At 36.9% G+C, this 72,089-nt stretch overlaps 4 protein-coding genes across 4 annotated transcripts; 3 read left to right on the plus strand and 1 right to left on the minus strand.

The window, feature by feature from the left end:
- Nucleotides 1–1,782: 1,782 nt before the first annotated feature.
- Nucleotides 1,783–2,444, plus strand: LOC133288195 (uncharacterized). The gene has a single exon (XM_061485902.1). It carries the CDS (start codon nt 1,817–1,819, stop codon nt 2,369–2,371), a length of 555 nt encoding a protein of 184 aa, XP_061341886.1. The 5' UTR covers nt 1,783–1,816; the 3' UTR covers nt 2,372–2,444.
- A 10,590-nt stretch (nt 2,445–13,034) lies between these two features.
- LOC133288178 (uncharacterized) lies at nt 13,035–14,306 on the plus strand. The gene is made up of 2 exons (XM_061485883.1): nt 13,035–13,576; nt 13,669–14,306. The coding sequence occupies exons 1-2, from the start codon at nt 13,082–13,084 to the stop codon at nt 13,987–13,989; spliced, it is 816 nt and encodes a 271-aa protein (XP_061341867.1). The 5' UTR covers nt 13,035–13,081; the 3' UTR covers nt 13,990–14,306.
- Nucleotides 14,307–23,236: 8,930 nt separating this feature from the next.
- On the minus strand, nt 23,237–59,558 carry LOC133288180 (uncharacterized). Its single transcript, XM_061485887.1, has 7 exons — nt 59,276–59,558; nt 49,362–49,714; nt 39,778–39,969; nt 33,921–34,010; nt 33,669–33,727; nt 23,591–23,741; nt 23,237–23,465 (listed from the first exon to the last, which is right to left on the minus strand). Exons 2-7 carry the CDS (start codon nt 49,680–49,682, stop codon nt 23,382–23,384), a joined length of 897 nt encoding a protein of 298 aa, XP_061341871.1. The 5' UTR covers nt 49,683–49,714; nt 59,276–59,558; the 3' UTR covers nt 23,237–23,381.
- LOC133288188 (uncharacterized) lies at nt 51,744–54,526 on the plus strand. Its single transcript, XM_061485895.1, has 5 exons — nt 51,744–52,032; nt 52,160–52,807; nt 52,871–52,965; nt 53,128–53,289; nt 53,501–54,526. The coding sequence occupies exons 1-5, from the start codon at nt 51,744–51,746 to the stop codon at nt 54,524–54,526; spliced, it is 2,220 nt and encodes a 739-aa protein (XP_061341879.1).
- Nucleotides 59,559–72,089: the final 12,531 nt, after the last annotated feature.

The raw sequence follows: 72,089 nt of genomic DNA on the forward strand, positions 1-72,089 counted from the left end.
ATAAAATAAATCATGCACCCGCAATGAAGTTTCCAAAAGAAAGTTGTTGCTTGGTTGAAACACTAGAAACCCATGACCATGACCCAGTCAAGCACAGTTCTTTCTCTCTAGAAACATTGTAACCAATCAACCACGTTAGATGAACTATTTTTTTTTTTTTTTGTCTGCCGTGCGTTAGATGAAGTATTTTTTTGTCTGCCGTGCTCATCACTCCCTTTCAATTTCAACTATATATATATATATATATATATATATATATATATATATATATATATATATATAGAGGTAGAATCTTTTGACACCGGTGTCAAATTTTAATTTTGACACTTCATTTGAGAGCCGTTAGATCAAAAAAGATCAACGTCTCTGATTTGCAAGCATGTGACACCATTGATCTTTTTAATTAATTATTAATTCCTAATAAATGATAATCGTTGATTGACGAAAATTAACGGTTAAGATTTAGTGTCAAATTTCAAAGTTTGACACCGGTGTCAAATGATCCTGGCCCATATAGGGATAAGATCATTTGACACCGGTGTCAAACTTTAAAATTTGACTCCAAATCCTAACCGTTGATTTCCGCTAATCAACGATTATCATTTATTGAGAATCAAACTTATTAATTAATTATTAATTCCTAATAAATGATAATCGTTGATTGACGAAAATCAACGGTTATGATTTGGTGTCAAATTTCAAAGTTTGACATCGGTGTCAAATGATCCTGGCCCATATAGGGATATGATCCTTTGACACCGGTCTCAAACTTTAAAATTTGACTCCAAATCCTAACCGTTGATTTCCGCTAATCAACGATTATCATTTATTGAGAATCAAACTTATTAATTAATTATTAATTCCTAATAAATGATAATCGTTGATTGACGAAAATCAACGGTTAAGATTTGGTGTCAAATTTCAAAGTTTGACACCGGTGTCAAACTTTAAAATTTGACTCCAAATCCTAACCGTTGATTTCCGCTAATCAACGATTATCATTTATTGAGAATCAAACTTATTAATTAATTATTAATTCCTAATAAATGATAATCGTTGATTGACAAGATTTGGTGTCAAATTTTAAAGTTTGACACCGGTGTCAAATGATCCTGGCCATATATAGAGGTAGGATCTTTTGACTCCAAATCCTAACCGTTGATTTCCGCTAATCAACGATTATCATTTATTGAGAATCAAACTTATTAATTAATTATTAATTCCTAATAAATGATAATCGTTGATTGACGAAAATCAACGATTAAGATTTGGTGTCAAATTTCAAAGTTTGACACCGGTGTCAAATGATCCTATCCCTGTATGAGCCAGGATCATTAATTAATTTTTAATTCCCAATAAATCTCAATCGTTGGATGCACGGAAATCAATGATTACGATTTGGTATAAGACTTATCATTCTTACACCGGTGTAAGATGATCTTGTCTATATATATATATATATATAGGAATAGAATCCTTTAACACTGGTGTCAAATTTTGAAATTTGACACCAAATCCCAACCATTGATTTCCGCCAATCAACAATTATCATTTATTGGGAATTACACTTACTTATTAATTCCAATAAATGATAACCAATAAATGATAACCGTTGATTGACGGAAATCAACGGTTGAGATTTGATGTCAAATATAAAATTTGACACTGACATAAAAAGATTCTGCCCCATTTATATATATATATATATATATATATATATATATATATATATATATATATATGTTTCTCACTCATTCACCATTCACAACTCCTTCAAAATTCACTTTCTCTTCTTTCATTCTCCTATAGGAATAACATGGAACGTAAACCTTTTTCGCTCCAACTCACTGATCCGAATACAAAACCCGAATCCAGATCCGTTTCAAAGATGGACACGGACAGCTTCGACTTCGAGTTCCCCACTGTTATTTCTAGTTCTGCTGTTCCAAACGACGTCGTTTTCTGGGGCAAGGTCATAACTCGCGAAACCCAGCCTGTAGGGAAAAACCAAAGCCCATTCCTATTGAGATCGGAATCTTCTTCCTGTCGGCCCAACCGAGCTGCTGGCCCTGTCCGGTCGGTGTCGACCGGGGAGAACCGGTGGCGGAGAAGCGACAGTAACAGCAGTAGCCGGAAGCATCGCAACGGTTTGTTTGGAATGGTGAAGTTCCCGTTACAGATGGATTTGAGTGACATAAAGACGAGGCAAGAGAGGAGGAAGCAGCCGCCGCGGCTGCCTCTGCCGATGTCGGCTGTGGAGGATGAGGGTGGATCGTTCAGCGGCGGAGAGAGTTGTTGGGACTTGGTCCGACCGGTGAGGCGGAGGAGCCAGCTAATGAAGGCCTTGTTTGGATGCATTCCGATTGTTTAATCTAATCTATTTATTTATTTATTACTGTTTTTTTTTTTTTTTTTTTAACTTTCTTCTTCTTCTTCTGGGATAAAAGCGTAAAACATTTTATCTACTATATAAAATGAGAAAGATTATACTTACAACTTTTTTTTACAACCTCTTACAACTATATTTTAACACTGTTAATTTTCGTCAATCAATGTTTATCATTTATTGTGAATTAATAATTAATTAATGAGTTTAATGTGCAAAAATAATAATCGTTGATTGGCGAAAATCAATGGTCTTAAAATATAATTGTAAGAGGTTGTAAAAAAAAAATTATAAATATAATCTCTCTGATCTAAAATAGTTAATCTTAGAGGAATTTAATTGGAGAAAATTTTAATTTTATTTGAGTATTGTATAGTAAAATCATTTTAAAATATCAATGGGCTAATTTTAAAACTTAGAGAATAGCGTTACATATCTTGACTTTACAAGTGGGTCATCCAGTACAGAAGCCATAGACTCCCGACGCTATGTAGGGCTCTATAATCAGAACGGACCAACGAGAGGAGAAAGAGATAAGGAAGGAAAGAAAGAGAATAGAATAATACTTCATATCTATTTCATTCGTCAGCTATGGATATATATCACCAAGTGATTACCGTTCTAACAGAATTGTAGCAAAGCATAACAAACGCGTACTGAATTGACAGAAAAGCAACTAAACTTCTAGAAGGTCTTAATGACTGAAGTATCCCTGATCTAATTAATTAGACATAGTCCTTTAGGTACTTAGGAGTCTGGATAGTGCGCATGGGCCTAGTAGATGGCCCAACATTCGCCCGTTCTGGAAAACGAACATCGTCCGCGATGTTGGGTTGCACTGCTTCCAAGGGCCCACATCGAACAAGGGGAAGCTGAGCTGTATGAGGTGATAGGAGCAAACGCTCTGACCGAGGAGCCATAAGTGGTGGCACATGCTGAGAGGACAAGGGCGTAGAATATGGATGGTCATGATCCAACGATTCAGAACGCACGGTGATGATGTTGTTAGCGTGAGAAGGTGTCTTAACAACAGCAGGACTTTCATCAGAATTTGAAGACAACTCATTGGAACCTGGTCTGGCCATAGTGAAAGAACTTTGCATCGTAGGATCCAGTAAGGCCATATCTTCCCATGTCGACTCTTCCGGTGGAAGATCACTCCATTGAAGCAGCACCTGAGGCACATCACGACCATTACGGCGGATGGTTCGATGATCAAGGGCCATCGTAGGGACATGGGCTGGTGGAAGTTGTGCGGTCGTCGGAGGTAGCTGATGTAGAGTGAAATGGCGGTCACTATAGAATGGTTTTAAAAGAGAAATATGAAACACTGGGTGGACTCATGATTCAGGTGGCAGTTGTAAGCGGTACGCTACCTCACCAATACAAGCTTGAACGGGAAAGGGTCCATAGAAGCGTAAAGCTAGTTTCTGGGATGAGCGTCGATGAACTGACAGCTGACGGTACGGTTGAAGACGGAGTAAAACCAAGTCACCAACAGTAAAGGTGAGGTTTTTCCAGTTTTTATCTTCCTGGTTCTTCATACAAAGTTGAGCTTTCTGTAAATTAGTCTTGAGTACTGCTAATATACCTTCTCTGGTTCGCAGATCATCATCCACTGCTTCGACTGGTGATGCTCCCAAGGTATATTCCAGGAGACATGGTGGTAGACGGCCAAACATAGCCTGAAAGGGAGTCATGCCTATGCTTCTGTTAAAAGCCGTGTTGTAGTGATACTCGGCCAAGGTAAGGAAGCGACCCCATCTGTTTGGTTTTGCGTGTGTGAAACCCCTCAAATATTGTTCAATTTCTCTGTTAACTCGTTCTGTTTGCCCATCAGATTGAGGGTGATATGCACTGTTATAGTTCAGTGTAGTCCCTTGTAGCTGAAACAGAGATTGCCAGAATCGGCTCAGGAATATCGGATCTCTATCCGAAATAATGGACTTGGGTAACCCATGAAGTTTACCGATGTTGTCCCAGAACGCAGTAGCCACCCTTGCTGCTGTGTAGTGAGCTGGTAAGGGAACAAAATGAGCACCTTTGGAGAGGCGATCAACTACTACGAAGATAGTAGTAAAACCCTGTGAAGAAGGCAAATGTGTGATGAAGTCCATAGTGAGATCTGTCCAGATATGTTGAGGAATGGGTAAGGGTTGCAGCAGACCATAAGGTGCGTGATTTGAGTCCTTAATCTTCTGACATACTTCACAATTCCTTATGTACTTCTTCACCTGTTGACTAATACCCTTCCATGTATAATGTTGTCCTAAGCGTCTCAAAGTACGTCGGATGCCCCCATGTCCCCCTACTGGAGATGAGTGGAATTCCTGAAGTAATTGCGGGATGAGGCTAGAATTAGCTGGAAGGAACAATCGGCCACGATGGAAGAGTAGCTGACCTTGTAGACGCCACTGGGACACCGTGTTGGGGTTCAACTTTAATTCACTTAAAATGTGCTGTGTAAATTTGTCATTTTGCAATTCCTGGATGACTGTAATTAAGTAATCACTAGTGGGAACTGATAATAGTAGTATAGAAGAAGGAGATCCGGCTTCTTCGATCGGCCTGGACAAGGCGTCTGCCACGACGTTGGTCTTGCCAGCCTTGTACGAAATAGAGTACTGAAATCCCAACAATTTCGAAAGGAATTGTTGTTGCTCGGGCGACTGAATCACTTGAGTTGACATATTCACTAGACTCTTGTGATCTGTCTTAATAATGAATGGTGCCCCCAATAAGTAATGGCGCCATTTACTCACACAAGATGTGACCGCAAACATCTCTCGAATATACGTGGATTTACCTTGCATGGTCGGTGAGAGCTTTCGACTAAAGTAGGCAATAGGGTGAGCATTCTGCATTAGTACGGCGCCCACACCAGTGCCTGAGGCATCGGTCTCAATCACAAAGGGCTTTGAAAAATCTGGAAGGGCCAATACTGGGGCTGTGGTGAGAAGGGTTTTAAGCTTGGCAAAGGCATCTTCAGCCTTCGGAGACCAGTAGAATCCACCTTTTGTAAGCAAGTCTGTAAGAGGTGAAGCCACAGACGCATAGGATGCAATAAAACGGCGATAGTAACCTACCAAGCCTAAAAATCCTCTTAACTGCGTTACTGATTGAGGTGTAGGCCACTCTGAGATTGCAGTAATTTTTGAAGGGTCAGGTGAAAGCCCCTTAGCTGAAATAATGTGACCCAAGAAATGAATGCTCTCCACTCCAAAGGTGCATTTGCTGCGCTTAGCAAACAAAGAATGTGTGCGCAGGATAGTAAAAACCGCATGAAGATGGGTCATGTGATCCTGCAAATTGTTACTGTAAACTAAAATATCATCAAAAAAAATTACCACAAATTTCCTCAACAGAGGTCCAAAAACCTCGTTCATTGTTGTTTGAAATGTAGAGGGTGCATTGGATAGGCCAAAAGGCATAACCAAGAACTCAAAGTGACCATGATGTGTCCTGAAGGCTGTTTTGTTGATGTCCTCAGTATGCATCCTAATTTGATGGTACCTCGATCGTAAGTCCAATTTGGAAAAAATGATGGAACCATGTAACTCATCCAACAATTCATCCACAGTGGGTATCGGGAACTTGTCTTGCACCGTGACGGCATTCAAGGCGTGGTAATCCACACAAAAACGCCACGTACCATCTTTTTTTCGGACAAGTAGCACCGGGGAACTAAATGGAGAGTGACTAGGCCGAATATGACCCAATTGTAAAAGTTCTGTGACCAGTCTTTCGATTTCTTGTTTTTGGAAATGGGGGTAGCGATAAGGACGTACCTGCACAGGTTTGGCGTTGGGAAGGAGTGTGATGTGATGATTGTGGGGTCTATCTTGTGGTAGTTGGTTAGGTGTATCGAAAATGTCTTGGAATTTCTCCAAGAGGGAAAGGAGGGCCGCATGGTGGGATGGTGGGGTTATGCTGGTGTTGGTGTTATCAGCTGTTAAACACATGAGGCAGGATGAAATACTATTCTGGGCAATGAGTTTATGTAATTGAGGTGTAATAGTATCTGGTGTGCTAGGCTTAGAACCATGTAAGGTAATGGGGTTGTGATTGAAGGTGAACGTCATTGTAAGATGGTTATAGTCTGTAGTTACTGGGCCCAAAGTGGCTAACCATTGAATGCCCAACACCACATCTGCACCCTATAAAGCTAATACATATAGGTCTGAACAAACCATGTGAGATCGCAATTGCAGGGAAACAGAACGACATACAGATTCACATGAAAGGGTATCACCATTACCTACGTGAACCTTGAAATGGGGTATGGTATGGACCAGTAGATTCAAATGTGTGGCCATGCGAGCCGTAATGAAATTATGAGTGCTCCCGCTGTCTATCAACACTTGGATAGGTTGATGGGAAATGGTGCCCTGAATACGAAATGAATGGGAAGAAGGATGCCCAAATAGTGCATTGAAGCTGATTTCAGGGTTGGGGTCCATCTCTGGGGTTTGATCCGGAGGTTCCTCTAGGGGTATGGGGGGAGGTTCCCCCTGTTGTGCCTCTTCCAATCCTTCGAGAAGAAGGAGAGTGGAACGGCCCTTGCATTTGTGGCCAGGTATAAACCGTTCATCGCAGTTGTAACATAGACCACGTTCGCGTCGTTGTTGACGTTCTGTTGCTGATAACAGCTTAATTGGAATAGGTGGAATGGTATTTAGGGGCCGTGGATTTAAAGGTGTGGGCGATGGCAGTAACTGCGAAGTGGGCTTGGGGGTCCATGGACGTGGCGGTCTCTCATCGGATTGTTGGTCCTCAAAGACGCGAGCTAAAGCAAAGGCCTCATTGCAATCATGAGGGCGCAGAGGTAACACCGAACGGCGAATGCGGGGTTTGAGACCACTAATGAACATGCTCTTAATAATGTCCGCATGTAAGCCGGGAACGCGGCTGCTCAGTGCTTCGAATGTGGTTTGATAGTCCAAAACTGAACCAGTCTGTGTCAGTTTGGATAAAGCTCCTGCCGGATCGTCAAACTCGGTGGGTCCGAAGCGGCGCCGTAATGCAAAGGAAAAAGAAGCCCAATCGGTTACAGCACCGTCTCGAAGGAGTCCTTGGAACCAGCACGAAGCGGGTTGATCAAGATGAAATGAAGCCAACATCAAATGATCGGTCATAGGGATCTGATTGTAAAGGCAGTACTGCTCCACCTGAAACAACCAGTCAGTGGGATCCCCGGAAGCAAAACGAGGGAAAAGCAGACGCAAACGTTGTGGGTTATTTTGAGATCCATTAGGACCAGAACCCAAGATGCTTTGACAGTGTTGGGTTGTGAGGGTGAGGGTCTCTTGACGGAGTTCCGTACGCAAAGTCTCAATTTGTGTGTGGATGAGCTCTGGAAGCTGCAATTGCTGTGCTTGCAACTCCTCCACGCGTGCTGTGAGGTCACGCAATCTTGTGTTTTCTGCCATGGAAGGAAGAGTACAGCAACGAAAGCACCAAAATGTAGGGCTCTATAATCAGAACGGACCAACGAGAGGAGAAAGAGATAAGGAAGGAAAGAAAAAGAGAATAGAATAATACTTCATATCTATTTCATTCGTCAGCTATGGATATATATCACCAAGTGATTACCGTTCTAACAGAATTGTAGCAAAGCATAACAAACGCATAACAAACGCGTACTGAATTGACAGAAAAACAACTAAACTTCTAGAAGGTCTTAATGACTGAAGTATCCCTGATCTAATTAATTAGACATAGTCCTTTAGGTACTTAGGAGTCTGGATAGTGCGCATGGGCCTAGTAGATGGCCCAACACGCTATCTTATAAGTTGAGTTTTAATTCATATGTATAATTAGCCTATAGCCTTATTTTGTAGTTCATTCATTAATAGTTTCTTTAGAAGTGTATTTAAAGGATTTTAAAATGTTGCAATTTACAAAAAATAAGGTTTTTAAAAATATTCAGGAATGTAATGTAATTAATTGAGCATAAAGTTGAGTGCAATTAGTTACGCACAATATTGTATGTAATAACCACATGTGCATGAGTTGTGTTTGCATACAATGTTGTATATGAAAGAAAAAAAAAAGTCTCGAGCAGGGATTAGAATCACACAAGTTAAGGGAAAATTGTTAATAAAGAAACACAATAAAAGAGGGATATTATTTTTTCTCGGGTTACCATGGTTGCACACTGGAACGAAAATGAAATGGAAAGGGGAAAACAATTGTTATACTTTCCTTCCGTGTACTATTTCAGTGATTGTTTCTTCTGCAACCCCAAATGCTGAGTTGAACTTCCTTCCTCCACCTCCACGTGCACAACTTTCAAAAAAATTTAGGCACGAAACAAGTTGTGTATAAAATTGGGGGCACAATTACAACAAAGAAACGAAAATGGTTGCACAATGGAATGAAAATATAATGGAAAGAGATAACAATTGTTGTACAACAAAGAAAAGAAAATGGGCTTCCCAACTGTCAAGAGCAATTATGCACGATGTTGTATGCAATTAGCGCCCCATTTTTATTTCTTTTGTCGTAGTTAAAGCTCTTTCCAGTAATACAATTTAAGTTCATTTTTCCTTTTATATGTTTATTGTTGCTTTACTTGATAGTATGTGCCTTATTTTTATTTTTATTTTTATTTTTGTATAAATAGTATGTGCCTTATTACCTACAGTTTTTTTTAGTGAGTGACATAAGGTGTAATTTAGAAAGTTAGATTCCCACTCCACTCCGATTAAAGAAATCAATTTCTGGAATCTCATAGGCCTTATCTTGCTACATTTAATTTTAAGATAAGGATATTTCCATTTGGAAACACAGTAACAAAACATAGAGAAAAATAACAAATAATAATTTCCGCAAAATCAATCATTCCAAACACGCATAATGTATTTCTCTCTTTGAAATGTTATCAGTCTCCCTTGGTAAATTTGATACTGGTATAGTGCTAATTATGAAGTTTTCATTTTTTAAAATTAGCGGACTTAAAACTATAAAGTCATCATTAGGTCACTTCCTCTTAATGTGATTATCAGGTGATATGAATTCTTGGTAGTTTCACACAAATAAGTTTTCAATGGTCCCCAAGACACATTTGGTGCCGTTTGCAACATAGCCTATAGAGATCAGAGTTGGATGTCCAAATTCTTATGCAAATGAGAACTAAGATTTGTCAATGATAATTAATTCTCTTTTTATTTCGATTGAAAGGTCATTTATTCAATTCTTACGTAAGGTTCATGATTTTATTCTAATATCTATCTATTTGAGATGGTTTATGATGGACTCAATTTGCTAAAGAGATTCAAGGCCAGTTGGCCACAACAGTGGCAGTTTAAAAAAGACTCTAATGTCAATGGTGAAAAGTTATAATAATAAAGCATATGAGGGAAAAAAGAGAACTTGTGATTTGTGGAGATACCTGCCTTATATAGTAGCTCAAGGATGCCTTACATATGGTGGATTCGAAAGATTCTTTCTATCTTTTAATTGGTTTCCGGGTGATAATTTTCAACACGACCTACTATCATGCAACAAATATGACATGAAAAATTTGTTTTTGGACTGACCCATTTTCAAATTCATATTGTGTTTGTGTTGACAAAATATAATTTGAAAAAAATTTGTGTCGTGTCGCATGTCAACCAGCAAATCGGAAATTGACAAGCGTTAATCTTCTTAAGGTTATTTGCATCCTTATGGTGTCGTGTTGACATGTATCATAAGTAACACAGTTTAGGGTTGACAGGTTATTCGTGTCATACTGTGTCGTGTCAACTCACAAAATAAGTTGGTTATGTTTGTGTCGAACGTTTTAACCTGGTTTCAAATTCATGTCATGTTCATATTAAATGTATTCGTGTTCGTGTCGAATTCATATCGTATCGACCCGAATTGCCACCTCTAGACGAGATATGCGTTATTTGATAATAAAGTATCTATAAGTTTTACGCCTCATATTGGAGTATATTTTCGATAGAACGAGGGTAGATAGCCTGCTACTAAAAAGGGAAAAAAATAGGAATAGAAAGGAAATAACCATAAATAAAAGAATAGTGTAAATATGTTATTTTTTTTCATATTTGGTAACGGATATACAGAGTTGTCGATATATCCATGGTATTGAAAATATTTTGCTCATGTAGATTGGTTCGGTTCGATTTGATAGATTGGCTCAAGCTTTGTAGCTTAGATATATATCTAGTGCCTCGAGAAGTACGGAGTGTGGGTCAAGTCACAGCTATATACCTGGATTAAGTGGCATTGGATTTTATACCCGTTTGTTTGCACTTTAAAAAAAAATATTTTTTATCTCTTCTTTATTTTAGAAGTCTTTTTAACAAAAGTTAAAGCTATTTATATTTTTATAAAAATATTTAGATTTTAAAAAAATATTTGACTTTTGATTTCTGTTTTTTTTAGAAGTTAAAAATTTTTAGCTTCAGAAAAAAGTAGGTTTTTGACTATTTTTGTGACTTCTGCTTTTTTTAAAATCAGATATCCAAACGAACTAAAAATGAAAAGTGTTTTTTTTCAAAAAAAAAAAAAAAACTTCTGGAGAAAAAAAAGCCCATCCAAATGGACCCTTTGTCTCATAGGTATAATAAAGTCCTTTTTCTTTTTGGTAAAATATAGTTCATGTCTTCGTTACTAGTTTTTGGGATATTTTATACATACACTTAAATCTATTGATTAATTGCTAAGTAAATGATATAATAGGCTCTTTGACTCATTTGGGGTTTTTATCCCTTTAATTTTTCAATCTGGTATTTGATTCATGGTATTTACAAATGAGGGTCATTAAGTGACACGAAGGGGACCCTCCGTGCCGCGACCCTCCCACCTCGTCACTCACACATTCTTTTATTTTTATTTTTTTCAATTGAGTGACGTCCCTCCTCCCCTGGGGCACTCACAGGATTGTGCCAAGTGGTATAATCTCGTTAGTCCCGTTACCGTAAAACTTCGAAAAACCATAACTTTTGACTCGGGTATCCAAATCAGATGATTTTTTTTATTTCACATAACTTTTCGAGATCTATAAAATGACACCTCATTTGGCATATTTTATCTCTCACAAACATAGTTTGAATTTGTAAAAAAAAGGAACTATTGTTGCAAATTTGAACTATGTTAATGGAAGATAAAATATGTCAAATGAGGTGTCATTGCGTAGATATCAAAAAAATCATCTGATTTGGATACCCGAGCTAAAAGTTATGGTCTTCCGAAGTTTTACGATAACGAGATTGTGTCTTCCTGAAAACCGGCCGGGTCTGACCGGGTCACACCGGTTCTGATGCATGGCCGGTCCGTTTCTTCAACCGGACCGGTTATATGACCGGTTTACCGGTTCTCGGGTCGACCCGACCGGGTCGGTCCGGTTTTAATAACACTGGGTCAAAAAGCCTGATATAATATGTTATTTAGAAATTTTAATATAGAAAAATTTTATTCTCACTAAATAAATTTTTTAAATTTTAAATTGAACGTCAATATTGGTGGTTAGTGACTAGTGACAATGACTAGTGGTGATGGCTAGTGTGATGGTGGCATGCAGGGGTGGCCAATTGAAGCGGTGGTAATGGTGGTAGTGGAGGCTGGTGGCGACAGATGATGGTGACGATGCCAACAATTATCATTGATTATTATGATGGATGACTGATGGCAGCAACGATGGTAGCTAGTGGTGGCAGTGGTGGTTAGGGGGTGGTGTTGGTGGGGGCAAATGATGACAATGGAGATTGGTGGTGTGTGGCAAGTAGTTGTGGTTGATGTGGTGGTGGGGGGTTGCCAGTGGAAGTTATGGTGGTGACGACACCGTTGGTGACCGATGGCAATTGTGGGGGTTGATGAATGGCGATAGTGGTGACAGTGGTGGTTATGTCTGGTGGTTGGGGTGGCGGTAGTCTGTGACGGTGGTGGTGGCTAGTAGCTCATAATGATGGCTAATATTGATAGAGGTGGTTGGCTAAAGGTTGGTGGTGACGATAGTGGGTGGTAGAGGTGACTACTGGGCTGCTGACGGCACGCCCAACAAATAGGATTTGGGTTTGGGTTGAGAGATTTATCATTTGTAGTCTATTCAAATTAAAAATATTCTAAAGAACCTTTGCTTTTATAAATGGGAATTGCTTTTGTTATGTAACATAACCTAAAAGCAAATTTCCTACTCTCACAAAAGGAGGAGAGAGAATAAGAAAAAGAGAAAAAATTTAAAGTGGATCCCATATAAATTTGTGTGTGTAGGAAGATGATTTTAGGTTATGTTACATGATAAAAATAATTCCCTTTATAAATTGGTCCTAAAGAAATGGATCCCAATAAATATAAGCCTTTACATTTATTTTCATTGTTATGAAGTTTTTTTTATGTTGGACAATATTAAGCATCAAAGGCTCAAAGATACAAATGGGCCGAGCCCAAAACAAAGCAACTCTGCAGTCCAATCAAGTACATCAAACAAAACATGGGACACTTGCATAGTTAGGAAGTTTGCTATACATGTAGACTACACTATGGATCAACCAATACAAATTTAATTTCATTTTGGGCCCACAAAAAAAAAAAATTGAAAAAGTTCTATATGCTTTCACAACCATTGATTGGTTATCCACAAGAATATATGTGATATTAATTATAAACAAAATTAGAGTTTGGTTTTGATTGACTCAAAGTTCATGTCCACTTTTTACCACAAACAGCAACTCCTAACTCCTAACTATGCAAACCAATCTCCAATTCATCTCTGCACCCCTTACCAAAACTCCAATCAAAATTGTTAACACTTCAAATGAAAACTACCAAACCAATCAACAATCCTCTGCCGGCAAAATTAAACGCCTTGTTCTCACCCAAGAAGGTAGAACCAAACTTAACATATACCCAGATAAAGAGTTCTATGCATATCCACGCTTGGTGACCCATGTAGATGATGGCTTCATTTCTACACTGACCAATCTTTACAGAGAAAGGTTGATACCCAACACAGAGATTCTTGATCTCACGAGCTCTTGGATTAGCCACCTACCCAACGATGTAAACTACAAAAGAGTGGTGGGGCATGGTTTGAATGCACAAGAGCTTGCAAAGAATCCAAGGCTGGATTACTTTTTTGTGAAGGATCTCAACATGGATCAACAGTTTGAATTTGAGAGTTGTTGTTTTGATGCAGTGTTATGCACAGTTAGTGTGCAATATCTCCAACAACCAGAGAAGGTTAGATATTCTATGACCTTACATGCATTATTTCCCAAAGCTCATGTATTCAATCTTGAATTTATACTTATAGTAATGTAGAGATTTTATAGGTATTTGCTGAGGTGTTCCGGGTGCTAAAGCCAGGAGGGGTGTTCATTGTGAGTTTTAGCAACAGAATGTTTTATGAGAAAGCCATAAGTGCATGGAGAGAAGGGACTGCTTATAGTAGGGTAAGACTTGTGGTTCAGTACTTCCAATCTGTGGAAGGTTTCACAGAGCCAGAGGTTGTTAGAAAGTTACCAGCTACTAATGATGCTCAAGGGAACAAGTCACCAATTGGTTGGATCATGAGGCTTTTTGGATTGATGTCAGGGTCAGATCCCTTTTATGCAGTGATTACTTATAGGAATTTTAAACCCATAGAAAAATGATTGAAATGTCACGAGTTTGAATATATTAAACAGTCTCTTTGCAAAAAAATATAATGGTAAGGTTGTGTGAAAAGATTTGCCTCATCCTAGCACTTGCAAGTCGGGATTTGTGGTTTTTTACCGGATGATTAAATTGGAGGGTTGCTGTGAAAGCCGAAGTGTGCTAATATCTGTATGTAAAAATGTGCTATGCTGTTTGTATTTGTCACTATTCACTTGTGAAGTTGAAATTAGTGTTAATAGACTTCCTTTTATTACTTTCTTAAGCAAATTGTTCATAGAAATGGACAATTTGTTTAGGGGGAAGAATTCGTTTATAATTTTTGTTTTACAAATTATATTAAGTGCCTGTTTGGATCCTCTTATTTTTAAGCTAGAAGCTACTTATAAGAATAAGCTAGGCCAAACAGATTTTGGGAAAAGCTCTTATAACGAAAAGCTCTTTTTTTTATAATGAAGAAAAAAGCTGAAAATTAAAAGCTCCTAGGAGGAGCTTTTTTTTAAGCTCTTATCTGTTTTTCTTGAATTGTGTGCTTTTTTTTTAAATGAAGAGTGATAAAGATAGAGAGAAAGATAATTTTCTTGAAATATGTGCTTTTAAGTAATTTTTAAGCTAAAACTTTTATGTAATTTCCAAACAGCTTTTAGCTTATTTTTTTAAGCTCTTTTTTTAGCTTTAGCTTATAAGTAGCTTCTAGCTTAAAAATAAGAGGATCGATTGATTGAAGTGTGATCGATTAGATATAGTGTAGTTTGTAAGAGTTTATAAACAAAATATTTGCAAATATAATCTTCCCCTTTGTTTATATGTGGTAAATGACATTAAGGCATAAAATTCAGCGTCTAGCCAAAACTATCATTCAACTCACTAGTAAGGATTAAAGAGTGTGAGAATATCACCCATTGGGTGTGCAGTGATTAAAAGTGGCAGTGTAAACCTCGAGATCGAAAGTTCAATGCTTGGAGAAACACTTCTAAAGCGAACTTTGACCTTTACCACACACCTGGGTTGACAAAAAAAAAGAAAAAAGTGAGAGATGTGCCGAAGAATGGTGATGTACATTTCCGTATAATATATAAGTGTTACATTACTCTAAAGGAGATCATATTCAGTTCATAACAAGTCTTCTATGCTTTTTCTTTTTTCTTCCAAGCAACAAAGAAACTTGATTGAAAGTTTACCAAGTAAGAATGAAAGGAATAAGAAAAAGCAAGCAAGCCAGCAGCTGCAATATGCATTTGAAACCTCTTGATACACATTACAACAATAAGCACCTCAACCTAGGAGTTTATAACAGTGTTTAAAAATCCGGCCCGGCTATCGACTCGGCCGAGGTTAGGAGTCACGGGATTAGGGGTTCAATCGGAGGGTTACGGGGTCACTACGCTGACCCGGTTTTATATATTAAAAAAATATAAATATATATATCCTATATGAAAATATTAAAAAAAAAACATCAATAATCAAAGGTTCAAAATATACTTAACATAATTCACCAATTACAACCACAAGTCAATATTACATAACCTAATTAAAGTATCAAGATACCAAAGTACAAAACTCATATTCTAATGGGGTCATTACGTTGACCCGGTTCTGCCTCTTTTGAGAAGGTCTCTGACAAAGGAAAATTTAAACAAAGTAAGAATGAATTTTTGTTTTCCATCGACGACCGTAAAGATTTCATTTGAATGGGTAAAATTCTTACCTTTTCTAGAAGATTCACGGCAGCGAGATGAAGATTGAAAACGTCTAGGACGCTAGGAGAGAAGAAAACCATTAAATTTAGGTTTGCAAGTATTTTTATTTTATTTTTTTAATAAAACAATGTTGTTTCATGGAATTTTTTATAAAAAAAAAAAACATGCAGTGACCCCTTTGACTCATCTAACCCGGGAGTCACCGAAACCCGACCGAGTTTTGGGGGTTGGAGAGATTGATATACATATAGGGTCAAACTTGTGACCCCAACCCTCAAAGGAGAGGAGTCAAGGTTGACCCGAGTCAACCCGGAAGCCGGAACGGAGTTTTAGAACACTGGTTTATAGTTGAATCAAATCTTCAGTTTCATTTCCATGTCCCTTTCTCTATCACTTTGATTGAATACTGATAACTTAGCAAAAACATGACTCTTGACTTTTAGGTTTTTCCTAAGTCATTAGCATTTAATTGAGGGTACAAAAGATGAAGCATGAAATAGGCTTGACAATGCGGCAATTTATTGTTGAACTCAACTTCACCCCAGACTCCTAAGATCAAAACCATAACCCGTCTCGCAAGAAAAATATTAAAACTCACATTCTATCCATCTTATTGTGCACTTATGATTATTTTAAATATTTATACAATAATTAATCACAATCTTAAAATCAATCCAACATCTCGTACAAATTAAAATGCATGTTTATAACAAGTGTTTAAACCGATAATAATAAGTCAGGTTTTACACAAACAAATTAGCTAATATGAATTACCATGCAAATTTAATGTATAAAATATAAAACAAATGAAAAAAAAAAACAATATATTTCCATCTTAACATTAACATTTTCTTCCTCCTATTCTTTATTTTAATTTATCATGCTAAATAGTATATTAGTGTATAATAATTGACTATGTTATTAACTATAAAGTGAACATAATATTTTTTTGTTAAGTGAATTGGATATCTGACGCGAAATGAGTTGATTCCAAACCCGCATCCCACCCATCTCCCAACTAGGCTTGTTTTTGCCCTAGCTCGCATGGGATGGGGCATGGTAGGTTCCATGGAGATTGAGGTGAGATTGCCATGCCTAAAAATAATAAAAATAAAAAATTGAATCCCTCCTTAATTATATAACAATGAGATTCTTCTCAAACAAGCTATTCTTATAATGTTAGATGTTAAAAGTATAATATAAAATCATTCGCTTGCTTTTATCTAATAGCTTAAGTTTTTTGGAATAACATATTGAAATCTTATTTACAAATATAGATTTTTTTTAATATTAAGTGTATATTTTAGGAACTAAAATAAGGTTTTATGCTAAATTTAAATTTTAACAATCAAATTTTTATCGATGTAAATTAAATATACATAATGCTAATCAAAATTTTATCCTAAGTAAATAAGAAAGGAATAAAATGAATTATTTTCTAATTTCCTCTTTGCTTTATGTTTTGTTCGCTACTTTCAATTCTAATCCATTAAAGAAAAAATATGTATTGATTTAAAAGAAAAAAATTTAATACGATTTTTTTATTACCAAAATTATGTTCGACATTACTATTTATACATGATTCTTTTTGCCTAATTTATTTATTGGAATGTATGGATAAAATTTCAATTTATTAATATACTTTAGGAACTGTAACTAAAGTTTGTTGCAATTGAAAGGTCATTACGATAGAGCTTTTGAAGTAGATGAGCAATCGAATAATTTTAAATGACTTTGATTGATAACTTGATATACCTAATGCTTAATTATTTTAATTTCTTTTTTTTCAGTTATTTTTTAAATATTTTTTCATAAACAGTTGTTGGATTTTTATATGTATTCATATTTTAATTAACAATAAAACATAAGAAAATTAGAAGGTGACAACTAATTCAGCTGTAAAGTCTTTTACGCCTAATAATGTAATTACTAAACAGTTCACTTAGAATACATTTTTACTTTGAAGTTAATAACAGTTAGTCAAAGACAAAAAATGAAATGACGTCTAATTTATGGTGAGAGATTGGAGTTTAATATTACTTTTTAACAAATATCAAAATAGTAGAGTGCAATTTACCCTTATTAAATAAAAGACAAAAAAAAAAACCAGGATTAGCCTAGTGGTGTGGGTGTGTGTAATAGGGTGTGTAGTTGTATTTTGTTTTCCTATAATTCAAAAAAATAAAATAAAATGAATACGTGTCTACAAATAACTAGTCCAAGAGCTAAGTTAAAAACTGTGAAAATGTTAATAGTTTATAAATTGGGAAAATATTTTCTCATGTCGTAGGAGAGTTGTTTTTTCTACCACTGATCCTTCGATTTTTGTACAATATTTTCTTTTATTTTTTAATAGATGTGACCCACATAAGATGTGTCTATAACATGAGAAAATTTTCTCCTACCACATGAGAAAATCGAAACCCTTATAAATTATAAAACTGCTGGCGGCGCAACCAACTTTGGATATTGGGCTTTGGGACAATTAGGCCTTCAATATATATATTCTATGCAATAAGATAAGAACCGTGTCAACAATTACCATTATCAAAGAGGAGGAAAGTAAAAACATGCATTTACACATATTTTTATCTGATCAGTGTACATGGTGAGTTTCACTAAACATCCTCATGGAGCTGCAGGAATTATGATGGAAATCATAAAATTGATGGAGCCTGTAGTCAACTCTTGATGAAGCTTGTCACTTAATTGTGATAGAACCACTTCACTGTATGATAATTTATACTTAACTTAAAAGATACATTATTATGTAAAAAAAAAAAATTTGGAGATATTCCAATCGATTCATCACTTCGTGAATAGTCTGATTCGGGATGGATCCCAAGATTAAAGTTTTAAACCTCTCCCAAAAATAATATTATGTAATATATGATAATCAATATAGTTTAAGCATTAAACCATTAAGAAATGCCTGTGCAGTGAAGAAGACTAGTGCAGTTACCTACATAGATGATAAGGGTAGAGCTTCAACAACGAATTGTTTATTAAATCGTTTGTCACCTGTTACCCCCCTATAAAATATAAACCTTTCCAGCTTAGTCTCAATTCAAGTGCAGTGAACTTGAATAACCTCTGTAGGTTTAAATTTATAACCTCATGCATTATCCAAATCCTTTACCACTAATTCACTCTTAGTGACTTTAAAGTAATACAGAGCACTAAATATTTATCTCGGAGATTATATATTTAGTGACTTTCTCAAAATATGCACATCGAAAAGGAACAAAGACAACCAACAAATGATAAAGAGCTTGTTTTACAAAATTAGAGGTCTCAAATTCAAGTTATGTGAGTGTCACGAGTCTAATCGTGTTCGATAGAATGATACTTCATTTTTATAAGTAGTGCCTGCTATTGTTCAAGGATTGTAAGTTGTTCATGAAAAAGTAATCTAAAAAGTATAGACATTCTTATGTTTTGGTACAAGTTAGTAAAAAAATATTTTTGAGCAATATTAATTCAAAAGAAAAGAGGGTGAATTTTGAAATAGCGGTAAAATTGCTCGTTGTGATAAGAAAATCATGAATACGAATCCAGAGAACAACTTATTTGTAAAAAAAAAAAGGATAAAATTGCGTACAATCAATCCTTACTCCATCCTTGTAAGTCGAAAAACCTTGTACACAGATTTGTCCATTAATTCCAAAGAAAGTAATATTCTCATGTTTTAATTGATTTTTATTCCCATACCACGAATGGAGTAGTTTCTCCTAGCATGGAAATAGAACTTATATTGAAACCCATTATTAACTTCCACTTTCACACTGTCACTTCTTTCTCCCATCATTTAAATCTTGAAAAATATTCCCAAAAATATTAAATGGTAACCAACTATATAATAACCCTAACATGTGAATTGTGAATTTGTGAATTGATTAAGGAATTAATCATAGATTAGAATGATTAATTACATGAGATTTAATTAAAGGAATTAAAGTCACTTTTGAGCAAAAGTGTAAATAATGTAAGTTTTGGAATAAAAATGCAATTAGGCAAAAGATACCCCGAACTTAAAAATAATGTGGTGTGACATTATTAAATGATGTTAGTAGATGTTGAAAATCATAAGATGACTAAAAACATGTCTTGATGTTAAATTCGATGAAGGGACATGGAAGAAATTAAGGCAAATGTTACTTTTGACTTTTACTAAGTTGATTAATGCTTTAAGTTAGTCATTTCCACTAAGTTTCCTATCCATCTTTGTGCTTCTTCTTCCTCTAACTCAAGATCCCATTGTTGTCTAGCTTGAATATACAACTTTTGATTAAACCACTAAATCAACAAACTTTTATCATGAAAAATGTTAAGGATCTCTTGGTGATCACAACCTAGTAAATAAAGCCTTGTGAAAACCATTGAGTGGAGAGTTATCTTCAAGGGAAAGTGGTGCTAGGTTGGTTGGAGGGAAGCTTGGAGGGTTGTTTGACCTTGTCTTAAGCTTGGGAACTACTCCTACAAGTGTTCTAGGAAGTTTTATGGTGAGTAATCCTAACTTTGATCAAGATTCTTGTTCATTGAATAACATAGTATTTTATGAAATATGTTGTATTAGTAGTGGTGGTTATGGCTTGACTTGTACCTAAGTTATGTTGGAAAGAATGTTTAGGGAATGATTTAATTAGTGGAAAAGTGTTAAAATATCCTTTTGGAACACTTTCATGATTTTTGAAATTTTAGCATATGAAAAGTGTGAGATTCCGTTCATTTTAAGTAATATGCATAGATGTTTATTGAAGTCTATGTTAGTTTGATTTAGTAGTTAGGATTCCATTGGCGTTCAAGTAGAAAACCAGACATTTGACCAAGTTATGGATCAAACTTCAAAGTTCTTATTCTTGAGAAATTTCAAGAATAGTGGTAAGTTTACAACCTTGAACTCTTGATAGGATGATGGTTATTAGCTTGAGGTTTAATATATAAAATGTATTTTGGATCACACACATGTCTTTGAATAGGTGATATTAGTACTACCTAGTGGTGTTGTTTGCGTATAAAGTGTGATGCACACTTGGCTTTAGGTAAAGCTTGATTAGAAGCTTCGAGAGGTAAGCTTTCAGTCCTTAGGGTTAATCATGTGTCTGTTCCACTATGCCTAGAAGGGGTAGTTGTTTTATATATGGTGTATGTGATTGCGTTGGAAATTGATATAATGCATTGTATGTATTGCTTTTGTGTGCCACACAAGACGATTAATTCCTTGCGTAATGCATACATTGTTCTCTGGCCACTAATTCTTTATTGCACCCATTGCATTGATATATGATATATTATATTGATTATATTGCTATTATACCTGAAGTGAACTTAAGGCTGGAGGAATCTTCCAAAGACCCTTAGTTTACTGAAATATTTATCTCGCCCCGTGTGAGGACTGTAACGCCAGTCCGCTTTAAGAATCAATGACTATCCCCACATACTAACACGAGACTTTTCAATGTGCTTTTTCCTCACTCGCACACTTCCTGGAAAAACTTCCCAGGAGGTCACCCATCTTGAAATTGCTCCAAGTCAAGCACGCTTAACTATGGAGTTCTTCTGTTCTGGGCTACCGAAAAGTAGATGCATCTTGTTAGTATAGGTAGTACTAATTAATTCTTATAAACTATCCCAAACTGTGCAGTCTCATACCTGCACAGTCTTTGGAATCCCTCTCTTTCGAGTGTCGATTCGATTCATTCATGCATGTAACCCCCCACTGGAAGCCTGTCAGGAGCCGCTCCTTGTCCATGCCCTTTCGCATCGGCGATCACTCCTCGCCCTCGTCAGCGCTCGGGATGTTACAAGGACCATATTTCAGGGACAAGAATTGATGGTGCATGAGCATCATTTGACACGAGGCCAAGCTAGCATGTGTAGTGGGATGATATTTTGATGTACATACATATATCTCACATATTGTCTATGTATTTTGAGAGCATAGAAGATGTCTATTCCAGTGTTTTAAAATTCGGCTCGAACCGGCCGGATCGACCCGAGACCCGGTGGGTTCCCCGGTCCGAGTGGGTAGTTGGACCGCTTCTGCAGTCAACCCGGATCGGACCGGTTGACCCAGCCGAAACCCGGCGACCCGGTTGACCCGAGTTAGACCGGTTATTCTTTTTTTTTTTTTTGGTAAATTTTTTTTGTTGATAAAAACTCTTGAATTAAATCATATTCATATTTTATGATGAATATGATTAAAAGTAAGGTAAAAATAATAAGGTATTTTAGATTAGTGCAGTTCGTTTATGTAATTTAGCTGCATCTTATAATGATCTCATGAAGTTAAGTGGTGATAAACACTGATGGTCTCATGATCTCATCTCAACGGTGGATATTTTTTTTAGTGTATATTTCATGCATGCTATTTGTTATCATGATAACAGTGACACTTTTTTCTTAATGTATATTTCATGCATAGTTGCATACTATTTGTTATCATGATTTAATTTATTCGTATCATGTCAAGCACAAAAAGTGCATTTAACTTATATTGCAATTTTAATCCAATATTAGGATATGGTCTAGAGCTAAAAGCTTAGAAGTATATAATATTTGCTATCATTGAAAATCAATTTATTTTTTGAAGCTCATTGATAGTTTTCTTATGTGAATTTTTATTAATATAAGTAATATTTTTATATTTTTAATATGTGAACAGTAAATCCGGTTCAACCCGGTTGAACCAGTGACCCAGTACCTCGAACGGTTCGATGACTGGTCCGAGTTTTTAAACACTGGTCTATTCCATTTCGAATATACCTATGTGTATACGTTTAGAGAACATGTATAAGTTGATATCACTTATGTATTTATTTTACCAAATGATGTAATGATGTGTTATTCATTTGGACTTTGTCATTTTGAGATATATGTATACGAAATGCATGAGTATGTATGGGAATTGATTCATGGATGGATCCATGTAACAAGCCTTGAATTGGTTAGATATATGCATGATAAATGTATGACAAAGTCTATTAGGTGAGACAAGGCTTTGGGAAGGTTTCCCTAATCTCAAAGTGCAGCAAAATGTTGCCAAAATGGTTTTTTCCAGTAGGGTAATCGATTACCCTAGCATAGTAATCGATTAACTAAAACATGGAAGGCAATTTCCAGTTTCTGTATGAGCTTTCAGTAATCAATTATCACCATGAAAGTAATCGATTAACTTGGAACAGGGGAAATGTTGAACTATTGCCAAGTGTTTTTTATGGCATGGTAATGGATTACTACTTTGGTAGTAATCGATTACTTAACACAGTAATTGATTACCATCTGGTGGGTAATTGATTACCTCACATGGTATTATCTAAGGTGTTGTAAATGAAATGTAAACACTTCCGGATAGAGTATGATTAACATTTAAGAGTGTTTTAATTAATTGGTCACATAAATTATTATTGGTTATAATAAAAGAACAAGTTTATCTGTAATTCTAAATTCAATTACCTTCATTGTAACTGTGCTTTAATATCATATGTAATGATAACAAACTAATCCAGTATCTGGGTGTTACAACCTATGTTTCTTCTGAAAATGTAATCATATGCCTTGAAACAAATGCCTCCATACATGTCAGCACTTTGAAAATCGGCCCACTCTATAGTTAGAAAGATTAGAAAAATCTATTAATGAGTTTTAATGAACTAGAATTACAGCTCAGACTTTCAAAATCATTTAGAAAACTAGGCCTCTTGATTACAAGAAAGACTTTTGGCTTTCTCAACAGCTTCAACATAGTAATACAGTCTCCAGAGTGTAGAATTATCCTGCAGAAAGCCAATATCGTAAGAATCTTATACTTCTAATCAAGTTCGTATACCATAGACCTAATCAGACTCCGCAATTAATAATGCTAATCAACTTCGTATATCATCCCCGATTAGAGTACTACCTCTTTTTCCAAATCAACAAATATGTTGTCACAACTTTGTTCTTCTACTGGCCTACTTCGACAAATTATCTCCACCACACGGTCAAGGTTTCTTGCTGGTAGCTTCTGAATTAACCTCTGTAGCAGTTGTTTCTCACCAAGGGTCATGGGCCTGTAAAGAAATGTCAGAATTTTAGACTCTTGTAAGTGTGAGAAAGCTGTGATCCTATCATCTATTGGTGATTGAGTCAACCTATCATATGTAACTAGACAAAAGGTGATAGAGCAACACTGCCATATGTAATTAGTCAAAGGTGCCAACAACTCTAGGAATGAATCTTCTCATTCTCATGTCACATGATATCGTGAGACTCGTCTATAGACAAATCAACAACGACAAGAGAGAGAGAGAGCAAGGATAAAGCATAGCCACTTATTTGTCCATATTCTTTTTACCTCTTTTGTATTGATTTCTGTTGTAATTGTTATTTCCTTATTTATGTCATATTAAGTGAAATTAGAACTTTGCCTTCCTTTTTTTTATATGATATCAGGGCTCTCTCCTGAGTGCCAGGTCCAAAACCAAAATTCATCCTATGTTTTGTAAATCCGATGGAACATTGTCCACCACCTCCCAACCAACACTTGTCGCAAACAATCGGGGGACCATCACTCCAACCATGGCAGCCAAAAGTCCCTCTCTCTCATGATCACTGGACATCGTTTCGATAAGGTCTAATTATCTAATGTGATCCCAAAGCGTTATGATGTTCATTTGTGGCCATAGAAAGGAAAATTATCTCACTAGAGATGCCTAATAACCAGACAAGTCAGACCCATGATATAAATTTGGAAGGCTGAGAACAACCTGGTCATGTCCTGACTCGTGAACTCCAAGATGACTGAAATTGGAGAAACCTACAGGTTGTGCTCAACTGTACAAGAAATCTAGAATGCCATGAAAGAATCCTACTAAAAAATTGACAACACTGCTGCCTTGTTCTAGATTGTAAAGAACCAATTCAACCCAAAAGCTTAAGCTATTGGGTGAGGCTACATTAATGGTTTTTATATATCTCAACACACCCCCTCACACGAGAGCCCACTAGGCTTGAAGAGTGGACAATGCACAGGCCCGCATATCTGTGGGAAGAAAGAAATTCCACTTGAAAGAAAGTGGGAGGCGGCGAGGACCGAACCCGGGACACGAGGCTCTGATACCATGTAAAGAACCAATTCAACCCAAAAGCTTAAGCTATTGGGTGAGGCTACATTAATGGTTTTTATATATCTCAACATAGATAAATGGTGTCTAAAATGACCTAAAACGAGGATAAGAGCATCACTCAATACTACAGCACACTGGTAAAGTATTGGCAAAAACTTGATCTCTATGAAGATCACAAATGGACCACCAAAGCTGACGCTGACACCTACAAAACATTGTGGAAAAGGAAAGAATTTATAATTTTCTCTTGGCACTTAACCCTATCTATGATGCAGCTAGGAGTGAAAGTATTGCCACACGTCCATTACCTCTAATCCATAAGGAGTTTGCTCAGATAAAATGGGAGGAGAGCAGGCAATAATTAACCCTTGGATTCCAGAACACATATCAGAATCCTGAAGGCAATGCCTTTACTGTAGGGAGATACAATACTACAAAAGCCAAGGAGGAATGGAAAACCATGGTGTGAGCATAACCACAAAATAGGCTATACCAAGGATGTGTGATTAAAATTACATGCGAAACCTGCAAATTGGAAACCCATGGAGTCAAGGGATAACCGAGGGATCGTGGTATCCTCTGAAGAACCTAAACATGTAGTAACACTTCGATTGTTCCTTGAATAGGACATATGTTGTCATCATGACCTTGAATTTCCACTGGAAGGATGTGGTTGATGCACTGCTGTCTTCTTGACTACAACTTGATTTCTATCTGTAGTGGAAGCAGTTCAGGTTGGAATCTCAGGTTCAGGTTCTTGGCGGGTTTGGTCATTGTTAGTGTTTGTTGCAAGTGCAGGAGATGGGATGATGTCAAGTTCTAGTTCAGGTTCAATCCAAAACATCCATTCCTTGGTTGATTCGACAGTGGTTGGTGTGTTTCTCTCCCCTTGAATGGGTGTTTGGTGGTAATAAGGTGACATTCATGGCGGTATAGGTGTATTTGGTGGTGGGAGAGTAACATTTATAACTCTTCTGGGCAGAAGAGTAGTCAAGGAAGATACACTTGGTAGCATGTGCATCTAATTTGCCACCACTGTCAATGTGAACATATGCTGAACAGCGGAAGACTTTAGAAGAAAGGGTGGACACAACATGAAAGTTTGGGTAGGTGGCTGAATGACTTTAGAAGAAAAGGTGGACACGACATGAAAGTTTGGGTAGGTGGTTGAATGTTTATGATATAGGGATAGGAAGTTTATAGAGGGAATTCTACTAATCAAGTATGTGGATGTGAGTATAGCTTTTCCCCAATAACATTTAGGTGCATTGGTGGTAAGGATGAGAGATTTGGCCACTTCTATAAGGTATCTATTTTTTCTTTCAGCAATCCCATAATTTTGAGGGGTATTTTACACAAGGGCTTTAATGGAGGATGCCATTTCTATGCAGGTCAGAGGTGTTGGATCGAGCTTTTACCACTAGGCCAAATGCTATAACTATTGATCAAGGTACAGCTCTTTCTACTTGTCCTATCAGCCCAAGCTCCGTAGTTCGATATGACTCCGACCCCACATGGGTCTTGCCAAGACAGGATGTTGACTACACCCACAGGAGATAAGTTCAGAATTGAAATAATCTTGGGAATTATCAGATCGCAAGATCTGTTTTTGAGTTTGGAATTGAGTTTTCACCATCATTTGGAAAATTTTGACAACCTTAAGGACCTCAGATTTTACATGTAATAGGTACAACAAAGTTAGCCTAGTGTGATCATTTATGAAGGTCACCTACCACCATGCTCCGTTAATTTTGTTAATATTGCTTGGCCCCAAACGTCACTAAGTATAAGGGAATGGTTTAGAGGGGTGATATCCTTGCAGGCGGTATGTGGACTTCACATGATTGGATAGTTGACCATGTCCAGCATGCTGTCTCTACCCCTTCTCTCTTATCCTTTTCCTCTAGTCCTTCTTCCTCTTCTAAATATCTTTCTTCATCCTCTCTTAGCCCTCTCTTTCGCATTCCATAACCACCGGGTCAAAATCCTTTGCCCCTTCTGCCCTTCTTTCTCATGTGGAGCCAACCTCAGTCAAAATGTTTCAAGGAAATGCAAGATGAGTTTGCAGCCTTGCAAGCTAATGGGACTTGGTCCCTTGTTCCCTTGCCATCCTCTAGGCAAGTCATTGGCAGCAAATGAGTATTTCAAATTAAGGAAAATCCTAATAGCTCCTAAGAAATATAAAACCATTAATGTAACCTAACCTAACAACTTAAGTTTTTCAATTGAATTAGTTCTTTACATAGCATCAGAGCTGACATTGCTAAGTGGTCATGAGTTCGATCCTCACCATCCCATTCTACTAATAAAAATAATTAAATATTGCGAAGTTTCTTAATACAGGTAGGTTGGACCTGATACATCACCACCTTTCAAGTCCAATGGGCTTTCGTATGAGGGGGTGTGTTAAAGAAATATAAAATCATTAATGTAGCTTCACCCAACAACTTAAGCTTTTGAGTTGAATTTGTTCTTTACAATTAATAACTACAAGGCTAGGTTGGTTGCCAAGGAATTCAATCAACAACTATGTTTAAATTACAATGAAACCTTTTTCTCCAGTGATAAAACCCATTACAATCCGAACTACTCTCACTTTGGTATTCACTTATCAGTGGCCTTCGCAGCAATTGAATGTTTATAGTGCGTTTTTAAATGAGGTGCTTCATGAAGATGTCTCAACCTTCTCAATTTGAATCCCTCGACAAACACTTAGTTTCCAAGCTTCACAAAGTTTTGTATGGGCTCAAACAAGCCCTAAAACATATTTGATAAATTTGGTCAAACTCTTCCACATAGTCGATTCAAATCCAACAAGTGTAACACTTCCCTTTTTGTTCTTTCATGTTGGTGACCACTGCATTTATGTCTTAGTTTAAGTTGATGATATTATTATTACTAGTATTGCTACACAATTGATTTAATAGCTTATCACTATACTCAACTCCACCTTTGCACTTAGGAAGCTTGGCAGTTTGGATTACTTCATTTGTGTTTGATGGGCCTTTAATAAAAGTATCCAAGCCCATTAGTTAGGAATTAGTATATATAGATATTTAGGGTGAGATTTCTTTATGCTGAATATCATTTGTAATTTACGGAGTAGGATGGGGAATTGGGAGAGGAAATAGGGAAGCTCTCAAGGCTAGGGATGTTGTCTTAGAGTGGAGTTTTTCCTCTTGTTCTTTGCATCTCTGTATATTTTATGATGTTTTTTGTATCACTCTTATCTTTGCATCTCTGTCATATTGTCATTTAATTACTGTTTAATCAATATCAGTGTTATAATTTTCTGGTTCCATCAATTTGGTATCAGAGAACTTCCGACCTAGGGGAGTGCTTTCTATTCTAGATCTATAAAAGAAAAAAAAAACAAAAACAAAAATGGAAGAAATCAATGATATAGAGCTTAAGGAAAATTTGAAAAAAATTGTGAAAGCGTTCGATGAGGCAATAGAGAAGATGGAGTTACAGAGGTTTGAATACGAGAAGATGAAGTTTGAGAGTTTCAAAAAAATCAAAGAAAAAAATGCATAAGCAGTAAAGGAGAAAGAAGAAGACGATGAGGAAGGTGAAGAAGAAGCAGAATCGAACAAAGAAAAAGAAGATGAAGAAGAACCAAAGAAAGAAGAGGCAAGAGCGGAAGAATACAAAGAAGAAGAAGGAGGAAACGAAGAAGAAGAAATCAGCAAAAAAGAAGAGGAAGAAATCAGCAACGAAGAAGATGCATCGGTTGCAGAAAAAGAAGATGAAATAGAGAATAAGGAAGAAAAAGACGAAGAAGGAAGAGGCGGCGGATCCTCCACTACTTGAACCATCAGTTCAAGACGCTTGTACAGTGGTTGAGAGATACCTTCCGCTCTATCACATAACCTCTACGACGAAGACGTTGTTGGAAAAGGTGGCCGCTTTGGGAAACAGCGACATCAAGGGGACTACCAGGTTAGTGATGAAATCATTAAAATTAGGTCATATGTTGACTAGAGGCAAGGCGCCAAGTCTTCACCCGGATTTGGTGACAAGTAGGTCAAGGTCTTAACACGCAGATGGGCGAGCGTGGCGGGTAAGTACAGCCTAGTGGTTAAGGATGCGATTGGGAAGTTGGAACATAGGAACTTTAACGGGTAAATTAAGTGAATTAGCCGATGTTTTTGCTAGAAGGAAAGTGAATATTGTGCTTGCAAAAAACTAAGTGGGTTGGAGAAAAAGTCAAGGAAGTGGATGGTACAGGTTTCAAGTTGTAGTACACAGGTATAAACAAAAATCAAAATAGTGTTGGAATTATGATCGATAAAAGTTTTAGAAATAAAGTTGTTGGCGTGAAAAAGAAAGGCGACAGGATTATTCTGGTTAAGCTTGTAGTATGTGACTTAATTTTGAATATCCTCAATGTGTATGCACCCTGATATAGACCAGGATATTGGGTCCATATCCTAACAACCCAACAAATGGATAAGCTCACTAGCAGTGATGGATAGAAGAACTCAAGTCAAAATCCTAACAAAAGGATAAGACATAATAACAACCTCACAACAAACTAAATGGAGGCCCAACAGGTACCCCATTATAAATAGGGGTCCCAAGTTGGATTGTGTTAGAGATATATAAACCATTAAAGAGGCATTCACTTAACAACTTAAATTTTTTGGTTGAATTGATTCTTTACATGGTATCAAAACCTCGTTGTCACGGGTTTGAACCTCACCGCCCCCTATTTTCTCTTGTGGAATTTTTTAGCACGGGTAGGTGGGCCTGTGCATTGCCCACCCTTCAAGCCCAGCGGGCTCTCATGTGAGAGGGTGTGTTAGAGATATATAAAAACCATTAATATAGCCTCACTTACCAACTTATGTTTTTGGGTTGAATTGGTTCTTTATAGATTGCAATCAAACGATAAAGATAAAATTTTGGGAAGATTTGGAAGAGGTTTTGATGGGAATATCACGAGAGGAGAAGATTTTCTTAGGAAAAGACCTAAATAGTCATATTGATCAATCACCCATCGGGTTGAATTGATTCTTTACATAGTATCAGAGCCTCAGTATTACAAGTTCGATCATCACCGCCCCCTATTTAATAATTAATTAATTAAGTCTTGTGGAGTTTCTTAGTACAGGTAGGTGGACCTGTACATTGTTCACCCTTCAAATGTATGGGGGCGTGTTAGAGATATATAAAATCATTAATGTAACCTCATCCAAAAGCTTAAGCTTGGGTTGAACTGTTTCTTTACAGGAATCTATGGAGGTTTTGGCTATGGGATGAGAAATGAGATTGGAGAAGATATCTTGAACGTTGCACTAGCCTACGATTATGCCAGCGAACACAGTTTTTCGAAAAAGGGAGTCACATCTAATCACATATCATAGTGGCCAAAATCATAGTCAGATTGATTTCTTTATGAGTAGAAGAGAAGATAGAACTTCTTGTGTCGACTATAAAGTCTATCCTGGAGAGTGTGTCGCTACGCAACATAAGCTGGTTGTCGTAGAGGTTCGGTTCACCAAAATACTTAAAATGAGGAAAATGGCTCAGAACCCAAGGATAAAATGATGGAAGCTAAAGGAGGAAAAACAGATAGAATTCAAGGAAAGAATGTTGCGTGAAGGACCATGAGAGGTTGATGGAGGAGCAATAAAATATGGAATCAGATGGCTATATATATCCAAAATGTGGGAAGGAGGGTGTTGGGATAAAGCAAAGGAAATGGATTTCACAAAAAGGAAATATTGTGGTGGAATAGAGAGGTGCAATAGGCAATTAAACAGAAAAATGAATGCTTTAGATCTTTGCATAAAAGTCCCAATAATGGAAATTTCAAAAGTTTAGATTGGCGAGAAAAAATGCAAAGAAAGCAATGCGAAAAGTTAGAGGCAATGTGTTCGCCGATTTTTATAAAAATCTTGGGAGCAAAGATGGTGAAAAAGATATATATAAACTTGCAAAAATAAGGGATAAAAAAAGGAAAGACCTCACCCAAGTTAGATACATCAAGGATGAAAATAAAAAAAATTAGTGAGATAAAGATGTAAATGAAAGATGGATGAACTACTTTAACATGGGATGGCGATAAAAGCGAGGTGGACTTGGAGGACGCTTATGATAATTAAATAGAAGATTTGTGCACAGAATCAATACTCATAAAGTTAAGGAGGCTTTAAAGAGGATGAAGACTAATAAAGCCTACGCGATGGTGCCCTTATTGAAGTGAGGAGAGGCCTAAGGGATGTGGCAATAAAATGGTTGACCAATCTTTTCAATAAGATTCTTCAGACAAATAAGATGCCTAATGCATAGAAGAAAAGTATGCTTGTGCCTATTTACAAAAACAAGGGAGATATTCAGAATTATTCTAACTATAGAGGCATTAAGCTAATGAGCCATACTATGAAGTTGTGGGAGAGAGATATTGAACATCGCTTGAAGAGAAAGACCAAGGTTTCTATAAATCAATTTGGATTTATGCCAGGACGATGTACCATGAAAGCTATTTTCTTAATGCGACAATTAATGGAAAGATATCGAGAAAAGAAGGACTTACATATGGTATTCATAGATCTTGAGAGAGCATACGATAGGGTCCTAAGAAAAGTTTTATGATGGGTTCTTGAGAAGAAAAAAGTACCATCGAAGTATGTAGATGCAATCAAGGATATGTATGATGGGGCTACTTCATGTGCGAAAGCTTGTAATAGAACATCAAGTTATTTTCTTATCATAGTAGGTGTACACCAAGGTTCTACTCTAAATCCTTATATTTTTACCTTAGTTATGGATGAACTAACAAAAGATATTCAAGAGGAAGTGCCATGGTATAAGCTTTTTGTTGATGATAGTGTGCTTATTGATAAGACCAAAGACGGTGTTAATAAAAATCTTGAATTGTGGAGAAGCACGTTGGAGTTTAAAGAATTCACGTTAAGCTAAAAGGAAAATTTTATAGAACAGCAGTCGGACCTGCATATGGAGCTGAATGTTGGCCAACACATACGCAACGTGAGCATAAAATGAGAGTAGCATAAATGAGAATGTTAAGGTGGATGTGTGGTTATACGAGGATAGATAAGATAAGAAATGAAGATATTCGATGAAAGGTGGGAGTAGTACCGATGGCTGAAAAAATAAGAGAACATAGATTCAGGTGGTTTGGGCACTTAATGAAAAGGCCCCTGAATGCTCCCATAAGAACAAAAATTTGTTACCAAGAGCTCGACACAAAGAGATATAGAGATAGACCGAAACTTACTTGGAGGACAATGTGTGATATTGATTGGCGGACGATGTGTTTTAGGACGGAATGGAGAAAAGCTATAAGAATGGTGGAGTGTTAGACTCGTTGTTATTCCTATGTTCCAGATGGTCCCTGTTTAGTTATTTTCCTCTTCATCTCCCCCCTCTCCTTATTTTTCCCTTCTTTTCCTTTACATGAACTCTTGGTGGTCCAAGGAGCAAACTTTGGTGGCCAGATCTAGCACAGAGGCAAAGTATAAGAGTCTTCGCTAGTTCAGCATGTACCAACTCCGGTTTTGTGAGTTTTCTGACAAACTCAAGGTGTTGGATCATCTTCAGCTGCTCCATCGTCCTTAAGTTTGTGGAGGATGTGTTATAACGACAATTATTATTCAGTAATCTCTTATTGTATTAGTTTTGTTCAGCTACTATATTTGCAGCAGAATGTAGCCTTTGTATTAGACTATTAGTGTATTAGTTAGTGCGTTAGTGCAGCCATATAGTATTGTTGTACTCAGGGTAACATTAGTTACTCCAAAGATGATGAGAGTTTGTTATATTGAGCTGGTAAGTCAGTCGACAATTGTAATAGTTCATAACAGCTTTCTAGATCTGTTAGCTTGCTCTGCAAACATTCTGTAACTCTATAAATTGAGCTCTTTGTGATACAGAACTCTGTTCAATAGTATCTGAAATATTCAGATCAAATTTAATTCTCTCTCTCTAGTTACCTCTTTGTCTTCAACTTTCTGCGTGAATCTTTTAAGGAAAAACAAGTTTCGAGCCAATGTTTAGCTAAGGAATTTGAAATCAAAGCAATAGGGAGGTTAAACAATTATTTGGGAATTGAAGTAGCTCATTCTAGACAGGAAAGCAACATGCAAACCAGCTAGTGCCTCCATTGATCCAAACTTGAGGCTTGGACCAGCACAGGAAGACGCTGCAATAGACAGGGCAAGGTATCAATGACTTATGGGGAGACTTATTTATCTATCCCACTTAAGGCCAGACATAGCTTATGCAGTATGTGAACTAGTCAATAAGGCATTTTATTTAAAAGAAATGGAGTCGTACTAAGGGCATATACTGATGCAAACTATGTCAGGTCACGAAGTGATAGAAGATCAACTACGGGGGTACTGTGCCTTCCTTGGGGTAAATCTGGTAATTTGAAGAAGCTAAAAAAATAACGTGATGGCATAACCCAGTGCTGTGGCAGAATTTAGAGTAATGACTCAAGGTGTTTGAGAACTACTTTGGTTAAAGAGTATCCTTAAAGGCTTGAATATTCAGTGGGAGAGACCAATGGAAAGCATGCACAGGCCAGTCCCCTTAGAAAACAACATGTCCAGCTCTGGAGCACCATAAGTTGACCATTCATCCGAAATTTTGAATCCTGGTAAATATTGCGTTTGGGATAATACAAGGCTTTATGAGCATGATCTACATAATCGGAGATTTCAAACCAACAGTGGATTTTTGAGGAAGAAATATGCCATAAAAAGTTCATTAATGGTATAAAACTTATTATTACAACACTAGTATCAATGGATTCCAACCAATATAACAAGCTAGGCAGAACCATAAGCATGCCATAATCAATCTCTATTCCCATATTCACTCAAATGTATCACAACATACCTGTACTTCGACATTACAGCATCAAGAAGCAACTCCAGCTGTCGTTCCATGTATCCTAGCTAAAAGCCAATATTAAACACCAATTAGTATATATATCATTGCATATATATCATATAAAACAAATGCTTCAATCTCACTGATTCCTAAGGACAAGAATCACAAACCAATTACTATCCATGATTTCGATACAAACATGCAAGATATTACAGAAGATGATCATGGCTTTGAACACACAGAAGTTTTGAAAATTACTGTTCCAGATAGTTCATCGGAATGTTTGTTCACCATCTCCTCAACCTCCACAGTATCATTCTCCAATAGAAACCGAAGATCATCATTCACCTAAAAATTATGAAGAAGGGATGAAGTATGAAAATCAGTTTGTTGTAATTTTTAAGCACATTTTTGCGAATGTAGTAACACTACATGCATTAGAAATACAACCAGACATCTAAGTGTCTTCTGCCCATATTTTTACTTTCTTCTTCCTCATGTGATTTTCTGAAGTTATAATCTTTCCACTTCTTTTTACACCACCCATGTTTGTCTCAAATTTTAGGAGAAACAGTTTTAACCTCTTCAATAAAAATATCGGTATAACTGATGTAATAAAAAAATCTGAAGTTCATATATTCCATCTAAATCAACTAAAGTGGGGAAAACCCTAAGTTATACAAGTTTCCTACTGATATGCATGCAAGTCCTGATTCAGTCCATTTTAAGAGTAAATAGATTGATTTGGACGGTACTTGGGATAACTCAGGTGATTTAACATGACAAGATGTTTATCTAACATTCTATTCAACCTCCAGAATATGCCATTTGCTATTTGCCAATGCTAGGTAAAGAGAAAAAAGATTCTTTACAAGGCTTTGCAAGGCTATGGCTTTTCTCATTTCTTTTTTCCCTATGAAGAATTAATCATCCATTTAAAGCATAAGCTGCTAGGTGGAGACACGTAAATAATCAGAACTCAAGAGGAATGTGTTGAAATTCATGTCTTAATTACATAGGGGAGGCTCTATTATATAACTGAATATAAAGAATTACAAAGGAAAAAATACACAATGTGGAACTTCGTCCCGCAACCTCAAGCTAGTGCATATAAATTATATGCGCCAAGCTTGATACATATGTAATCTATATAAAAACCTCACAAAGACTTTGTGAAGACATTCGCCAGTTGATTATTTGAATTAACGAAATAAGTGATTATCTCTCCTTACAGGATGTTTCTTGAAAAGATTTTGCCCTCAAATTCTCACCATCTCTATCAGAAGTAGTTTAAAACGCCTTTGTAGTTCATTTGTCTCGTTGGGATTAGTTTGGTTGGTTGTTTGGTTTGGAGTTCAATTCCTCAAATAGGTGGTAAACAATTTAAAATTTTCCCGAGAATGAAATCATTAAACTCCTTTGTGCAGAAATTTTCATTTATCTTTTTTGTCAAATCTCTTCTTCTTTTTCCTCTTTCTGGACTGCCATTCTGGTTTCGTCCTTGGTTAAGGTTTGGGCTGTCATTCCCTCAAAGTCAATTTGAGCATAGATAAGATTGCAAAACCCATTTTCTCTTATGCCTCACCTTCTTTTAGACCAAGATTAGTTTACAGCCAATGCAGTATAGTTTTCTTCCCCTAATTCTCTATTTATGTTACCATCTTATAACTAACAAAATAAGGAAAATACAGTCCCCCTCCAGAACTCACCTTTTCCTCAAGGTGAAGAAAAAGGATAAGTGATGAGATAGAACTGCCACCGGGATCCCATTGCTTAAAGCACCTAGACCACATTGGAAGCTTCAATTCAATTTTCTTTCCATGAATCTCACCCAACCTCTGTAGCCATTCATGACCGAAGATCACGTAAAGATCTTGTACCACAGACAAAAGATGCAACTCCAAAATAACCCCCTTGCACACCCCTGGGCTTGTAGACTGATAGCCATCTCCTACTTCAACAAAGACGTTCTTCCTAGTTTCCTTGGGCAGCTGTAGCGCTTCAGCAACTTTGTAAACAAGAAAATTATGAGTGTTGATTTAGCCCTCTTTGGGCTGTATTACTGGGCCCAACTCGCCCTATTTGGTTAGTGAGAGATAACCCATTTCTAATCTCTCTAATAGTGAGCTATGTGCCGACATCGGGTTAGCTATGAGAGACCAAGTTCGTGTTCGTTCTAATTCCAGGATTAGGCTTCCTGTTCCTTGGACTCCTCCTCCAAGGGGGTGGTGGAAAATCAACGTTGATGTAAGAATTTTTTGTAACCTAGTGTAATGGGCCTTAGCCCATGTAGCTTTTGTTGTTTCCTTTTTTTACCTTCTTACCTTTGTTATATATTGTAAAATCTCATTCCATTTGAATATATGAATGAAACATTCAGTTCTAACGTGGTATCAAGAGCTAAGAGGTCTTGAGAAAGCCCAGCCACCATCAAAACAAAAACCGACGACACATGGTCAAAAAACTATCCAGAAAACTGGAAAACAGCATTGTCAAGGCTATTTTTCCTTCGTACAAAGCCACAATGGCAAAGTAGGCCACCAGCCACTGTAGAAGGCCAAAACCGATCAAATCTCAGCCTTCCACCACCGTTAGCAGCCATCGAAAATTTTTCCAACGACTTTTCCTGCCAAAACAGGTACCATTAGAATTAGAAAAGGCCGATCTACAAGTTCCAAGAAGGCCCACATGAAACTGCCCAACCATGCGCTGGAGAAAGCTCGGCATGTCAGCCTCACACGGGGCCAACTTTCGGCCTGTGAAAGCCATGTGTTGCCCTGCAGGCCCCTGGCAGTGCTAAAGTAAAAGGAGGGCTCTACATTTTTGAGTGATCTATCATGAGGAGAATCAAGCTGCTTTTGCTGAAAATGATTCTTTCTTTGTTTCCAATTGTGGTGATGATGTAAAGTTGTGGTATCGTAAGTTAGGGCAACCAAATTTCAATTACCTTCAAAAGTTGTTACCAAATCTCTTTACCCATAAAAAACCTAGTGTCTTTTCTTGTGACATTTGTCAGTTAGCAAAACACTCTCATGTATCATATCTCATTAGGAAATATAAAGAACCCTCCCCATTTACTCTTGTTCACATTGATATATGGGGTCCATCTCGTGTAAAGAATATTTCTGGCTCGCGATGGTGTGTAAGATTCATTGATAACCATTCTCAAGTGTGTTGGGTCTATCTTCTCAAAGAAAAGTCTGATACTGTACAAGTTTTCAAAAAATTTCATGCCATGGTTCAAAACTAATTTGGCGCCTCCATAAAAATTCTTCAGACAATGGGTATCAGAGAGAAAGAATAGGCACCTTCTTGAAGTTGCTCGTGCTCTTATGTTCACCATGAATGTCCCTAAATATTTGTAGGGGGAAGCCGTTTTAACTGCCACCTACCTTATCAACCGAATGCCTTCTTGTGTCCTTCAGTTTCTTTCTTCGCTATCATGTCTTTTAAAGAACTATCCCTGTCTTAGTTCTATGTCTTCACTTCCTCCAAAATAGTTCGAGAGTGTTGTGATTGTCCATGTTCCATCACATCAACAATCCAAACTTGATCCTAAATCTCACAAGTGTCTTCATTGGATGCTCTCCTACTAAAAAGGGATATAAATGTTATTCCCCATCTCTCCGAAAGGTTTTTGTCTGCATGAATGTCACTTTCTTTGAGAGTTAATCTTTCTTTTCTCAGCCTTCTTTTCAAGGGGAGCTTCTAGATGAAGACCAGTCATGGGAACCCTCTTCCCTTATCCATCCCTTCATCACAAAACTCACCACAATTGGAAACAGAGGAAGATGAGCAGTTGGAAAAAGGTGGAGACAATAATCAGCAGAAACAATTGTTGGTTTATTGTCGGAGACAGCCTCCTCAAAATGTAAATAATCTAGACTCTTTGCACTGCCAGGATTCCACTTTGGCTTCTAGTTCCAGCAATCTGGATCCAACCTAACATGCCTATGAGAATTTACATTTGTCAATTGCTCTCAAGAAAGGAACCAGGTCTTGTACAGTTGTACTTCACATCCCATCTCTCAATATGTCTCCTATGACACATTATCACCATGTTTTCGTGCCTTCAACACAGTTTTGGATAGTATGAAGATTCCCAAAAATATCCAAAAAGCCCTTGATGATCCAAATTGGAAGTTGGCTGTCATTGAAGAAATAGATGCTTTTGAAAGAAATAACACATGGGATATTGTGGAATTACCAAGAGGAAAGCAACCAGTGGGTGTACACCATCAAATTCAATGCAAATGGCAGCATCAATAAATATAAGGCCAGACTAGTTGCGAAAGGGTATACTCAGTTGTATGGGATAGATTATCAAGAAACATTTGCTCCAGTTGCCAAACTCAACACTATTAGAGTTCTTCTATTCTTGGCTGCTAATCTTGACTGGCCTTAACAACAGTTGGATGTGAAGAATGCTTTTTTGAATGGTGACCTATATGAAGAAGTCTATATGGATCCTCCACCTGGTTTCCGAAAAGGAGCTGACTTGGTGTGTAAGTTAAAGAAGTCTCTCTACAGACTCAAACAATCTCCTAGAGAATGGTTCGATAAATTCACTCAAGCGGTCAAGAGGAAGGATTTTTTACAGGCCCAAACTGATCATACATTGTTCCACAAACACTAAGGATGGTAAAGTTGCCATTCTTATAGTCTATGTGGATGACATAATTATTAATGGTGATGACCATAAGGAGTTAGATTCCTTAAAAGAGTATCTAACAGGTCAGTTTGAACTGAAAGATCTTGGAGTCCTAAGGTATTTCCTCATGGAAGTAGCCAGGAGCAAGACAGGGATCACAATCTCTCAAAAGTACATCTTAGATTTGCTTTAGGAGAAAGGTATGCTAGCCGAAACACCTATGGAACCCAACATAGTTGGATATTGAAGATGGGAAAGAGGTGGACAATGAGCAATATGAAAGATTGGTTGGAAGATTGATCTAATTGTCCCATACTCGACCTAACATTGCTTTTGCAGTAAGTATGGTTAGCCAATTTATGCATTCACCCAAAGAGAAACATCTTGGTGCAGTTTATAGAATCCTAAGGTATCTCAAGAGTACATCAGGAAGGGGATTGTTCTTCAAAAAAAGGTATAATAGGATGATTGAAGTCTACACTGAGGCGGATTGGGAAGGTTCATCGGTAGACAGAAAGTCAACCTCAGGCTATTGCACCTATGTGTGGGGAAACTTAGTAACTTGGAGAAGTAAGAAGCAAACAGTGGTTGCACAAAGTAGTGCTGAGGCAGAATTCCGAGTACTAGCTCATTGAATTTGTGAGAAAGCCTGGTTAAGAAGACTACTAGGTGAATTGAAGATTTCTTATTCTTTACTATAAGGTTGTATTGTGATAACAAGGCAGCAGTCAGTATTGTTCAAAATCTTGTTCATCATGATTGAACAAAGCATATGGAGGTTGATCGTCACTTCATCAAGGAGAAATTGGATGATGGAAGTGTGTGTATGTCATATATCCCTACCAAAGAGCAAACTGCAGACATTCTTGCTAAGAGTCTACACGGATCAGTTTTTGATAACTTAATAGTCAAGTTGGAAAGATCAATATTTATCTCCCAACTTGAGGGGGGAGTTTGGGAATTTCTTGTAACTTGGTGTAATGAGCCTTAGCCCATGTAGCTTTTGTTGTTTCCCATATTTACCTTCTTGCCTTTGTTATATATTGTAAAATCTCATTCCATTTGTATATATCAATGAAACATTCAGTTTTAGCACTGATAATGATTGGGTTGTCCTTAATTGCCCCCTCCCCCCAGTTTAGCTCCCTTTTTGGACCTAGACTCTTGTAATCTTTTTTTTAGTCTCTTTCCTTTTTAGGCTCTTGCCCCTCATTTGTACTAAAAAAAAAAGTGTAAGCTATATGGTAGATCTTAGCGATCAATTTGCAATGAAAATTTGTCATTTTTTCCCCATTTTCTATAGTAAAAACAAAACATTAATGTTTTTGAAAAAGTACAAAGGAGACAAAGAGGAGGAATCCCCATCTATAGTAGCATAAGTATTTCATCCAACTAAAATTTTATTATTTTTTAAGAAAAATTAAAAAGAAAGACATCAAATCAAATACTTGATATAAATGATACCTTCCCACTGCATTGGGGATCAACATCACTAGTTTGCGCAGGGCTGGATGAAGAGGATGATGACAACATCTTTTGCTTTTTACAAGGAATTTGCATTACATCATCGGATGCAGTAGCCGTGTTATTCAAGGAATGTGTTTTACTTCTTAGCCTAGATTGCAAATGATATGTAGCAAAAACAGGGTCTACCACCTGCTTTCATGATTACATAGTCAGTAACATGTCTAAATTCCAAAAATAAATCTTCAGGACAATAAAGTATATCTTGTACTAATTGAAGCAGGTAAACAAATCAATGCATTTTGAACACAAAAGGCATGGTAATAGATTTAATAGTGTTGTAAATAATAATATTATTTTATTTTAAATAGAGAGTTGTATTATAGAATCTTCTTTGGGTTTAGCCTATTAGGTCATTTAGTCTCTTTACATGGAGAGCTTTTGTATTGTTGTAATACAAAATTTCACATAATACAATCCTACTTTTCAAGTTATTTCTTTTCAAGTTAATATCAGAGCTCTCGATCCTGAGGGCTCTTCTTCCGCAACTCTCGCCTTTAGAGCGGACCCTATTTGTTTGCCTCTAGCTCTCAACTGAAAAAAAAATTTCCCTTTTGAACCAAGAGGACCACTGTTTGACTCCGTTTTTCCAGATCTATCCATCCACGGACGTTTCCCAGTCACAAAACAACCCAAATAGCCCCAAAAAGCCCAAACTGCAATTGTTTTTCATCGGAACAGTACTATTCTGGTGCCTTTTCAACTCCATAATACTGAATTCATTAAATAAGAGCGTGTTAGAGAAATATTAAAAACATTTATGCAACCTCACCCAAAAGCTGGTTCTTTACATGGTATCAGAGCCTTGTTGTCACGAGTTCGATCCCTACCGCCCCCCACTTTCTTTTGTGGAATTTCTTAGCATGAGTAGGTGGGCCTGTGCATTGTCCAAATAATCAAATTCACATTTAAGAAGTACCAAAAATAAATCCTCCATAAATATGCAAAAGTAAATTTGCATACGATCGACCTTCACCCCGATCCTCGAAAAGTCGGGAAGCCTTGTGCACTGAGTGTGCTCTTTATTTTTAAATCCTCTATAATACCAATTAGATTTTTTATTTATTTATTTATTTTTGGTATTTGGTGGTGAAGGGACCTAAGTTAGGGAGGAGGATAGGTGGCCTCTGGAGGATTAAACTTTTAACATTGATAGAAAACAGTTCCTATCAATAAAAGGGATATTTTTTTTATGATGAAATCAAGACATAATAACAAAAAATGTAAGAGCAATACTTACTCCAAGCCAAGGATTTTCTCCGATAGCCCATAGATAAAAGCTGAAACTAAATCCAAATGTACCCATCACCACCCACACAAGTTACATTTTTCTATTTGTATTAGATCAATATTCCCTATTATAAATATGGAAAATATCTATAATTATTTGTTTCCTTTACTAATTAGATTATGTTTATGATTTAGACAAAATATGTTTTAGATTTGGGTCTATTCCTTTGGGCCCATTCTTAAATGAATAATATTTCAATTTTCACATTTCAAATTGGCATCAAAGCTCCGATCTTGGAGCCTCTGCTTCTGTTAAACCCTAAGCGTGCTTCCAGTTTAGTCAACTACATCCAATCACAATTGCCACCTCCCGTCGAGATCACTATTTGCCTTTAGTTTGTTTTTAGTAGCCATGCTTCAATTGCACCTACTCTGGTCCTGTTACAGCTGCCGCCACATCAGCTAGTTGCCATCAACCACTGTTGGAAAAATTTTCCAGCTGCTGTTTCGACCGAAACCTTCCTCAATAAAATCAGAAAGAGCCAATCTATCCAACATTGCAAGGCCCACTTTGAATGGAGGTTTCACACGCTCATTCTTCCTCTACGTGTGACCGCCATGCGCCACCTTTTGCCTGCACGTGCTGCGTTTTCCAGCAATCTTTGGCTGTTGACCACTCCCGCCACCTATAATGATTATGTCGTCCACATAAGAAAATAAGAAAAACAATTTTACCGTCCTTAGAGTGTTTATGGAAAAGTGTATGATCAATTTGTACTTGAAGAAATTCTTCTCTCTCGACTGCCTAAGTGAATTTATCGAACCATTTTCTAATGTTTAAGCCCGTAGAGACACTTTTTTCTAACTTACACACCAGTTCATCACCCTTTCCAAAGCCATTTGAAGGATCTATATAGACTTCCTCATGTAGGTCACCACTCAAGAATGTATTCTTCACATCTAACTGTTGTAGAGGCCAACGCAAGTTAGAAGATAAGAGGACTCGAATGGTGTTGACCTTGGCAATTGGAGCAAAAGTCTCTTGATAGATTATTTCATGTGTCTAGGTGAATCATTTTGCAACCCATCTGGCCTTGTATTTGTTTATGCTAGTAACTTAATTGAATTTGATAGTGAACACCCACTTGCATCCTACCGGCTTTTTTCCTCTTGGTAATTCCATTGTTTTCAAGTTTCATTCCTTTCCAAGGCATCCATCTCTTCAAGGACAACATTCTTCCACCATGGATCATTACGGGCTTCCTAGATGTTTCTTGGTGTTTTTGTATTGTCTAACGCAGTATTGAACGCATGAAAGCCTAGAGACAACTTCTCACGCGATCAAGACCGTCTCCTCCCGGCGATCAAGTCTGTGGAGGTCCGGTCACCAACGCATCCCTCACGCGCCGCCCACCTCCTCTGCGCGTGGGCCTCACGCGCCACCTTCTACCGGGGAGTGTGTACTACGCCGGCGGCTTTTTCCGGCCGGTCTTGGACAAAGAAGCTCGCCTTCTCCTCCCCTTTCTGGATCTGTGATTGTTTCTCTGTGGGTCTGACTTTAGACGCGTGGTTCTCCTTGATTGGATATCGTTTGCCTTCGTTTACGGCTTTTATATTTTATCTTTAAATGGCAGCAGCATCTCCTGATCTCTCGGAGGTTAACTCTCCTTCTATTGTTGCAAATATAGCTCAGTCAGACAATGCATCATTTGGTTCAGGTTCGGACTATGCTGCACTCCAAACCCTTCTCAGGAAGGGTTCTCCTCAGTCTCAGCCTTATACTGGTAATCCCGTTGCTTGTGTTTCTCATTCTACATCACTTGGCACTTGGATATTTGACTCCGGTGTTACCGATCATCTCTGTGGTAATAAGGAACTCTTTACATCATCATTTACCGTCTTTTACCCTTGCGGATGGAACCAAAGCCCTAGTTCGTGGGATTGGACAAGCTCGTCCGACCTCTACCTTGGCCCTGACATCTGTCTATTACTTCCTGGCATCCCTTATAACTTAATTTCTATTAGTAAGTTGATCCACTCCCTCACTTGCACCATTACTTTCTCTAACCATTTTGTTTCTGTGCAGGATCCGGGTACGGGAAAAATGATTGGAGTGGGTCGTGAGTCACAGGGGCTTTATTATCTAGATGTGCCTCGTCCTTCAGTAGCATGCTCTCTCACAGAATCTCCACAACTTATCCACAGTCGCCTTGGTCATCCAAGTCTTTCAAAGTTGCAGAAAATGGTTCCTCTTTTGTCCGGTCTTCAGTCTTTAGATTGTGTGTCATGTCAACAAGGGAAGCATACACGCTCCTCTTTTGCCAGTCGAGTCAATAAACGAGCTGATGCCCCTTTCTCTCTTGTTCATTCAGATATCTGGGGTCCAAGTCGTACCTTGTCTGTCTTAGGTTTTCGGTATTTCGTTACCTTTATTGATGATTTTTCCCGTTGCACTTGGACCTATTTCATGAAAAATCGTTCTGAGTTATTTTCCATTTATAAAAAGTTTTCTACTGAGATCCATACTCAATTTGGTGTTTCTATTCGTATTCTACGTAGTGATAATGCTAAGGAATATGTTTCTATTGATTTTTCTAATTTCTTGGCCACACAAGGTACTTTACATCAAACTACTTGTCCTCACACTCCACAACAAAATGGGGTGGCTGAACGTAAAAACAGACATCTCATTGAAACTGCCCGTACCCTTCTTATTCATATGCAGGTTCCCCTTCACTTCTGGGCAGATGCTGTACTCATCTCTTGTTTTCTCATCAATCGCATGCCTTCATTTGTGCTCCGCAATGACATTCCTCATAATCTATTGCTTCCAGATGTTCCTCTTTATCCTCTAACTCCACATGTCTTTGGTTGTACTTGTTTTGTTCATGATCTCACTCCTGGTAAGGATAAGTTAACATCCAAAGCCTTTCAGTGTATCTTTCTTAGTTATTCTCGTCTTCAAAAGGGTTATCGTTGTTATTCTCCCGACCTTAAGCGTTACTTAGTTTCCGCTAATGTCACTTTTCTTGATCAACAACCTTTTAATTCTATCCCATCTCAGATGTCACAGGTTGATCATGTACTTCCTGTCCCTTTTCTTGACTTGTCTTTGCCAGCTGCAGGTGCTTCTATTCCAGATGAGCAACCTATTGCTTCTATACCTGAGGACCGTCCACTTCTCACCTATCAGCGTCGCAAAACTGTGCCTCCTGTCGACTCGACTCTTGCTGACTCATCGCCCACTGCTGTTGCTTCTTCCCCTCCGGATCCTTCATCAGAGACTCTTCGCATTGCTCAAAGAAAAGGTACACGTACTACTCGTAACCCTTATCCTCTTTATACCTTTTTGAGTTATGACCGTCTTTCTTCACCTCATTTCACCTTTGTTTCTAGTCTTTCTTCTATATTTATTCCTAAGACCACAGGTGAAGCACTTTCCCATCCAGGGTGGCGCCAAGCAATGCTTGATGAGATGACTGCACTTCATTTCAATGGCACTTGGGACCTTGTTTCTGCTCCTCCAGAGAAGTCTATAGTTGGTTGTCGCTGGGTTTTTACTGTGAAAGTTGGACCTGATGGCCATATTGATTGTCTCAAGGCACGTTTAGTTGCCAAGGGTTTTACTCAAATCTTTGGCCTTGATTATAGCGATACATTTTCTCCGGTTGCTAAGATGGCGTCAGTCCGCCTCTTTCTTGCCCTTGCTGTTGTTCGTCACTGGCCACTCTTTCAACTTGACATAAAAAATACCTTTCTTCATGGTGATTTACAAGAAGAAGTTTACATGGAGCAACCACCTGGTTTTGTTGCTCAGGGGGAGTCTGGAAAGGTGTGTCGTCTTCGAAAATCCTTATATGGTCTCAAGCAGTCTCCTCGAGCATGGTTCAGTCGCTTCAGTTCTGCTGTTCAGGCGTTTGGCTTAATCCGCAGTAAAGTTGACCATTCTGTGTTTTATAGGATTACATCTCCTGATAAGTGTATCTATTTGTTAGTCTATGTTGACGACATCATTCTCACCGGAAGTGATCAAGACGGAATTTGTCAGTTAAAACAACATTTGTTTAGTACATTTCAAACAAAGGACCTTGGGAAGCTGCATTACTTCTTGGGAATTGAGGTGGCGCAATCCAGACAGGGCATTTCTAGCTGTCAAAGGAAGTATGCCTTGGATATCCTAGAAGAGACTGGTATGTTGGGTGTAAACCAGTTGATACACCCATGGATCCTAATGTTAAGTTATTGCCCAGACAAGGGGAGCCGTTATCTGATCCTGGACGTTATCGAAGGCTGATTGGGAAGCTCAATTATCTTACTGTGACTAGGCCAGATATTTCTTTCGCTGTCAGTACGGCTAGTCAGTTCCTTGATTCCCCTTGTGATTCACATTGGGATGCTGCTGTGAGGATCCTCTGATACATCAAAGGAGCACCAGGAAAAGGTTTGTTGTATTCGGATCAGGGAAATACAGAAATTTGTGGTTACTCAGATGCCGATTGGGCAGGATCACCCTCGGACAGACGCTCTACTTCTGGTTATTGTGTCTTCTTCGGAGGAAACTTAATCTCATGGAAAAGCAAGAAACAACCTGTTGTTTCCCGATCTAGTGCAGAAGCTGAGTATCGTGCAATGGCAAATACTACCTGTGAGTTGATCTGGTTAAAGCAGTTGATTCAGGAGCTTCATCTTTGTGAACAGAAACAACCCATGACACTCATCTGTGATAATCAAGCTGCGCTACATATATCCTCTAATCCTGTTTTTCATGAGAGAACCAAACATATAGAGATTGATTGTCACTTCATTCGGAAAAAGATTCAGTCAGGAGAAATCAAGACAGCTTTTGTCAACTCGTCTAATCAACTAGCAGATGTTTTCACTAAAGCTCTTAGAGGTCCTCGGGTTGAATACATTTGTAACAAGCTTGGTGCTCATAATATATACGCACCAGCTTGAGGGGGAGTGTTAGAATATTAGATATGATATGATTAGATATGATTAGATTCCGTCTTATCCGTAAATATTCTGACTGTATTAGGATTAGGTTTGGGCTGTATTAGGATTAGGTTTGGGCCTTTCACTTAAGCCCATTGGGGTCTCTATATATTGTAACTCTCTGACACAGATCAATATACAACATATTCTTTTACATTTAACTAAGTTTGGACCTTTGGTGAGTGCGAATATGGACACAGATGACACAACCAAACAACTTGGGAGGTAAAGAAAAGATGGCTCAGAAGAAGGGAAAAGTGTGGACAAGGCAAGATATTGGAGAGTGCAATTGTAGGACTCGAAAAGGCATTTTATTGATAAGGTACGAGGCAATACGGACAGCTTCCCCCTGTAAGTATTTAGCTATATGCATGGTGAACATAAGGGCATAAGCAACCTCGAGAAAGTAACGATCATTTCTCTCGACTACTCTATTTTGCCAGAGGGAGTGTTAGGTAGAGGTGTAAATGAGCAGAGCCGAGCCAAGTTTCAGTCTAAATGGGCTAGGCTTATATAAATTATTTCAAACCTGGCTTGGCTTGCTAGCCTTATACAAGCCAAATTATAAGCTTGGTATGACTTGTTTTTCAAAAATACAAGACATACAAGCCAAATTATAAGCTTGGTCTGACTTGTTTTTGAAAAATACAAGACTTGTACCAAGCCTTCGAAAATGGCATATTGTACTCCGTAAAATATAGGTTACGATTATTTTGTTTCTTTTGTATGTTTAACTTGAAAGAATATATTTCTTTTTTATGCACATAACAACCCTAAATATTAACAATTTAACTATGTTGCTAGAAACTAAAAACAAAAAATGGCAAGGAAGTAGAATGCTTAATTAAATTAAAAAATATATATATTCACCAACTCATGAATTAAAAAATTTAACTCAACAAAAATGATAATCTTGATGATGGCAAAATCCAAAAGTTAAAGACAATAAATTGTTCAACAATGCCATAAAAACTTTATTAAAAGATTCAAATTGTATTGACTTAATTGCTTCATCCACACCACCAAAAGATTAGAATTCCAATTCGCATGTTTTAATCAATTACGGCACCATCATATGAGCAAATTGATATCATGTGATGTTGACTCATCCTGTATAGGAAAGTCTTGAGAGTTGATGGTGAGCGATAGATGATTTGGAAGGGTTGAGAAAATGAGAAAGGGGAGAAGTAGCAAAATTTGGCAAAGGAGGGAAGGAAAAAAGTGGTGACAGCGAAAAAATTTAGGGTTAAAAAAATGTGTTTGTTAAGTGAGAAAAAAGAGGATTGTGAAAATTAAAAAATCATAAGATATTATTTTATTAAAAATAACAAGTTATTATTTTATTGAAAAATAATAATATATTAATTTATTAAAAAATAATAAGATATTATTATATTAAAAATAAAATAAAATATTATTTAATAAAAAATACGAGCTTGGAGGCTTAGAGACCAAGCCTGCTAAAATCGGCTTGTGGCCTGATTTTTATACAAGTCTTTTAATGAGCTCAAGCATGTACTATTTTTAAAATAAGTCAAGTCAAGCCAGGCCAAAGGCAGGCCAAGCTGTAGGTCTCTGACAAGCCATCTGGCCTATTTATACCCCTAGTCTCTGACATATTAGGGCTAGGAAACGTGCCAGAAGAGTTTGTGAATGAAACCATAGGAAAGACAAGGGTTTGGAATAGTGATCCAAAAATGAAGTACCTCTAATTTCATTTCAAGGCATGAAATAAGAAGAGAAGGCGTCCATCTACAAGTTGGGAGCAGCAGCAAACGGGACGGTGGCTGGAGGGTGGCACGTGGACTGCACATGCTCGACAATGGCAGCTTTTGGCTAGAGCTTGGTGGTGAAATTTTATGGGTCGGTTCGAAATTTCCTTCTGAGTCGTTTGGCACTGCTTCGAGGTGTTTGGGTATAGAGGGATTCGATTTTTCAACCGTGACAATGGCCAAGTAAGAGAGAAATCGAACCTTCTCTTGATACCATATTAAAGAGTAAAGGAATATGAATTGTGAAATTGTGTAATCACAATGATAGGTTCCTTCTGGGTTGTTTGGTGCTCTTGATTGGTTGGTTGGAGTTCGGGAAGGTTGATTTCTGGGGTTGGCAGTGCTGGGAGGTGTTTGGGTATGATGGAAGGATTCAATTATTCAACCGTGACAATAGCCAAGTAAGAGGGAAATCGAACCTGCTCATAATACCATATTAAAGAGTAAAGAGTAAAGGAATATGAAATGTGAAATTATATAATTACAATGATAGGCTCCTTCTCGGTCATTTGGTGGCCTTGGTTGGTAGGTTGGAGTTCGGAAAGGTTGATTTCTAGGGTTGGCAATGCTTGGAGGTGTTTGGGTATGATGGAGGGATTCGATTTTTCAACCATGACAATGGCCAAGTAAGAGGGAAATCGAACCTGCTCTTAATACCATATTAAAGAGTAAAGGAATATGAAATGTGAAATTATATAATTACAATGATACGTTGCATATATATATATATATATATATATATATATATATATATATATATATATATATATATATATAATTTTCCCTCTTCATTTACATGTCTCCCTCCTAATTACAATTAAGCACTAGTAAGGCCTAAGGGTATAAAGTCATAAGGCCTTCCCCTTCTTGGACCCATCCTAAACCGTGTTTGGATCCACGATTCTATCAAACATCATCACGCCCCAATCTTAAAGACTAGGGTTGGAGCTAATTGAGCTATAAGCTTGATGATCAATATCATGTTATTTTCACATGAATAATTACAAATCTTATAAAGAGAGCACTCTTAATGAATGATTGAATGGGAAATGTACCACAAAAACAAGACCACTAGGAATATCATATCATCAAGACTGTGGAATGTATAAAAAACAAACCCATGAGGCCTATTTTATTAATGATTATTAGAAATATAATATAAAACATAAAACCATTCATTTGCCTTCACCTAACAGCTTAAGTTTTGGGGTTGAAATAGTCCTTGATATAGTGGTATCAAAGCCTCTATGACCGAAAGGTTCTGAGTTCGATCCTTACCATCCACATTCTTCTAATAATCTTCTAATAAATATTGTGAAATTTTTTTTTTACAGGTACATAAGCCTATGCATTGTTCATCCTTCAAACCCAATGGACTCTTGTATGAGGACATGCATTAAAAATGTAATATAAAATATTAAATTATTCATCTGCCTTCACCTTACAACATAAGTTTTTGGGTTGAAATGATTCTTGATAATAATAAGAATAGCTACCCCATTAATTGGTACAAGATGCACAATATACCTCATCAACTTCTAATGAAAGAGCAGTGACACTCTGTCTGAGCAGTGATCTTAATCTGTCCTTTTTGAAATCTGAAAGCCCAGCTCCAATACTATCACTATAAAACGGACCAGAAAAATTGTCGTTGTGATTGACTATATTATTCTTTCTTCCCTCTCCATATTTATTTTCAGGTAGCTCGGATGTTTGGGTAGCAACAGGCAGAACATCCTCATCTTGTGACAATAGATTTACTACTTCAGAAGAATAATAGCCAAAGTAATCAGGTCCTGCTCTTTCATATTTATTAGAAGCAACCAAACTCCTTGAGGCATTTGACATGGCACAAAATGGTGAAACACAGCAAGTAACAACTACATTTGACCAAAAATATAAGTGAAATCAACAGAAATATGAATAAATACGGGCCCATGAAAGGGCTTGAAAAAACCAAGCCAACAAGAACTAAAGTAAATTTAGATAGAGAAAAGAGAGGTTTACGTAATCAATAGTCACAAGAAATGATCATACGCAGGCTTAAATTTCTTCTACTCTAAGCATGTTCAGCCAATAACCTCAGATCAGGGTCAAAGACAAACTAACTTGTGACAGTTTAATTAAACAACTGAGTATGACAATAATTTTTTTTTGGTGAATATAATGACAATTGTTAGTATATCTAGAAAATACCTTGTAATAGTTTACGTAATATATTGTCATACTGAGTAATATATTGATTATATCTTAAAATAGTTTTGAGTGTTATAGATAATCTCTCAGGAATAGTTTCCCCGTTTCTTAAAATTTCATGATTTGTTTCTTTATAGGAGTCATCTATTTAGTACAAAACCAATTTATTCCTTTGTCTTTTGTATCACATCATATGATAACAATAAAGAATGTTATTCATTCTTTCTCTCCTTCCTCCCTCTATACCTCAATCCTTATAGTTTCAACAACAATAATTTTACAAACCACGAAATATTACAAAAAAATGTTGTGTATAAATAAAAAAGCCATCCATATGGTGAAAATTCACATAAATAACATAAATGATACCTTGCATATGTGTAGGATAGATACATTTACATTCATGCTAAGGAATCAAAAAGGTATGGCCATTTTATCTTGAATTAGCCTTTTTCAACTTAGACTAGAAAACAGAAGAATGTATTTGATAGAACACATGTTATTTAAAAATTCTGGGTTGATTTCAAGAAAAACCCCTCCTGTCAAATGCCATGAAGCATAATGTCCATTTTCCTATTGCTGTACGTTCCTCTTTTTCTTCTATGCTTTTCCATCTCTTCACTTCCCTTGTTCTCTCCCCTTGTTAGTAGTAACTCCAATCGTAAGAAACCTGATACAATCTAGCCCCCTCAAAGTTGACTTTTTCTGGGGATTCTCCATTGTTCATTTGCTCTATCTAGGTCATTTCTACAAAACAGATCTGTAAAGCAGGGTCAAGCCTATGGCCCTGTTTAGAACTGCTATGCCTTTCGATGATTTTTTTTTTTTTTTTTTTGTGACAGCAAAGGCCATAAACTTATTTCATAATTTTTTTCTATGGTTGCTTCTTCCACTGCATTTTCAAAAGCCATAGATTCTTTTAACAAACATCTGGAAACATCATTTTCAAAGATGCTGTGGCTGTTGAAAATATGATACAGGGAAGAAACCTTCAGCTTCTCTCAAATTCAAGCTCTTAATCTGTCGTAAATTCCTTATGATACTCTTTGTAACTGTAAGAATATCTTATAATTGCTTTGATGAATAATGGAAGAATGGGTTTCCATTCTTCAGCATGGGTTTCCATTTCCACTAGCATGAGTGTCCATACTTGTACATTATTGTTTTACTCATTATAAATACCATATAAGCTTCAGAGAATTCTCTAAGCTATTCCAATGATTCTTTCTTCATGGTATCAAGAGCAAGGTTCATTCAGGAACCATAACCAACGTACAGGTTCACCAACTTAGTTCATTCAAAAGCTTAAACACTCCCAGGTTCACCAACATACCTCAAAACCACTGTGAATCAAGATGGAAACACTCCCAGTCAACCCAGAAAATTCCGATGACCCGATCTGGAGCTCCCCGCCGGGAGAAACTTCCTCACGCGCCGCCACAGTCCGAGCGCGTGAAGCCCACGCGCAGCCCAGTTCCGAGCGCGTGAAGGCCACGCGCCGCCTTCCACTGCTCGTCTCCATTCGCGGTGAAGTTCGCCTCAGTCTCCTCTTTTTGTTCCAGTATTGAGTTGCTCCATTTTGGTTTGTTTCAATAGTGTATTATCCAAATCCACTTATTATTGTTTGTTGTTCAATCCACTTATGTTCCAGTACTGTGTTTCTGCCTTGTTTTGTGCGATTTGGTTCTGTTTTTTAGCTGTATTGGAGTAAATATGGCTTCAAATGATGAATATTCTTCTGGTCCCAAAACTCCTCTCTCACCTAAAGATCCTGTTTCATCCGAAGTTACCAATCCGGTACGTCATGCTCCAGTTGCTTATGCTTTTTCAAGTTCACCAACAGTTACATATGAAAAGTTAAATAGTAAGAACTATTTAGCTTGGTCCTCTTCTATTGAGTTGTGGTTTCTTGGTCAAGGTCTTTCAGACCATCTCGAAAAGTCAATTTCTGATATTCCTCAAATAGAACGAAGTCAATGGGAAAGGTTTGACTATCAGTTATGTGCCTTGTTATGGCAATCTGTGGAACCCACAATTTTAATTAATATTCGCATTTTTAAAACATGTCACTTTTTGGAATAAAGCTCGCAACTTATTTGCTAATGACATTCAAAGACTCTATGATGCAGCCCAGAAATTGGCTTCTCTTCACCAAAATAGTCATGATATGACAAGTTTTGTCGCTCAGGCACAGGCAGCAGTGGAGGAACTAAAAATGTTTTTACAGGCTGACAGCCATCAAGGCTTGTTGGAAAAGTTGGAAAATCTATATGTAGTCCTGGTATTGCGTGCTATGCATCCTGATTTCAATCACATTCGAGATCAACTTTTGACTAGTCACAAAGTACCCACCATGGACTATCTTACCACTCGCCTCTTGAGGGTTCCCAATTCCACTACTTCAGACCCGCGTCCTAACATAATTGACACTTCAGCTTCCGCTTTAGTCACTAACTCTGGCTTTCGTGGAGGACGTGGAGGTCGTGGTGGACGAGGAGTTCGGGGAGGTCGTGGTGGTCGAGGTAATCGCAACAACAATCTTCACTGCACATACTGTAAGCGATCAGGCCACACTCAGGAGACATGTTACTCTCTACATGGTTTCCCTGATAAATCTGTCAATCTCACTCAGTCTGAACCTGGTGTAGAAGAAGGGACGAGATTTAACAGATCTGGTGAACAGTCATTTTCTCTTACAGAAAAGGAGTTTCAGGAATTTCTTCAGTTGAAAGCAGCAAAACCAACCCAATCCTCTACTACCACTGTTGCTCATTCGGGTAATCCTACAGTTTGTATTTCTCATACGGGAAATAATTTCACACCCTGAATCCTTGATTCAGGTGCCTCTGACCATGTAGCTGGTAATCAGTCTCTCTTCTCTTCTCTTTCTTCACCTACTTGTCCTCGTTTTGTAACTTTAGCTGATGGTTCCAAAGTATCTGTCCGAGGCATTGTTGTTGTCTCACCCAATGCATCCATGTCATTAAATTTTACTTTATTTATACTTGGTTGTCCATTTAATTTAATTTCCTTGAGTCAGCTTACAAGATCTCTGAAGTGTTCCGTAACTTTTTATTCTGATTCTTTTGTTATCCAGGACCGTGGTACGGGAAAGACGATTGGCATAGGACATGAATCACAAGGACTTTATTACCTCCAATCAACCTCTCATATGGCATGTGCTACTGTGGAATCTCCTAGTCTTCTCCATCACCGTCTTGGTCATCCCAGTTTATTAAAACTTAAAAAATGGTCCCAGGTATTGAAAATCGAAAAGTCTTTCAGTTGTTCAACTTGGCAAGCATGTTCGTTCTTCCTTTCCTAGTAAGGTCAACAGTCAAACATCTAGTTTTTCTATTATTCATTCTGATGTTTGGGGTCCTAGTCGTGTTTATACACCAACTGGGTTTAAATATTTTGTGACTTTCATTGATGATTTTTCTTGATGTACTTGGTTATTTTTAATGAAGGAATGTTCAGAAGTCTTTCCCATATTTCAAATCTTCTGCAGTGAGATTCATAATCAATTTGGCAAAACAATCAAAGTTTTACGTAGTGATAATGCCAAAGAATATTTCTCTGCTGACTTCTCATTGTTTATGTCATCTCATGGGATTTTGCATCAATCATCATGTCCGCATACCCCCCAACAAAATGGAGTAGCCGAAAGAAAAAATCGTCACCTTATTGAAACTACTTGTACATTGTTGTTAGATGCTCATATGCCACTGCAATTTTGGGGAGATGCTGTCCTAACCGCTTGCTATTTGATTAATCGTATGCCTTCCTCTGCTATCAATCATCAAGTCCCTATTCAGGTGTTAGACCCGCGAATTCCTTTGTATACAGTTCCTCCTCGAGTATTTGGTTGTACTTGTTTTGTCCATGATCTATCTCCCGGGCGCGACAAGTTGTCCCCTCGTGCTATCAAATGTGTCTTTCTTGGTTATTCTCGATTGCAAAAAAGGTACCAGTGTTATTCTCCTATCACTCATCGTCAGTATATCTCTGCCAGTGTCACCTTTTTCGAAGACACACCTTACTTCACTTCAACCACTGATCCTATAGTAATCTCTGAGGCTTTACCAGTACCATACTTTGGTGCTCTCCCTTTGTCTTCTTTACAGGTACCTACAAGTACTCAGCCTGATCATGAGGAACCCATCGTTTCTCTGCCAGATCATGACCAGCTTGATCCTCCCCAACAACAATTCATCACATACCAGCGAAGTTCCAAGGCAGCCATTCCTACAACCGAGGTAGTCACTGAGGATCCTTATACATCATGTCCTATCCCAACGACTTTTCCTACTACGAACCTACCTTCCTCTACTGCACCTGCATCAACTCCCGGTAAGTCTGTCAGTGATTCTCCTATTGCTATTCGTAGAAGTAGTCGTACCACTCGTAATTCTCATCCTATTTATAACTTCTTGAGTTTTCACCGTTTGTCTCCGTCATATTATGCATTTGTATCTTCTGTGTCCTCTGTTTAGATTCCTAACACTTTTAATGAGGCTCTTTCCCACTCTGGTTGGAGGCAAGCTATGATTGATGAGATGACTGCCCTTGAGCACAGTAATACATGGGCCTTAGTTCAACTTCCCCCAGACACAAAGGTTGTTGGATGTCGTTGGGTATATGCAGTTAAGGTAGGCTCTGATGGCAGTATTGATCGACTTAAAGCCCGTCTTGTTGCTAAAGGATACACTCAGACTTATGGTCTTGATTATAGTGAAACATTCTCTCCAGTGGCCAAAATGGCATCTGTTCGTCTATTTCTAGCCATCACCGTTATTAGGCGATGGCCTTTATCTCAGCTAGACATAAAGAATGCATTCCTTCATGGTGATCTAGATGAGGAGATTTATATGGAGCAACCACCTGGTTTTGTTGCTCAGGGGGAGTCTGGACTAGTTTGTAAGTTAAAACGATCCATTTATGGGTTGAAACACTCCCCTCGAGCTTGGTTTGGCAAGTTCAACACAGTTGTACAGAAATTTGGGTTATCTCGGAGTGAAGCTGATCATTCAGTTTTCTATCGTCACACTCCCTTTGGTCGATGTATTTATCTGGTGGTTTATGTTGATGATATAGTTATTACAGGTGATGATAATGAGGGTATTTTGCAGTTGAAAGAGCACTTGTTTCAACACTTTCAAACAAAAGATTTGGGACGACTCAAATACTTTCCCGGTCTTGAGGTAGCTCAATCACCGAGTGGCATTGTGCTTTCACAACGAAAATATGCTCTAGACATTTTGGAAGAGACTGTTTTAACAGATTGCAAGCCTGTTGACACTCCAATGGATCCAAATCACAAGTTATTACCAAATCAAGGAGAACTGTATTCAGATCCTAACAGATATAGGAGGTTAGTTGGTAGACTAAACTACCTTACCCTAACTAGACCAGACATCTCCTTCCCGGTAAGTGTAGTAAGTCAATTTATGCAGGCTCCATGTGTTGAGCATTGGGATGCGGTGGTTCGAATCTTACGATATATTAAGAATGCTCCAGGAAAAGGATTGTTGTATGAAAATAAAGGTAATGCTAAAATTATAGGATACTCTGATGCTGATTGGGCTGGATCACCCAGTGACAGGAGATCAACTTCAGGATTTTGTGTATTTATTGGTGGTAATCTAGTATCTTGGAAAAGTAAAAAACAAAATGTGGTTGCAAGATCCAGTGCAGAAGCTGAATATCGGGCAACGGCAAATGTTACATGTGAACTCATATGGGTAAAACAAATACTTAAAGAGTTGAAGTTTGGAGATACCAATCAAATGAGACTCTATTGCGATAATCAAGCTGCATTGCATATTGCATCAAATCCAGTCTTCCATGAAAAGACCAAACATATTGAGATTGATTGCCACTTTATCAGAGAGAAAGTCCTTTCTAAAGAAATCCATATTGAATTTGTTAACTCCAGCGATCAGCTTGCTGATATTCTTACTAAATCACTGAGGGGACCACGAATACAATTTATCTGTGACAAGCTTAGTGCATATGATATATATGCTCCAGCTTGAGGGGGAGTGTCAGAATATGTTATTATTGCTTTGATGAATAATGAAAGAATGGGTTTCCATTCTTCAGCATGGGTTTCCATTTCCTCTAGCATGGGTGTCCATACTTGTACATTATTGTTTTACTCATTATAAATACCATATAAGCTTCAGAGAATTCTCTAAGCTATTCCAATGATTCTTTCTCCAGTAACAATCATTACTAACAACAACTATATAATAAACTTTTACCAAAAACTGTATTAATTAATGTTGGTAAGATTGAACCAGATCAACCCAAAGTTCATGGGTACTAGTGAGCATTTATTGTTAGCGTTAGAAGTATAATATAAAATATAAGACATTCAGATACGAATCTTGAAAGAGCCTCACCCAAAAAGGTAGCTTGTGAGGGAGGAGAGTCAAAAGTCCATATAAACCAAACACCAGAATCTTATGTTTCGGATGTGGGACTCAAAAGCCCGTAATTTACAATTGAATCGTAACAACTGGAAGACCTAATGAAAGCTTTGATATCAATTAGGAGACATAATGAAAGTTTTGATATCAATTGATACAAACCTTGGAAGAGCCTCACCCCAAAACCTAACATGTAAGGTAGGAGAGTCTAAAGTTCATATAGATCCCACAGCAAAACCTTATGTTTCGATTGTAGAACTTCAAATCCCAAACCTTACAACTGGATCATAACACATTCATCTACCTTCACATAATAACTTAAGCTTTTTGGTTGAATTGGTTCATGATATGGTATAAGAGCCTCTATAACCAAGTGATCTAGATTTCAATCTTTGTCACCCTCATTCTTCAAAAAAATCAAATATTGTGAAATTTGTTAGCACATATAGGTGAGTTTGTGTATTGTCCATCCTTCAAATCCAAAGACCTCTTGTATGAGTAGGCATGTTAAAAGTCAACATCAACAACACTTTTATCCCAAACTAGTTGGGATCCCAAAAAAAGGTACGGAAAAATTGAGAAAAAATGATAAAAATAAAATTTAAGTATATATATATATATATATATATATATATATATATATATATATATATATATAATATTATCCATACAAAAGCAATACATAATCATAAGAAAAAATAAATTAAAATAAATACAAATAAGGATATATAGGGGGACAGAAAAGAATAAGAAGGTAAGAAATAAAAAATAAATAAATAAATATAAATGAAATAAAAATAAAATAAAATAACATAAAAAGGAATATAGGGAAAAAAAGAAAAAGAAAAACACATAAATAAATAGGTAAGAGAAAAAAGATTGAAAGGAAAAATGGAATAAAAGAAAAGGAAAAAAAAGAAAGAGAGGGGGAAGATAGAGAGGAAAAATGACTAAAAAGGAATCGTCTGGAACATAGGAATAAAAACGGATCTACCCCTCCACCATGCTTATAGCTTTTCTCCATACCTTCCTAAGACACACCGTCTGCCAATCTATATCTCACTTCATTAAGTCCTGTTTTACTATCTTCCCCCCAGTAAGTTTCGGTCTACCTCTACCTCTCTTTATGTCAAGCTCTTGGTAACAAACCTTTGTTCTTACAGAAGCATCCAATGGTCTTTCTCATTACGTGCCCAACCCACCGCAATCTATGTTCTCTCATCTTTTCCGCCACCGTACTACTTTCACCTTTCGTCGAATATCTTCATTTCTTATCTTATTCATCCTCGTATAACCACACATCCACCTTAACATCCTCATTTCCGCTACCCCATTTTATGCTCATGTTGCCTATGTGTTGGCCAACATTCAGCTCCATATAACATTGCAGGCCTTCCTGTTGTTCTATAGAATTTTCCTCCATTCCTTCCTAAGACACACCGTTCGCCAATCTATATCTCACTCCATTAAGTCTGTTTTACTACCTTCCTCCAAGTAAGTTTCGGTCTACCTCTACCTCTCTTTATGTCAAGCTCTTGGTAACAAACCTTTGTTCTTACAGAAGCATCAAATGATCTTCTCATTACGTGTCCAAACCACCTCAATCTATGTTCTCTCATCTTTTCCGCCACTGGTACTACTTTCACCTTTCGTCGAACATCTTCATTTCTATCTTACTCATTCTCGTATAACCACACATCCACCTTAACATCCTCATTTCCGCTACCTCTTTTATGCTCATGTTGCCTATATGCTGGCCAACATTTAGCTCCATATAACATTGCAGGCCTTACTGCTGTTCTATAGAATTTTGCTTTTAGTTTAAAGGAAATTTTGCGGTCATACAAAAATCCAGATGCACTGCGTCATTTCATCCACCCTGCTCTGATTCTATGATTTAAATCCTCATCAATCAATGTGGATATTTGCAAAGTAAAAAAAATAAATACTCCTCATTAAAACTTGATTAATGAGGGTGGAACAAGAATAATCCTTATATGCAGTCTTACTCTTGCATATTTGTAAAGAATATATTTTCAAGATTTGAACCCGTAACTTTTCAATCACCAAAACGTGTGAGATATAATATAAAATATAAAATCATTCATCTATCTTCACCTAATAGCTTAACCTTTTGACAGAGTTGGTTGCATAATAGATAGGTCATTTATGAGTACAGCTATAAACCTCGTTGAGGCATGTGGCAAACCCTACCCTTGGAATGAGACAACCTCCCCTCTCCCAAAATACATGGGAGGTGTTGATGAAAATGAACCTATAGCATAAGAATTCTAGGTAGAGAAGGAAGACTCAATCAATGTGTCCCAACCAAGAATGGTCTTCAAATTAAATTTCATCATTGTGTAATAATGTTCTACAATAAGAACATTTAAATAAAATCAATTCTCATTAAATCCCAAATAGTAAAGATAGGGGTGAGAAAAATACTTGTTACCACTATTCAAGACTCTCTCTTAACAACATATTTAAATAAATAAATAAAAGTCAATTAATCAACATCAATATTACTTTTATCTCAAATTAACTAGTGACTACACTTGGTGAACTCAATCAAAAAGGGGGGAAACCAAAAATTAAAAAAAATATATAAATGAAAAGTCAATTCTCGAAAATAGAGACGAGGACTATCCTTAAAAACAACTTTATCTTGTATATTTACAAAAAAAAATCTATTTTTTGAATTCAAATTCATAACCTAGAACATTGGTGCTTCAAACCCACATTCTTTTGAATGAAAAATCATAGCTAAGATAGAAAAATTAAATAAAAAAGAAAAAAGAAAAAACCTACCTCTTCGATCTCTTCTATGCTAATAGATTTCCTCAGCTCTCTCTTTATACAAGATCTGCGCGTCATTCCATAGAATGGAAGTAATCTAGTCTGGAAGGAAATTGAATGTTATAATCTGCTGGAGCTGAACCGTCGAAATGCTTAAACCTTACTTTATAGGCAGTTGAAGAGGTATTTTAACACAAACCAAATACTCTGCACCTTCAAATAGCGGACGGGGAAAGAACAGTTAGGTATGCACGGGATAACATAAACATAGCTTTTTGTATATATACTTAGTAGAAACGGGGTTTCCTCCGGGAGAAACGGGGTTTCCTCCTTCTGAGTTTTTTTTTGAGTTTTTTTTTTTTTTTTTTTCAAAAACCCATTTTGTAGTTTCGATACATCCGTTTCCTGCGTTTTTTTCTAAAAAAAAAAAAAAAAAAAAAACTATTTCTCAAGATTGATTTCTTTTTTTTTTTATCCATTCAACCGGTAAAAAAATTAAAATATTATTCTTTTAATAAATAATTATGTATACATAGTTGTTTCAAAATTATCTACAAATTTATTACACTCATTCACGTCCAAATTAAGCATGACTCCCCAGACATTCACGCTTAAATTAGGCGTGACTCGTTTGGTGTTAACACGTGGCACAAAAAATTAATAGTTTAACTGTAAAACTTTATAAGGCCATAACTTTTGACTCGGGTATCCGAATGAGGTAATTATTTTTTTTATTCCACATAACTTTTCAATATCTATGCAATGACATATCATTTGATATATTTTATCTCTCACAAACACAATTCAAATTTGCAACAATGATACTATAAAAATAGCACCAAAGTGGATTAACTCATCTATAAATAAGATGGCACCAAATTTTCTATTAAATACAAAACGCAATCAGCTCTTATTAAATACAAAACACAATCAACTCCTATAACATTAAATTCAAAATTCAAATAACCTCTAGCAAATTTATTTGAATTGGCGACAATCTGTAACCAACTCATAAAATTACAACGCAATCAGCTCCTATTAAATACAAAACACAATCAACTCCTATTAAATACAAAATACAATCAACTTATTGGAGGTTATTTGAATTTTGAATTTTGAATTTTGAATTTTGAATTTAATGTTATAGTACCATTATTGGGCGTGAATGAGTGCAATATATTCGTAATTAGGTTCAAAACGACAATACAATTATTTGAATTGTGTTTCTGAGAGATAAAATATGTCAAATGAAATGTCATTGCGTAGATCTCGAAAAGTTATCTGGAATCAAAAAAGAAATTATCTCATTCGGATATCTGAGTCAAAAGTTATGGCTTTCCAAAGTTTTACGGTTCGTAAGTTGACTTTTTTTGCCACGTGTCAACACCAGATAATTCACGCCTAAAGTGGGCGTGAATGTCTTGGGAGTCACGCCTAATTTGGGCGTGAATAGTCACGCCTAATTTGGACGTGAATGAGTGCAATAGATTCGTATATAGTTTCGAAACAACTATATATTCGTAATTATTTATTAAAATAGTAATATTTTAATTTTTTTGCCACATCCAACAGTATCTTTCCATCTTTAATTATTGTTGAATCAGATTTAAATTAACACTTGATATTCGTGAGAGAGAAAAAAAAAATTACACACAGTTGATCTAAATCTGATTTAACTGTAATAAAAATTATAATTAGAATAATAAATCAAAATGGATGGTATGTTATAAGTAGGGGTGTAAATGGGTTAGGCCGACCTAGCCTATATTAGGTCAGGCTTAGACTGTTACAAATAATAAAATAGAATAGGCTTAGGGTTTTACAAAAACCTATTTAGAAAACAGGCCAAAGACTTTTTTGTACATATCGAACCTATAAACCTACAGGTCGGCCTATATCATATTATCTATTTTAAATAAAACCCATAAAATTATTATTTTAATAATTTTGAATAATAAAGTAATATTATTTTAGTTATTCTTTTAATTATTGAATGTTTAATAGGCTTAAATAGGCTAACGGGCCTAGGCCAAGGATTTTATTTTTTAAATATAGGTCAGGCCAGATTTGTAATTTGGGGCTTACACAGGCTAACAAGTCAGGCCAGACCCTATGCTTTTTACATATGTTTGACCTATTTAAGCCAAAGACTAGTCTAGCCTAGCCTATTTATATCCCTAGTTATAAACCTTTATTACTCGAGTAGGTCATAAATTTTTAGGGAAAAATTGTATCTTTGACACAATGTAACACCCCGTAATACTCCAGTTATTAACATACATGATATTAAGCATACACAGCGGAAGGCTTTATTTTATTAAATGAAAAATCGTCTCTTGAAACTACAAGTAAACATTTTTCAAAATCGTTCACATGAGATCTTGCGTCAGCGTAGATCAAAAACATACAACTACTACTAATTCTATAAGCCTTTATTAGTGGCCATTGACTAACCGGATATGACAACAAGTGTCTTTCCTGCCAGAGTCTCACGGACAGCATAACGATTATTTAACGAATAATTGGGAGATAAGAATCTCACTCCATAAAACAATCCTGATTGACACAGTTTATAAACAAATAGCTCACATGTCCCACACGGACTGTGATCCCCTCAATGGGTCATTACATACATAATGGCTCCGTGCCCAAATTAATAAATCTATACATCATGTCTGTGTCCTCATCACATGCCTCTAATATAACTCATAATAAATACATCCATACTTCAGAAGCTCAAATAATAACAATACTGAGCATTATTACATACAACAATATAGTCTCAAAATAATCTAACTAGGCATGTCAAAACACTACGCATGTCATATAACAAAATAATAGCATAACATAAACAGCAGCATCAACCCACTAATCTGTAGTTGGGCCCTTGCCCTTAGAAGACTCACTACTACCATGGGTACCTAAAATGATATCCCTAAAAGGGGTGAGATAACAACATCTGAGTAAGCTCAAGGTTCTTAGAGGATCCTCTAATCTCTTGAGCCCACTTTCTGGATGACAAGTCAGATATAAAGCATATATAATAAACATATAGCACAAACATAGCATCATAACTCATCCTCTGGTTAACTATTCAAGGGCTCTCCCCAAGAATAGCTAACTGACATGTCCCACATGCCTAGTGTGACTCCCAGGGTCAAGTCATAGGCAGTCAACACAAACTGTAGTATGAAATAACTCCCAAGGTCAAGCCATAGGCAACCTACATACCATAATCACTGGCCAGGATTCTCATAACATACATCATCAGTGCATCATCATAACATCAATAATCATATAATATCTATATGAATGTGAATGAATGCACATATACAACATATCATATACTTTCATGCAATACAACCATAATGTCCACCATCATGGTGGAGCCACAAGAGAGAGGAGCAACCAAAACCAGGAGCTTACCTTAAGAAGTTTAGCACAAGCCCACACTGCAATATAAATATGTATGCTCCAAGACAATCCTTAAGTGCAAGGTTCTCTAGGCACACCTAGAGTAGGAACCACTCACATCATTAATTACATATTAATTAATCAAGTCATATCCAAGACTTCATCATTTAATGATTCCACTTTTCATACTCATATGTCAATAATATGCCATTACAAGTCTAGACCATTTATTACGTAATTACATAATTTCAGTGCATTATGAAGTGTTAACTTATTACACTAGCAACCACATAGTTCAAACACCTTCCCTAACCTTAGAACCACACTCTAGAGCCACTAAGGTAACTTAGATTATTTTCATCACTTCAAGGTCATCATATTCCGTCATGGCCGAAATTATATCCTTAGGCAAGCCCTAGGTTAGATTCTCAATTTGTGAGTTGATTCAAGCCTTGAACACACCTTAAACCATAAATCATCCTTAAATGCAATTTTTGCACCTAAAACCTTAATTATCTTACACATGGCCGAATTGTATAGGTATTATTCCATAGGATTTTCTTTCATTAGATTACATGATCACCAGCTCCATAATTAGGTTTAATTAGCAAACCCTAATTAGGTTTGATTAGATACCCTAGGTCACTTTAATTTTAGGGTTTTTTTCATTATTAGGTCACTTATGCATTCTCACAGTCACATTTGGTCTTAGTTCACTAATTACATAATTAGTGCTTCTAAACCCTAATTAGGTTCATTTTTAGGGTTCTATAATTAATGAATCTATTATGCATGGTCCACCTCACTTTAACCCTTGATTAGTATCCTAATTAGGTCTTAACATCAATTTTTACATACTAACCCTAAGTCATCCTCCATTGGCTGAATGTGTAGGAGGTGGAAACTAGGGTTTTTCACTTGTTAATTCCACCATTTTTAATTAATTAATCATACACTTAATTAGTCCACTAATCCACTAGTTAATTAAATTTTAAACATATAATCCTAATTATACTCATTAGGGAAGATTTTACATGATAGTGTCATTAGGGTTTAAATTTCATCCTTAAGCAAGATTAGTGTTCTTAAGCTTAAAGATTACATTTTTAACATTTTCCTTGGTTCCACTTATAATTTTCCACCCTTTACAACATCAAGAACCCATTTTTATCAAATTAAAACATCAACCCCATAGAAACATCATGATGGCCGAATTGCATAGTGAAGGGGAAGGAGGATTTGTTCATCATTTCTCCAAAGATTCATGCTTACATCTTCAAGTTAGCTCCATCATTTCAAGCTTCCACTTTTCTCAAGCAAAGATGCATCTTTTCCATAAAGAACACACATTTAATAAAGACTCAAATGTGAGGTTTTTCAAGAAGAGGATTCAAGAAACTTACACTAAAACTCAAGGAAACAAGCACCAAAGGAGTGTTCTTCCAAGATAACTCAAACCATCATCTCCATGGAATGAAGATACCCCAAAACCATGGCTGTATGAAAGGGTTTACACCACGAAAATTTGGTTTCCAAGAACAAAAATGGTATGTTCTTGAAGAGGAGGATGAGAGGAACAAGTTTTGTGAAGGAAGTTTGGTGATTTGATGGAGTTTTGATGGTGGGAATCTAGAGAGAAGGAAGATAAAGTTTGAAATTCAAAAATGGTAGAGAGAGAAGGAGGCGCTGAATGGTGAAGGGTGTAACACCCCGTAGTACTCCAGTTGTTAACATCACGATATTTAGCATACACAACGGAAGACTTTATTTGATAAAGAAATAAAGCTTCTTATAAAAATATGAGTAAATTTTTTCCAAAAACATTTTATTAAAACATTTCTAAAAACGTTCACGTGAGATACTGCGGGAGTGTAAATCTAAAACATACATCTACTCATTAATTCCATTAGTCAGTATTAGTGGTCATTGACCATCCGGATATGACATCAAGTGTCAACCCTGACGGAGTCTCACAGACAGCATAACAGTTGTATTTCGGATAACTGAGAACATGGTCCCACACATACAGTTAACCTGATTAATACAATAATTTAAACAGATAGCTTGCAAGTCCCACCCGGACTGCAATCCCCTCAATGAGTCAATACAATCAATAAGGCTCCATGTCCAAATTAACTGAATGCATACATCAAGTCTATATTAATGCTAAAACATAACATCCGCAAATCACCCATGGCTCTAAGGATATATAATCATGAGCCTTAAAAAATTCATAACATAATCTCAATACAATAATTAAGCATGTTAACAAATCTACATGTCGTCATATGTAACAACCTGTTGTACATCGGTATTGTTAACATTAATTATGATATTAAGCGCAATTACAATCACAGCAATTCATTTATAAAAATGCGAGTAAACTTTTTCTGTTTATTACGCGAGCATTTAAAACAATAAAAAGCGTAATAAATAAAAGCTGTGACCGTAACTGTAAACTCTTTACAGAATAATTATTTAAACTACTTTTATACCATATAATACTTCCCTCAAGTCACTAAGGGGTTCCCATAAACCCACTTAGCTAAAGTCTCACTTTTACATTTTCTACCTATCCGAACATGGTTAGGTCTTTGAATTACTGCAGACAAACCGCATTCTACAAGTCTCCCATATTTTAGTATGTTATTCTAGACTTAATTATATTTCTAGGAAGCTATCACACGAGTCATAAAGTTCTCGTTTGCTCCGGATATCGCCGTTGAAGTTGGACAAGCAAATCTGTCAGTCAACCCCAAAACAGCTCCAAACAGCCTTCACTTAATCAATTATTCTGGGAATTCCACTCAACTAATTGCTCTCAAATTTTTATACAACAAAACTAGACACCTCAAGCTTAAATTTAACATATCATACACCTAATTTGACCAAGAAACGAAGCGGGAATAATGTTTCCAAACTCGGTTCAGATCAGCCCCATGTGCAGAGGCCACATGGGCAGTCCATGTTCTCTGCCTTGTACAGGCCGACGCCCAACCCAAAATTTCATCAAATTTTGATACAAGATAGAGGACATCTCAAGCTTCAAAACAACGTATGGTATGTCCCTATCGAACCTCTGTGGAGTGAGATATGCTCTCCCAAAGTTTGCCTAAATTTTGCCAATTTCTAGAAAATTCGTCAGAGTTCCCTTTGTTTTTCCAATAATCCCCAAGTTTGCAAAATTGTTCTATGACCTCAAATTGTACCTAATAATCATTGGGTGGCACACAAGGACCAACAATGCCTTGGTGCTCTTACAACCCACACAGTTTATATCAAAATTAATCATTATACATCATTTATGCTTACTTTCTCAATTTAAACAATTTCAATCACAATATTCATTTTCATGCTTCTTGCCACATAAAACATAAATCAATCCTAGAATAGGCCTATTTCCCTTTCATCGTATTTCATACTTTCATATTACATCAAGTCTTCATGTACAAACTACAAATCCTCTAAATGACATATTACAATTTACCAACCATAACCTCCAAGTATAACATAATAAATACTCCAAAATAAACATGATAAATCAAGACTAAACTTAGACAAAATACATCATGAACAAAATGATAATCATCTCCTAATCATATGCATTGTTCATGACCTAAGTCTAGCCTAGGCACAATGGCCAACAAAATGCAAAATAGGTAGCCCTACGTCCAAAACATCATATGGGCTTCTTGCCCGCCGCTCCAACTCCACTGCTACCTCTTGAAATAAAGCCCACAAAGCGGGGTGAGATATACAAATATATCTCAGTAACCCAGAGCTTCTGGAGAATACTCCGCCCAATGGCTCACTTCGATGCATATAAATAATACAACGTAACATCTGAAAACGGGATAAAACAAGGGATTTAGTGAAATAGGGGAACATAAGGATACAAAATACGACGAAGCTGGAATGGTCAATGCCAAAACCACGCAACGTACAGCCTATTGGCTCGGCATATAAGCATACGGGTTTCAAACCAAGGTGTGTTCCCAGAACATCAAGGCACCCTCCATCCATATCCACCCGAGACTTCCTAGTGTGCTCCTATCCGGATCACACACCACGACCCCAGGTCAACTGGAACTCCCTCACGGAGACCTATCCAGTGGAAATCCGTAACGCCCGAAGGCAAACAGTCTATTGGCCAGAGATACGGTACATCCTATGTACCAACACATATACAATATGCATGATCAAGTTATCCTATATTATTTACATACACTTTCTACCATTACCCTCAACGGGCATGGTGGAACACACAAGGGGATCAAGCCCCAGTACCAAGAGGTTACTTGTAGAATCCTCTCTTGCAGCTCCACTGCAATATATTCTCCAAGTTAGGTACACAACCAGAATGCCTACACAGAGGACATTCCCAATCAACTTCCATTCACCAATTACATGCCAATTCTCAAGCATAAATGCATGATTTAAAATACTCACCACAATCCCTTTGGTCCGGGACCAGGGGCAACCCACCGAGCTCACGGTTCAGGGTTCAAATCCGCGTACGGCAACCTACATTGACCATATACGGATCATTAAACACGACAAATCTATCAAAATCCAAAAACATCAAAATCTCCTTCCCCTACTAGTGAGGTTCGGCCTTTATAGTGTAAAAACACAAAATATTTTCTTTCATTTTCTTTTTATTTTTCTTAAGTATCCTAAGGCTACTACAATGCCATTTTAGGTGCCAATTTGCATCCTACATCATCCAAACATCGTTTTGCCAACTAATTTGCTCTAGGCACAATTTCTATTTCTACATAATCCCACCATTTTTTCTTTGATTTTCAAAACATCCAACCATCACACAACCCCTCTAATTATCCTTTAACATCACAACATACCAATCATACAATTCCAAAACATTCAATCCCCAATTTACTCATTATGGCCGAATTACACATAGCCTCACACCAAAGGTTTTTCAATTCAATTCAACTATTCCACACCTCATACAATCCTATTATTACATCATACAACCATACAACAACTCAATTACATAATTCTAAAATAATTCAAAATCACAAAGTGTTGGATTTCTCATCAAAATTTCCTAAGTTTTGAGCATATTTCCTCAATGAATTTTATTGCATTTATAGCTCCAACACATCATTCTAAGACATATTTATCTAATACACAATTTCAATTTGAGCTCTCTAACTCCATAAATCAAGCATACAAGCCCTAGGTTTTCATGAAATCAAACTCATCAAATCAACCATGAGAGGTGTTGAAACTTACCCACAATCAAGTCACAAGGCTCCTCCAATTGATTCCTAAGCAAAGCTTGAGCAACAACTACAAAAACCCCAATTTTCTCTCCAAAATTCGTGGCTGAGTTTGTCTATTTTCTTACAAATGAGAGGTTTTCAAGGGAAACTAATCGGTGGAATAGGTTCGGGTGATGCTTTCCATCAAATTTGCTCACAAACTATGGTTTATTTGGTGGTGTATAGAGGAAGTTAGAAGCAATTGAATTTTTTGAAGAAACTTCCCCTTTTTTCCATGGAGAACTCGGCCCTTAGGAGAGAGAAGAAGAAAGAAAGTGATGATGAATAGTTACACACACATGTGGCTTAAGTGATTTAAGAGAGGTGAGCCCCACCGCCACCTCACGCGATTTTAAACTAATTCGAATTTCCTTCTGATTCCACTAAACGTCCATAAATTCATAACCTATTAAGAAACTCTAAATTTTAACATTAACCATTGTCCTTTAATTACCTTTTTTTTTTTTTTGATATCAGTCCTTTAATTACCCTTGATCAGATGAATCCTGAGTTTTCCGATCGTTCGGAGAAATTGCAGTTTTAAACTGTTACGCGCGTCGTAGGCATGCTTCCCCAAACTCACTAATTTCCATCCATTTTCATCAAAATTCATATTTCCTAGTCATATATCCCATTTTTAACTTGTATTCAAAACCTAAAGCTCAAAATTCAATCGGCATGCTTTCCGGTGCAACCGTACAGCGATATTTTTACCCGATAAAAACACTATTCACTGAATTTTTCGAAACTTGCCTAACCACTCAATTTTTTGTTCTGAATCCATTTCCAGGGTTATTTTTATCATTTGAGACCTCCTACTCAATTTTACCTTCATAGGGTTGTGTGTTTGGCTAATTATCGTTTTACCCTTTCTTTGTATTTTAACCTAATTTCCAGGATTTTCACTAATCCTCCCCTTTAATCCTCATTTAATATATTAATATATGATTTAGAAATGCGAGGTGTTATATCATAAGTCTAAACATAATATACAATATCAGTTGCATCATCAACTACTCCAATGCGGGGGGCTTTACCCTTAGAAGCATCACCACTGCCCTGGGTACCTGAAATGATGTCCCCAAACGGGGTGAGATAACAACATCTCAGTAAGCTCAAGGTTCATAGAGGATCCTCTAATCCCCTCAGCCCACTTCCTGCATGACAAGTCAGATATAAAGCATATAATACAGGCATACAACATAAATATAGCATCATCATATCATCCTTGTGTAACCCCAGGGTCAAAGCCATAGCCGATTACACATGTGTGACTTCCAGGGTCAAGCCATAGACAATCAACATAACCTCAGTATGAAATAGCTCCCAGAGTCAAGTCATAGGCAGCCTACATACCATGATCACTGGCCAGGATCCTCATAACATATATCATCAGTGCATCATCATAACATCTATATGAATGTGAATGAATGCACATATACATCATACCATATACTTTCATACAATACAACCATAATGCCCACCATCATGGTGGGGCCACAAGAGAGAGGAGTCAACTAGAACTAGGAGCTTACCTCACCAAGCTTATCAACAGCCCAACTCCAACAGTCAATACGTATGCTCCCGAACGCTCTCAAGTGCCAAGCTCTCTAGGCAAACCTAGAGCAGGAATCATTTACATGATTAATACCCGATCACTTAATGATTCCACATTACATTCTTACATGCCAATAATATGCTCATCACAAGTCTAGATCAATTATTACTTATTATTTATTTTAGTGCATTATTATAAGCCACTACATTCTTTAATCACTTACATAACTTAGAATCCTCTTTTAGGCTCACATAGGTAACTTAGATTATTTTCAACTCATCCAAGCCATATAATTACTTATTATAAGTTACTAAGGGTTCCCAAAAGCCCAATTAGCCTAAATATCACTTTTACGATTTTTCCATAACTGTACATGCTTCTGTTTTCTAGTCATTGAGCGCAACTCACTTGTTATATGTAACGCCCGACCGCTTCAAGAATCAATGATTATCCCCACATACTAACACGAGACTTTTTAGTGTGCTTTTTCCTCACTCACACACTTCCCGGGAAAACTTCCCAGGAGGTCACCCATCCCAGAATTGCTCCAAGTCAAGCACGCTTAACTGTGGAGTTCTTCCGATCCAGGCTACTGAAAAGCAGATGCATCTTGTTAGCATAGGTAGTACCAATTAATTCTTATAAGCTATCCCAAACTGTGCAGTCTTATACCTGCACAGCCTTTGGAATCCCTCTCTTTCGGGTGTCGATTCGATTCATTCATTATTTTTTTCATCTATCAACCATTCCTTAATTACTCTTAAACAATCAAACATCAATCATAACATTTATCAATGCATGAATCAATGCATGATCATACAACAACTATCATCATTATATATCACACCTCATAAACCATTCCTCCTCAATGGAGTATGGTGGAACATTCAAGGGAATCAACCCCAAGGTCCAAAGGTTTACCTCAATTTGCTTCAAGTTCAACCTTGGTTCACCACCAAAGTGCAACAATCAAACCTCACAATAATACCAAACCAAATGAGCTAGTCAAGTTCTATAGCTTCCTCCAATAGTTGGTCCACTTGTCTCAATCCTAACAATAACATGGACACAATCAATATCAACCTTCAACATTCCAATATCTAACATCTGCAATGTAAGAATACCCTAACAAAGGCACCCATTTTCGAAAATATTATATGGTAACCAAACAACTATCTAAACTCATTTCTACCGATTAATTCATTATCTAAACAACTTTTCCAAAGGAGTTAAGCTTTCCTCAAGCTCTAATTACTCAAACTCAAGCCACATTTTCATAAAGAAACCCTAACATATGAGTTTCTTCAATCATACAACAAAGGTTGGGATTCTTACCACAAATACAATCTCAAAGGTGCAAGAAAAGATACTCAAGCCACTAAGTGAAGAGACTTCACTCCTAGCTCCTTCCACACTCAAATTTTCACCCCCAAAGCAAGGTGAGATCTCCCTCCACAATGGTTCTAAACAAGAATAGAGTAGTGGGCTTTGAAGAGGGAGAAATTTGATGCAATATTGGCTTTGGAATCAAGGAGAAAGGTGAAGAAATGGGGTTGCTAGGTGTTGGGGGTTTTTCTTTTAAACATGGCTTCTCCCTTCTCTCTTATTTCAGCCACGGGAAGAAGAAATGGAGGAGGGTTCCTTTGCTTTTTTACACTTACTTAGGTTGAGTAATTTCAACCGGGTAAAATATTATCTATCTATTCACCTCCATTTACCACCAAACTTAACCCAATGAACTAGAATATTTTTCTAGTCATATTTTTAACTTTACTTTTATATTTTGGGTACTTTTATCTACCCATATTTTTATCCCTTAATTCTCACTGACTGCACTTTTTAATTCAAAAGTGTCCTTAACTCATTAATTTTAACATATTTCTTAATTCTACCCCCTTATACATGCTTAATTACTTAATTAAAAATAATTAATTAAATTATTAAGTTAGGGGTATTATATTCACCCCACCTTTTTAGCGATTTTGTCCTCAAAATTAACAAAACTACTCATCCAATCAACTAGAGATATATCGGAGAACTCTTCCTGTGTTCCCGAAGTCACCCTATTAATTACTTCCTCTTCTCCTCATCATCTTGTCATATGATGCAAACTTTCATTTCGTGGTTTATTTTTCTTTTTTATAATTACTTTCCACTATCTCATTCAATGACTTCTATCTTTCACTTTCCTCAAAGGTCATACATATTCAGTCGATATTCAACCCTGACCTTCTGTGGTACTACAGATAATCTCATATAAAATCTCATCTGATGGAACTTCCAAGAGAGATCCGCTATGGGCTGTTTCTCTTAGGTATCTGACCACAAGGAGGTCCCAAAGGCTAACTCCAAGTGAAGTTCCCCTCAATATAGACTTTTAATGAGAATTCTCTATCTCATATGATACTATCCTCATGGAGGTAATACTACCACGTCCATGGAAAGGTCAATGCATACAACTTACCATCTTTTAACAATCTATACATAGTCTAGTCCTTAATTACTAGACATAACTAATCCCACAATCATAATTGAGTCCACAGTCTAAGCATGTGTGGCTCCAACC

The sequence above is a fragment of the Gastrolobium bilobum genome, unplaced genomic scaffold (assembly GCF_033153095.1).
Source record: "Gastrolobium bilobum isolate Gb01-03AN ecotype WA unplaced genomic scaffold, APGP_CSIRO_Gbil_v1 utg7961, whole genome shotgun sequence".
In the NCBI taxonomy this organism is placed as follows: Eukaryota; Viridiplantae; Streptophyta; class Magnoliopsida; order Fabales; family Fabaceae; genus Gastrolobium; species Gastrolobium bilobum.

Excerpts from the sequence above, each read along its gene's own strand:
- LOC133288195 (XM_061485902.1), top strand. The coding sequence starts at position 1,817 with ATGGAACGTAAACCTTTTTCGCTCCAACTCACTGATCCGAATACAAAA.
- LOC133288178 (XM_061485883.1), top strand. The coding sequence starts at position 13,082 with ATGCAAACCAATCTCCAATTCATCTCTGCACCCCTTACCAAAACTCCA. Across the intron at positions 13,577-13,668 it reads ATCTCCAACAACCAGAGAAG|GTATTTGCTGAGGTGTTCCG; the intron begins GTTAGATATTCT and ends GAGATTTTATAG.
- LOC133288188 (XM_061485895.1), top strand. The coding sequence starts at position 51,744 with ATGGCTTCAAATGATGAATATTCTTCTGGTCCCAAAACTCCTCTCTCA. Across the intron at positions 52,033-52,159 it reads AAGGTTTGACTATCAGTTAT|CCCAGAAATTGGCTTCTCTT; the intron begins GTGCCTTGTTAT and ends TCTATGATGCAG. Across the intron at positions 52,808-52,870 it reads TACCACTGTTGCTCATTCGG|GTGCCTCTGACCATGTAGCT; the intron begins GTAATCCTACAG and ends TCCTTGATTCAG.
- LOC133288180 (XM_061485887.1), bottom strand. The coding sequence starts at position 49,682 with ATGTCAAATGCCTCAAGGAGTTTGGTTGCTTCTAATAAATATGAAAGA. Across the intron at positions 33,728-33,920 it reads CCGATGAACTATCTGGAACA|CTAGGATACATGGAACGACA; the intron begins GTAATTTTCAAA and ends ATTGGCTTTTAG. Across the intron at positions 23,742-33,668 it reads GCTGTAATGTCGAAGTACAG|GCCCATGACCCTTGGTGAGA; the intron begins GTATGTTGTGAT and ends ATTTCTTTACAG.